This window comes from Triticum urartu, chromosome 1A (genome assembly GCF_056163025.1).
Source record: "Triticum urartu cultivar PI428250 chromosome 1A, HENAU_Tu73, whole genome shotgun sequence".
Lineage (NCBI taxonomy): Eukaryota > Viridiplantae > Streptophyta > Magnoliopsida > Poales > Poaceae > Triticum > Triticum urartu.
Window position 1 is genome coordinate 100,495,716 of NC_141873.1, and position 71,199 is coordinate 100,566,914.

The 71,199-nt window shown below is 47.5% G+C and overlaps 5 protein-coding genes and 1 pseudogene across 5 annotated transcripts; 3 read left to right on the top strand and 3 right to left on the bottom strand.

Moving 5' to 3' along the window:
* Nucleotides 1-17,161: 17,161 nt before the first annotated feature.
* On the bottom strand, nt 17,162-18,329 carry LOC125511785 (thaumatin-like protein). Its single transcript, XM_048677143.2, has 2 exons — nt 18,150-18,329; nt 17,162-18,050 (listed from the first exon to the last, which is right to left on the bottom strand). The coding sequence occupies exons 1-2, from the start codon at nt 18,202-18,204 to the stop codon at nt 17,302-17,304; spliced, it is 804 nt and encodes a 267-aa protein (XP_048533100.1). The 5' UTR covers nt 18,205-18,329; the 3' UTR covers nt 17,162-17,301.
* Nucleotides 18,330-18,449: 120 nt separating this feature from the next.
* On the bottom strand, nt 18,450-20,039 carry LOC125511660 (putative cyclin-dependent kinase F-2). Its single transcript, XM_048677123.2, has one exon. The coding sequence runs from the start codon at nt 19,893-19,895 to the stop codon at nt 18,942-18,944; it is 954 nt and encodes a 317-aa protein (XP_048533080.1). The 5' UTR covers nt 19,896-20,039; the 3' UTR covers nt 18,450-18,941.
* Nucleotides 20,040-22,354: 2,315 nt separating this feature from the next.
* LOC147990240 (uncharacterized) lies at nt 22,355-23,143 on the top strand. Its single transcript, XM_087537630.1, has one exon. The coding sequence runs from the start codon at nt 22,355-22,357 to the stop codon at nt 23,141-23,143; it is 789 nt and encodes a 262-aa protein (XP_087393756.1).
* Nucleotides 23,144-39,956: 16,813 nt separating this feature from the next.
* On the top strand, nt 39,957-41,925 carry LOC125532733 (serpin-ZXA-like; annotated as a pseudogene).
* Nucleotides 41,926-44,455: 2,530 nt separating this feature from the next.
* LOC125549690 (Amino acid dehydrogenase family protein) lies at nt 44,456-46,943 on the top strand. The gene is made up of 5 exons (XM_048712980.2): nt 44,456-44,654; nt 44,751-44,934; nt 46,081-46,238; nt 46,342-46,554; nt 46,636-46,943. Exons 1-5 carry the CDS (start codon nt 44,562-44,564, stop codon nt 46,864-46,866), a joined length of 879 nt encoding a protein of 292 aa, XP_048568937.2. The 5' UTR covers nt 44,456-44,561; the 3' UTR covers nt 46,867-46,943.
* An 887-nt stretch (nt 46,944-47,830) lies between these two features.
* Nucleotides 47,831-51,923, bottom strand: LOC125549674 (Class II aaRS and biotin synthetases superfamily protein). The gene is made up of 6 exons (XM_048712979.2): nt 50,479-51,923; nt 50,147-50,326; nt 49,523-49,915; nt 49,145-49,426; nt 48,418-48,558; nt 47,831-48,341 (listed from the first exon to the last, which is right to left on the bottom strand). Exons 1-6 carry the CDS (start codon nt 51,841-51,843, stop codon nt 48,039-48,041), a joined length of 2,664 nt encoding a protein of 887 aa, XP_048568936.1. The 5' UTR covers nt 51,844-51,923; the 3' UTR covers nt 47,831-48,038.
* Nucleotides 51,924-71,199: the final 19,276 nt, after the last annotated feature.

Genomic DNA, 71,199 nt, shown 5'->3' on the forward strand with positions numbered 1-71,199 from the left:
CTTGTCTTTCTGATGCTCAACACTGTAAAGATGGTATGCTCCGTTGTGGAGAACTTTGGTGATGATTAAGGGACCTTCCCAAGTCGGGGCGAGCTTGTGTGGTTTCTGTTGATCCACTCGAAGAACCAGGTCTCCTTCTTGAAAGGCTCGACCCCTCACATTTCTGGCGTGGAATTGACGCAAGTCTTGCTGATAAATGGTCGACCGGATCAAGGCCATCTCTCTTTCCTCCTCTAAGAGATCGACTGAATCTTGCCGGGCCTGCTCTGCTTCCTCTTCGGAGAAGAGCTCGACTCGGGGTGCGTTATGGAGCAGGTCACTTGGTAGAACAGCTTCGGCTCCATAGACTAAGAAGAAAGGAGTTCGTCCGGTCGACCGATTAGGAGTTGTCCTTAAACCCCACAGGACTCACGGAAGTTCATCAACCCAAGCGCTTGTGGCGTGTTTGAGATCACGCATTAGTCGGGGTTTCAGTCCTTTGAGAATTAGGCCATTGGATCTTTTTGCTTGTCCGTTCGACTGCGGGTGAGCGACTGAAGCATAGTCGACTCGTGTGCCTTGAGAAGCGCAGAAAGCTCTAAACTCATCAGAATCGAAGTTCGACCCGTTGTCCGTAATGATGCTGTGTGGAACTCCATATCTGAATGTCAATTCTCTGATAAAACTGACAGCGGTGATGGCCTCAAGGTTCTTGATAGGTTTATCTTCGATCCATTTGGTAAACTTGTCGACTGCGACGAGCACATGAGTGAAGCCGCTCCTGCCAATTCTCAGTGGTCCAACCATATCCAGTCCCCAAACAGCAAAGGGCCAGATGAGGGGGATGGTCTTCAGGGCTGACGCTGGCTTGTGAGACATGTCAGAGTAAAACTGGCAACCTTCACATCTGTCGACTATATCTTTCGCCATTTCATTTGCCCGTGGCCAATAGAATCCAGCTCGATATGCTTTAGCCACGATGGCCCGAGAGGATGCATGGTGACCACAGGTCCCCGAGTGGATGTCATTGAGGATCATTCGACCTTCTTCTGGTGTTATGCAATTCTGACCGACTCCAGTCACGCTTTCTCTGAACAGTTGCCCTCTTATCACAGTAAAGGCCTTGGATCGACGGACGATATGTCGAGCCTCTTCCTCATCCTCTGGGAGTTCTTTCCTGAGGATGTATGCAATGTAGGGCACTGTCTACTCGGGAGTAATGGCTAGAACCTCCATGATCAGGTCGACCACGGCTGGGACCTCGACTTCAGTCAGGTCTATGGCACTCTTAGGCTGCGGGGGCTCTTCAGTAAAAGGATCTTCCTGAACTGTCGGCGTGTGAATATGCTCCAAAAACACATTGCTGGGAATGGCTTCTCTCTTGGAACCTATCTTTGCCAAGTCATCAGCTGCTTGATTTTCCAGTCGGGGTATGTGATGGAGCTCTAACCCCTCAAACTTCTTTTCCAGCTTCCTCACTGCATTGTAGTAACTAGTCATGGCTAGGCTTCTGACATCCCACTCCTTCATCACTTGATTGACTACCAAATCTGAGTCGCTGTAGACCATGAGACGACGGACGCCGAGTGAGATGGCCATGCGCAACCCATACAGGAGTGCTTCATATTCTGCTTCATTGTTGGAGGAATCAAAGTGAATCTGGAGGACATATCTGAGTCTGTCTCCTCGGGGGGATACCAGTACTACCCCAGCACCAGAACCATTCAGCATTTTGGATCCGTCAAAGAACATGATCTAGTGCTCTGAGTGAACTTGAGTCGGCAGTTGCTGTTCGATCCACTCGGTGAGGAAATCTGCTATTGCTTGGTACTTGATAGCTTTCTTTGCCTCAAACATGATATCCAAGGGCAGGAGTTCAATCGCCCATTTTGCCACTCGGCCAGTTGCATCTCTGTTGTGCAGAATTTCTGACAATGGAGCATCGCTGACGACTGTAACAGAGTGATCAGAGAAATAGTGTGCAACCTTCTTCATGGTCATGTAAATCCCATAGACAAGCTTCTGATAGTGCGGATATCTCTGCTTTGACGGAGTCAGGACTTCAGAAATATAATAAACTGGGCGTTGAACTTTATAAGCTTTTCCTTCTTCTTCCCACTCGACCATAAGTACTGTACTGACGACTTGTCCAGTGGCTGCTATATAAAGCAGTAGAGGCTCTTTGCTGATTGGAGCAGCAAGCACCGACTGGGTGGAAAGCAGGGCTTTTAGCTCTGCAAATGTTGCATCAGCTTCTGGGGTCCACTCGAACTTATCTGATTTCTTCATCAGTCGGTAAAGAGGCAGCGCCTTTTCACCGAGGCGAGAAATGAATCGACTTAGGGCGGCCAAGCAACCAGTAAGCTTCTGGACATCATGCACACGCACAGGGCGTTTCATTCGGAGTATAGCACCCACTTTCTCTGGGTTAGCATCGATTCCTCATTCGGAAATGAGGAAACCGAGTAATTTTCCGCCCGGAACTCCAAACGTGCACTTTGATAGATTGAGCTTGATATCATACCTTCTGAGGCTGGCAAAGGTTTCAGCAAGGTCAGCCAGTAGGTCGGAACCTTTACGTGACTTGACCACAATGTCATCCATGTATGCTTCCACATTCCGACTGATCTGAGTGAGCAGGCACTTCTGAATCATCCGCATGAATGTGTCTCCAACGTTCTTCAAACCGAATGGCATTGTGACATAACAGAATGTCAGGACCCCGATTCCAAGTCACATCGATCTAGCTGGTAACACTTCATATCACTTTGCGGCCTCACACACGGTATTCCCACAGGTGTTGCCTTACCATGGCCCGGGACCGTTTGCGCCTTTTGGCTCACGTATATGATAGTGTCGCTAGCATCCATATGATAGGGAACCCGGGCCGACATGGCTAGTCGTGAACCCAAAGCGGCACAGACCTATGGAGACAGGAATACATGAATCACATCGAGCATGTCGGTCATCAGCGAGTGAATCTGGGCTGTAGCACTGGGCTAACAGGACTCCGGGGAACCCGGGCTGTAGCAGGCTAGGCAGGACTCCGGATGTCACCGCATGACATTTCCCTGAAGGGACAGACATAGGAACGAAGTGAAACACATGCCGGCCAGTCAAGTGTCCTGAGCAGTAGTGCTGGGCTAGCAGGACTCCGGTGAACCGGGCTGTAGCGGACTACTATGGCTCGAGGAACACTAGACTACATTTCCCCATAAGAAAGGCTGCCAAGGATAAACAACTAGATTGTCGGATCCCACTCATACCAAGCATTTCAATCATACACACAATATGCTCGATATGTGTAAATACAACATGGCATCACAACATAACTCTACAACTCAAGTATTTATTCATTAGGCTCCGAGGAGCGAGATATTACAAACATGGGTCTCATGACCCAACAATCATAGCATACAAATCAAAGCACATGCGGAAGCTTAACATGTCTAGGGACAGACATCTACAAATGAAAAGGGCTGAGAAGCCTGACTATCTACCAGATCCTGCCGAGGGCACAAGATCATAGTTGAGGTATCAAGCTAAACGTCGAAGTCCACACGAAACTACTAGCGAGACTGAAGTCTCTCTGCAAAACATAAATTAAGCAAACGTGAGTACAAAAGTACTCAGCAAGACTTACATCAGAACTAGCTACATATGCATCGGTATCAACAAAGGGGTAGTGGAGTTTAACTGCAGCAAGCCAGCTTTGACTCAGTGGCTAACCTGAACTACGACATCAAGCAACTCTTTGAGGTGGCGCACACGAGTCCACATATTCACCATTCAATACACCACTATGGATCCGCTCCCGTCTCCCTACGAGAACGTCATCCATAGCACTCACGCTTATCTTGCGCATTTTAGAGTATCTACTTTCACTTGTCTATGAACTGTTATAGGCAACCCAGAAGTCCATTACCGCGGACACGGCTATTCGAATAGATGATGTTAACCCTGCAGGGGTGTACTTCTTCACATACGCTCTCACCACTTACCGCCGTTTACACGACATGTACTCGGCAACCTTCAAGCGGAAGCCCAACGAGGGTGTCGGCCACGGCCTACCTAAACACTCAAGTCTCTAGTCCAGGTTTATCGCCTATCCAGGTTCCATCCACGGGGAGTCCGGCCGAGGTTTCCACATACGGCCCCGGACGATGTGTACAGGGTTCCGAGACACCAAACGGGCGCCCGGCATGCCCGGCCACGGTGTATCTACCGCATCATAGCCCACCCCTAGGGTCAGCACTACGCACGGCCGCCAACACATATCCTATAAACACCAGAAACTAGTTGCAACTCCTGGACAGAGGACAAGGGTGATCAAGAAGCCGAGAGGGTCCATTGGTTTCGGGCCCAATGCGTGGTAGTAACTGTTTCATGGATCACAAACACAGAACTCAGTTCCTAAGAACGGTTTCAATGAGACAACCCACCATGTACTCCTACATGGCCTCTCACCGCTACCTTTACCAAATCGTGTTCACACACTTAGCTCTCAACAGTAGGACATGTTTACACACCTCCAATTCATCCCCGATGAATCAGACCTGACTCAACTCTAAGCAGTAGCAGGCATGACAAACAAACATGAATGAGTAGGCACATCAGGGCTCAAACAACTCCTACTCATGCTAGTGGGTTTCATCTATCTACTGTGGCAATGATAGGTCATGCAGAGGAAAAGGGTTCAACTATCGCAGCATGTAACAGTTGAATCGTTGTTGTCCTATTGCAGTAAAAGAGAGCAGGAGCGAGAGAGCGGGATTGTATCGGAATGAACAAGGGGTTTTTGCTTGCCTGGCACTCCTGAAGATAATATAGTTCTTCATCGGTGTCATCGATCTCATCGTCGAAACCACATCTATCGAGAGGGGACAAATACCGGCAACAGAGAAAGAAACACAATCAATGCAATGCACAATATGATGCATGATCATGACATGTCAATATGCTGTGGTTTGAGCTAATGCAACTAGCAACATGTTAAATAGAGTTGGTTTGAACCCTAGGTTCAAATTCAAACTCCATATGTGAGAGTTTAAATTCCATTTATATGAATTGGCCTAAACAGCAGCCATAAGTTGTTCTAACATGCATGAAAATTCCATAAATAGATTCCTTGAATTTTTCTGATATTTTTCATATATAATTTATTTCATTCTGAGCTACGGTTGATTTTATATGATTTTTAGAAGTTAATAACATTTTCTGGAATTTCCTGAATAGAAATAAATCCAGAAATTACATTATTGCATCAGCATTACGTCATGCTGACCTCAGCAGGTCAACACGCCAGGTCTAGGTCAAACCTGACCAGTGGGTCCCACTGGTCAGTCTCACAGAGCTGGGTTGGGTGGATGACAAGTGGGACCGGCCAACGTTGACTTGACCAAAGTCAAAGCTGACACGTGGGGTCCACAGGGTTAGCACTAATCTAAACAGGTAATTTACACTAACCTAATCTCTTTTGGTTAGCCGGTTAGTTGGGCGGTGGGGCCCAGTTGTCATTGACTCCAGGGGGTAATCAGTAGGGTGCTTAGGCCCTAATGATGGTGCCACGTCAGCGGCCGCCGGGGTTAGTCGTCGGCGACCAAACAGAGCGGCGGAGGCGCTCGGAACGGCGCCACAGGCGTCAGATGGGCGCGTGGCTTGGTCCTACGGCCAACTGGAGGAGTGCCGCGTCCAACGGTGCAGATGGTTGAGCGCGCGATGGCCGGGAATGACGCCGGCGAGCGTTTGGGCGGCGGTCGGAGCTCGGGCGTCGGTCGTTTTGCTGCTGCGGCGTGCTAGCGGGCGAACGGAGGCACTAGCGAGGCACTGCGGAGTGCGGGGAGTGCGTTAGGTACTAGCGGTGACCAAAGGGTCACCGGAGTGACACCGACGTTGAGCTCGTGCGGCGGAGCGGCTCGGCTCCGGTAGAGGAGGCGGCTAGAGGGTGCGTACGAGCGTGAGGAGTAGGGAAGAAGATGGCGGAGCTCACAGCGGGGTCGGAGACGGTCTCAGCGAGCTCAGGGAGGCGGAGACGGCGGCAATTCGACGGCGGCGATCCTCGGTGGCCGAGGAGGGGAAAAGCGGCGGGGGTGGCGCTTCGGGGCCCTTCCGGTAGCTTGGCTCGGTGAGGAGGTAGGGAACGAGGTGGCGGAGCTCGGGGATAGCTCGGGGAGGCTCGGGGAACACGGTGGACGCGGTGACGGCAAGTGGCGGCGACGGTCTCGCTCGGCCGTGCGCATGAGAGAGAGCAGAGGAGGGGGAGGGGGTACAGAGCGAGAGGGGAGAGACGCAGGGGGTCGAGGGCGTCTCCGTGGCGCGTTCAGAAGAGCCGGGGCGTCGCGGTGGAAGCTGGAGCTGGCCAGGGCGGCGTCGGCGCGCTCTAGTGAGCTGCTTCGTGCGCTGGCGTGGGGAAGAAGACGCCCGTGCCCCTGGTGGGCTGGCTGGGCCAGCTGGGCCGCCAGGTGGGCGCCAGGTAAGGAAACTCTCTCTCTGTCCTTCTATTAGTTTTCTGTTTTCTATTTATTTGATATGTTAGGAATTAGTAATAATACTAACTCATTTCCATAAATCCTGGGATATATTTTGGGCTCTATTTGAAATATTTACGACTGCCCAAAATTGTTTCCAGGATTTTTCGAGCATTTAAAATATTTATATTGATTAAATGCCCAAATTCAAATACCTAGGGATTTAATTCAAAGCCCAAATGTGCCCAGCAAAAATGCAAATCATCTTGGGTAGATGCTTCCACCTTAAACCAGAGATGATGAACATTTTTAAAAGGCATTTTGAGTTCATTGAAAATATTTTTATTTGAAACTATTTGAATTGCATTTGTGCTAGGGCTTGATCATCCCCATTTCAGAGTTTCATAAAACTTAAACATGATGACATGATGATCATGCAAGGTCAAGCAAAGGCTAAGGCTAGGGCTGTGACACAGAAGCACCCAAACGGGGTGATAAAAGCTGTCTTTATCTCGTCGGGTCCGTACAGACGGATGTGGTGGTACCCAGAGTAGGCGTCCAAAAAGGACAAACGCTCGCTCCCTGCAGTCGAGTCGACTATCTGGTCGATGCGAGGGAGAGGAAAGTGATCTTTCGGGCAGGCCCGATTAATATGCTTGAAATTAATGCACATGCGAAGTGAGTCGTCCTTCTTTGGGACCATGACAACATTGGCTAACCACTCGGAATGGTAAATCTCTCGGATAAACTCAGCTGCCAAAAGCCGAGCCACCTCTTCACCGATTGCCTTTCTCTTCTGTACGGCGGACCGTCGAAGATGTTCTTTGACTGGTTTCACTTTTGGGTTGACTCGCAAATGATGCTCAGCCAGTCCCCTGGGAACACCCGGCATGTCAGAAGGCTTCCATGCAAAGATGTCCCAGTTCTCACAGAGGAACTGGATGAGCGCTTCTTTCTATTTGGAGTCGAGTGTGGTTGAAATGTGAGTCAGAGCAGCATTGGGATCTGTCGGGTGAATGTGAATCGACTTTGTTTCACCGGACGACTGGAATGCTGAATCTGTGGCTGGTTCTTGGCTTGCAACAAATCACTCGGATCTGCATTTTTCTGGTATTCTTGCAATTCTACCACGGCCATCTGAGCATCGGCGATCTTTGAGCCCTTCTGGAAGCACTCTTCTGCCTTCTTCCGATTACCAGAGATAGTGATCACCCCTTTGGCACCAGGCATCTTCAATTTGAGATACACGTAACATGGTCGAGCCATAAAATGTGCATAAGCTGGCCTGCCCAGAATGGCATGATAAGCACTCTGGAAATCCACAACTTCAAATGTCAACTTTTCTTTGCGGTAATTCTTGGAATCACCGAAAACTACGTCGAGAGCAATCTGGCTGAGTGATGCAGCCTTCTTGCCTGGAATGACCCCATGGAAACTCATATTGCTCTCTCTGAGTCTGGACATCGGAATGCCCATTCCTTTCAACGTCTCTGCATACAGTATGTTCAGGCCACTGCCACCGTCCATCAGGACTTTTGTCAGTCGAGTGGCTTCGATCACCGGATCGACCACCAGTGCTTGCCTCCCAGGGGTGGCTATGTGCGCTGGATGATCAGACTGGTCGAATGTAATGACAGTCTGTGACCACTTCAAATAACTGGGTGTCACCGGAGCGACCATGTTCACTTCTCTATTGATGACTTTCAATCGACTTTTGCTCTCAACGTCAGCAAAAATCATCAGAGTGGAATTCACGTGGGGATAACCATCATCATCCCCTTCCTCATCCTCAGCCTTGTCTGCTTCCTTCTCCTTTTCTTTGGGCTGTTTCTCTCGGAATTGCTAGATTAGGAGCCGACACTGCCGAGTGGTGTGCTTCGGGTAAATGAAATTACCCTCTTCATCTTTTTTGGTGTGGATGTGGCACGGCAGATCCAACACGTCATTTCCATCTTGATATTTTATTTTCTTGGGGTTCCATGGCCCTTTGGGCTTCCCCTTGAACTTTCCTTGAACCATAGCCAAGGCTTCACCAGGAGCAGCTGGCTCGGCCTTGCGCTTCTGTTTCTGACCGGAGTTTCCTCCACCGGCTTCGTGGGTGACTGCTTTGTGCTTGCCACTCCGGAGTCGTTCTTCTTCTTCACTGTTGGCATACTTGGTAGCGATCTCCATCATCCGATCCAGAGTCATATTTCCTGTCCGGACGAATTTCATATTCAACTCCCGATACCTGACACCTTCCTAAAGGCACAAATTGCCTGATGATCTGACACATCCTCTGCCGTGTGGTGTAGGGTGATCCATCTCTGGATATAATCCCTCAAAGTTTCATTCGGTTTCTGAAAACAACACTGTAATTCTGTCAAACCTGCCGGCCGTTTGCAAGTGCCCTCGAATGTTCTGACAAACACTCGGGTGAGATCTTCCCAAGTATAAATACTGCTAGGCGTCAACTGATTCAGCCATGCTCTAGCCGAGCCCTCCAACATCAGAGGAAGGTGTTTCATGGCCACTTCATCATTGCCGCCACCAATTTGGACAGCCACTCGGTAGTCTTCAAGCCAAGTGTCCAGCTTGGACTCACCAGTGAACTTATTGACTCCAATCGCCAACCTGAAGTTGGGGGGAATCACTGCAGCTCTGATAGCTCTGTTGAAGCACTCTGGTCCTGAAACATGCGCTCTGTTGCTGGTTTACGGATCTCTGTCATGGCCCTCTCGGTGAGCTCTGTTTCTGTCGACCAAGACCTGAATGAGAATAGATCTCGCATCAAAGCCTGGCTCCCTGGGGTCGAATGGAATACCTCACCCAACACTGTGAGGGCGTCTGTCTTCATGTTGCCGAGGCACGTACGACCCACTCCTTGGGGGAGGCGTGGGCACTCGATGACGATCATTGCGATCGACTCGGTGATCGTACTGCTCTCGGTTTCTGTACTGATCTCGTTGATCTCCATGTCCCTCACGCCTCGGGGGAGATCTTGGGCTATGGGCCGACTGAACTGTGTCTGCAACGACGGATCTGCTATGGATCCTATTCCGCGACTGAGATACAACCGTATTCTGTTCTCCCGCCGCCCGGAGCAAGGCTCGGATCTGCACCAGACCTCGGCCAGCTTCTGACTGGGAGGGTTGGATCGACTCCGCTATCTGGGCGGTAGCTGCTAGATTCTGGATCGGGGTTCGGTATACCTGAGTCAGAGGAGGAAAAAGTTGGCGTCGAGTAGATTCGGGAGCGCGCTACCGAGCGCGATCGTCGAGTGCGCGCTGGAGGTTCTCCAGTCGAGTGCGCTCAGCCAAGTTGGCCAAGCGCGCCTGCTCCAAGGCCTGGGCCTCAGGGGTTTCTCCAACTATGGGAGTATGCAGTGCATCCATGTTCCGGCGGCAAAGTTCCTCTCTCTGCTGCGAAGAAAGGGGTTCGGGGCGGTACTCTTCATGAACGCGCGACGGATCGTCGTTCCCATCGCCTCCATCTTCACGGGTGAAGCCAGGAGGGCTGCGTGGTCCATTGACCATCAGAACTTCAGCCGCTGGATCGCTGCTGTTGCACTCGGATGTGGTCTCTATGGAGCCAGTCGACAGATCGAACAGGCCGTAGAGGGTTTCGTCGGGCTCGATCGCCGCGACTTGAGGGGTGGCTGACTGGCGGGCCACCGCATGCCTTACCCATCGCCGAAGCCTCGACCGACCGGAGCGTTTGCTCCGGCGGGCCATAGGGAGGGGGAAAGCTGCTGGAGTCGACTGATACTGGGTCGACGGCTGCCGCAGGAGGACGCCGCGGACGCACGCGCGAAATTGCGTTGCCCCGCGGGCGGGGAGCGCGTCGACGTCGAGTGGAGCCTCCTGAAGCCAAGCGGAGTCGTCGACGACAAACACGAGCACGCCGAGACGGATCTCGCGGCCCTCAGCCAAACCTCCGCCTAAAACCATGATGAAGGGGATCGGAAAAATTGCAACTTATCCAACAAGTCGCTAAGACACCTGCCCCACGGTGGGCGCCAACTGTCATGGTTCTAAGCCTGACAATAGAATATGGGGATAGGAATGTAGAGGCAAGATCCTAGCTATGGAGAAGTTGTACACGCCAGTTTTACGAGTCCAGGCCCTTCTCTGAGGAAGTAACAGCCCTACGTCTCGGAGCCCGGAGGCGGTCGACTGGATATATGCGTGTGTATTACAGAAAGTGCGAACCCATGTCCCAGAGGAGGGGGGTGGCTTATATAGAGTGCGCCAGGACCCCGGCTCCCCTCCGTTACACAGGGTTCAATGTTCATAAAGGAGGAGCGTTACTGGTAACGTCCGAAGTAAAGTGCTATAAATGCCCATAAAGCTATTGTTTAAACCCCGACCGTCGCGGAGTGAAGGGCTTCTCATCTTCTGGTGGTCGAGTGTCTTCAAGGTGGTCGAGTGAACACATCCTCATGGTCGAGTGGATGATGGTTTCTCTTCGACGGCTTCTGATTCTTTGTAGAGATGTCCTTGGGGAGGGTATGTTGGACAGATCCATGACCCTACCCTAGGTACATAGCTTCATCACTTAGCTTTGGGTTCAATCTTGCAGTGTCCTTTCCCAATGACAGCAGGGGCAGCAAGACACGTATTGTATTGTTATCATCGAGGATAAAAAGATGGGGTCTATATCATATTGCTTGAGTTTATCCCTCTACATCATGTCATGTTGCCTAATGCATTACTCTGTTCTTATAAACTTAATACTCTAGATGCATGCTGGATAGCGGTCGATGTGTGGAGTAATAATAGTAGACGCAGAATCGTTTCGGTCTACTTGTCGCGGACGTGATGCCTATATACATGATCATGCCTAGATATTCTCATAACTATGTGCTTTTCTATCAATTGCTCGACAGTAATTTGTTAACCCACCATAGAATTTGCTATCTTGAGAGAAGCCACTAGTGAAACCTATGGTCCCCGGATCTATCTTCCATCATATTATTTTCCTATCTACTTGCTATTTCTGTCGCCTTTTATTTTGCAATCTTTATTTTCCAATCTATAGAACAAAAATAGCAAAAATATTTATCTTATTATCTTTATCAGATCTCACTTTTGCAAGTAGCCGTGAAGGGATTGACAACCCCTTTATCGCGTTGGTTGCAAGGTTCTTATTTGTTTGTGCAGGTACGAGGGACTTGCGTGTAGTCTCCTACTGGATTGATACCTTGATTCTCAAAAACTGAGGGAAATACTTACGCTACTTTGCTGCATCAACCTTTCCTCTTCAAGGGAAAACCAACGCTTGCTCAAGAGGTAGCAGATGGTTCCAGACTACATATTTGCACTGGTTAGTGAAGCTTTTGAAAAGTACGCATTGATAATCAAGTAGATTGTACCTCTTACATGCAACCTGATAGTAAGGCTAAGTCTTACATCTGACCACTGATCACATGTTGATCGATCCAAAATTTCAGAAAATTCAATACAAGAGGTCATCAAGCATACACAGAAGGTCTACTTACATATTCTACCAAATGATAAGTATATGTTTACTGATAGGTAATTGAGCCTACATAGAGGGGTGCTGCTGGCAAACTCATGTGACCTTCTCGATCTGGATCGTCTACTAAAACCTGCTGATGCACAGAGAGGTTAGAAAGAGAAATTGGATGTAGAGGGTACGGTGTGGTGGTTTCTACCGCCGTCGTAGGCCCTTACGCCGCCAGCGTCACAGCCGCGACGCCTTGCTGCAGATTGAGAGAGACGGGAGAGCAGAGGGGGGAGAGGGCACACAGAGAGTGAGATGGAGGGAAGGATCCTGATCGGATCTGCTCGGGGCTGCGCTCATCTATGGCAATGACCCCACCCCCGTCATCCTTCTTCCATGTCTCCGCCGTGGAACCCTTTGCCGCTGCATGCGACAGCAGCGCCACGTGGGCATCGAGCGTCTGGTGGAGCGAGTGGCCGTGGCTACAGAGAGGGAGCATGGCAACCCGCAGAAGAGGGAGCGGCGGCGGAGGGGGGGAGGGAGGAAGCGTGAGGAAGGCGGGGAGGGCGCCCATGAAAGTGTCCCCAGGCAGTTCGAGAGTGGTGGCGGTTGCGTGATTGCAGGAACTTTCTTTTATCTTTTTTTTTTGAAAATCCATGATGGTAGGAACTTTTTTTTTACCTTTTCTTCTGGAAAAATCTACGATTATAGGTGCGGATGGAAGTGGCAGAGGTTTCGTCCACCCAATAAAAATGCTAAACGTACTTCTCAAGAGGTTCAGTTGTTATGTAGATGGTTATATCTAAATGAGTGGTCTGATCATGAGGCTCTAATTGCCTCGTTTTGTGCTGTGTACATTATGCGGGGTGGGGTTAGGAAGAAAATGTTTACTCGTTTAATAGTAGTAGAGATGAACTAGTATAATCAAGCGGTGAATTTATTTGGGTCAATCAACGGTAGTATAGCAGTAATTCAAAGCAAGATGATGTTTGGTTTGATGGCTCAACTCACGCAAGCAAGTGGCCTTTATTTCCGGAGTTTTGTGCTGGATGGATTATCAGCATTTCTGTCTTCTTTCTTGTGTAGAAGAGAATATTCAACATTGTGTAGGACGAAATGAAAATTATTTACCTCTCTCTCTCTCTCTCTGCAGTTCGGTGTCAAATAAATGAATAAAGTAGTTGTAATGGTAGTTTCCCTCCTCGTTTCCATGTGAAATGTGAAATACAAAATACAAGAGGACATGTGTGATTCTTTCCAACACGTCATGCTGCCTAAATTTATCACAAAATTTCCGACTTTGTCAAAAATTTAGCCTTGTTTATCGGAAAATAAAAACCTAAGGATGTCAGCTGCAAAATGTTTGGCCTTGTTTGTAAGAAATTGAAAACTTGAGGGTGTCAGCTGAAAAATGTTAAGAGTCTCGGTGCCGCTACTGGTGTTCCCGCTTGCGCTGTCGGCGCTCGTCCTCTTCTTGGTGTCGATTCCGCTGGAGCGACCGCTGGGACCGAGCCATGCTCGAGGTCGCAAATGTAGATGATGTCGATGAAGTGGGTTCCGAGCCTTAGCCCCGTACTTGGATAGTGCATGCATGTATTGTTAACCGACGGACAGGTTTAGTAAAAAGAACTGAAACTATAATTGAACTACCTTTCACTTGAAATTCAACCAAAAATACAATTGATTGGACACTGTAATTCATGTATGCCAACACTGTAGAAAAGAGCTACAATCATGTACGGAGTATAAGACATACATCACCCACAATGTTAGAAAACAAAAACCCTGAGCTAACCGGAAAGTTCAGACTCAAGAGATCAACAAATACAGAGAAAGCACTATGATTTCAACCAATGGCGGAGCTAGACGGTGATTATTGGGGGGGGACACCCAATTTCCAAAGATAAAATACCCAAAAAAAGTCAATCTCAGCCAACAAAAAAAGATTCTTCACAAAACTAGCCAACACTGGGGAAGTGGCACCTGCAACGTTGTACATAGCTCCGCCAGTGATTTCAACAAGAAAAATGGCTATTATACTAAAATACTCTGTAAATTTGTAACATTTGCACTATAAAAAAACCTTAGATTTCACTGTAAAAACTACTACTACAATCTGCAAGCCTTTAGTGATTCATCTAGATTGAATTGAACGTCACCCCCAAAGAAAGTGAAACAATCAAACAACTCATAGAAGAAATATTGTAAAATTGTCTCTATCATAGCTTTTTTTTAGAAAAGGAGGATAACCCCCGGCCTCTGCATCTGGGCGATGCATACAGCCACTTTATTAATTATTCTCACAAGAACTTATAAAGTTGTACAACAGTAAGACTAAAGCCGCCGTCTAAGCAACAAACTGTCGCTACACCTATCCAGTTGATGAAGGGGCGCAGATAGGCTGGGCCTAATACCAAACAAACATTGCAACCAAGCCTAACATCTAAGACCTGAGACCCCAACCTAGCCACTTGCCGGGTCTGGCGCACACACTGGTCCGGCGTGCTCTCAGAGGCCGCCGCCGCCAACTGCCACCGCTCCATCTTCAGAACTGTACTGATGCATCAACCTTGCTCGGTCCAGCTATCGTCGACGCCACCAGGGCGCCCAACGGCACCTCCTCCCTGCGCGCAAACAGCTGAACATGTCGCGGTCACCACTGATACACCTCAGCGCCGTGCTGCCAAGTACCACCAGCCGACACAGCTTGAAGCCCTTGGGGGATATGTCGTGCGTAGCACCTGCCGACCAGGCATGACCAAGCGTAGCACCTGTCGGTCAGGCATGACTTGACATCTCCACCGAAGCTCCGTGCAAGACGAAGCCGCTCCACCTCCCGCCTCTGACTTCCAGCGCTGCTCCACAAAACGATGCTCCCAAAGAGAAACGACACCGCAGTGCCGCCATCGTCCGGTCTGGAACACCAGATCCTAGGGTTTCCCCGGGAGCAATACGAGTGGGTCGACGGTAGTCACATGACGATGCCTTCATCAAGGTAACGACGTGGAACGTCGCCATCGCCCGCCGTCGGCTCGGTTTTCACCGGCAACTACGTCTCCCCGACTCGCAGCTGGTGCTAGATGACGGATCCCGAGATCCGAACACCCAGCCTCAGGCCGACCACCTCTGACGGAAGAGATGACCACCACCGCCGGCTGCACCGGTCAGAACAGATCTGATCGGAGGTGCCGCCGACGAGACCACCAGGCCCTCCATGCCGCCGTCGCCGATCTGAAGGCAGCATGCACGCCACCGCGGCCAAGCTAGCGGCCGCCGCCACCCGAAGGGCCATCCGCAGCGCCTGCAGCCCTGGCCTCCGCCGCGCCAAGCCGTCGCCGTCCGAGGACGGGCCGGCCTCCCGCCGCCTGCAGCCATCCGCCGCGCCGCAGATCCCAGATCAGTCACGCCACCACACGCCTTGGGGTCTGCCCCACCCCGGAGATGCGCGAGAGAGGAGATCCCCCGCCACCGCCGTCAGTCCCTGGGCTTAACCCGGCGGCGGCGAAGGGAGAGGAGGAGGGAGTTTGCGGAGGCGGCGGCTAGGTTTCTGGCCGCCCGAGTCGCCCTAGGTAGCTTACCACATAACTAGTTAAAGCTTGTTTAGTTTTTTATGGTTTTAAAGTTATCAAAAAATAGGAAATAAATAATGGAATATCACTCCAATGTTATAACATGATCCAACCGGGCGATTGTGACAATATGCATTTACGCACCCTCGGCAGAAAAATCAATCATTTCAACTCAGTGCTACATAAATACATACTCCACTATTTGTTTTCTTTCATCCCACGCATATACACTCATATTTTTCCTATCGGTCCGTTAGAGTTAGACCATCTTATATTATGTGTGTGTTGTTCCAATATCATTTTCATGATTTTTGGAAACTTTTACACCATTGGAACATTAACTAGTTATGTGAAACCCGTTGGTTATGGGACGTTTTGCTTATATTCTAGCCTTTCTAGGCAACCTTGGTTCTTGCCCGTGCTCGGACACGTGTTTCTTCCGCTGCATGAATGTTGTAATGTGTTGGGTCATGTGACCTCTGATTGGTGTACAACAATGTTATCATATTGACACATGTTTGCCCTATTGCTCACCCATATTATATCTTGTTTAGTAGTACTTGTTGTGATATTACATCTTTGTTCACCGGCATATGAAAGTGTGTGTATGTTATGAAGTCATATGATGGGCGATCAATATTCGCTTTTAGCTTGACAAGGATCGCAAAGTCTCTGTTGAGGCTAGGACCGCATTTTTGGCGTTACAAGTTGGTATCAGAGTAGTACCGATCGCAAGCTCCATTTGTTTGTCGATGTCGATTCTAGAAATAAAAATCTATTTTGGTAGTTACTTATTAGGTAGTTTTTGAAGAGTAGGAGTTATTTTTTACCTTTTTCCCCACCCGCGCTCAAGAAAGTTTGATGTAAGTGTTTTATCTATCATATTATCTCTTTCAAAAATTATTTAAGTTCTCACAGGTTTCGGAGTTATGATATCAACTGGAATGCCGGTATTTCTTTTGGTGCTCCTGTCCACTGTGGTCATAGTCTCAGGGAATTACCGCACCAAGAGATTCTTATGATTTGGGTGCATGTGCAACGTTTGCTATCGTTTTAGTTTCATTGATTGAGGACGTGGTTTTCAAAATTGGTTCAATACCATTTGTTGGCAGTAGCCTGGAGTTGTACTCATTATGGCAATTAACATTGAGCATAACTTGAATAGGGACACTAAAATGAATGGAATTTGTTTAACTGAATCCTTAATTGGTATAGTCAAGTCAAGATTTAGATTAGTTAGAACTCCACACTGCTCTCGGAACAAATATTGTCTCCAACAACATCGCAACACGATATATGAATGAAAAAACATCATCGGAACTTCTTAGATTCATCTTGAATATGTGAGGAACATGCTATGTACTTAGGCATGGTTGCCAGCGCCATGCCATCTTGAATATGTGTTTGTTTGATTTGTACCTTTTACATTGAAAATCCGTGCCTAGCTGTTTTTTCATCAAAAAAGAAAACTCAAGACAACACAGATAAAACCAAACCAAAAGCATCAACTGCAACCTGTCAAAGAAAACAAGAGTTGATCACACAAATAGAGAGCAGCGCGGCAAAGCGCACCTTGGCCTCTAAATAGTACTTTCTCTGTCTTAGAATATAAGAATGTTTTTGATATTATGCTAGTGTTAAAAACGTTCTTATATTTTGGGACGGAGGGAGTACATGTATTATCTTTTTGCGGGAAAATAGTACATGTATTTTTTTGCATTATAAATAGTATATGTATTATGTCAACACAAAATATTACACACACAGCAGGTATAAATACATATACGGAGTCTAAAAAATATATAAATACATACGCAGCACAGTCCTGGGCTGCCCATTGCTCAAATCTGGGCCACAGGATCACCCCATCTGGACGGACAGAAGGTGACCACGTACTCCTGCGCGTAGCAGCGCGCCGTGGCGGCGGCCACGTCGTACGCGTAGCTGTAGTAGGCCGGGCAGGCATCCCTGAAGAGCCGCGAGTAGACGCTGCTCCGGCACGTCTCCGCGGTGCCGTACGCGCCGCGGCAGCAGAAGGCGTCCAGCCCGAAGGCCAGGCACGCGCTCCTGCACGCCACCACTGTCGCCTTCTTGCCCGCGCCGCCGCTCGCCGTGACCTGCAGCTCCGGCGGGCACACCGCGTTCACGTTCTTGGCGCACCCGGCGATGAAGCAGTCGCCGCTGCGGTTCGCCGGCCTGGTCCACACGGCCACCGGCAGGTTGTACCCGTCCACCACGCTCACGTCGTAGGAGCTCCCCTTGCTCTGGTCCGCGTGCAGGCTCACCTCCACGAGGGTGGCGGGAGGGGCGCCCACGGACCCGTTGCAGGCGAGGCGTCCGTCGCAGTCGCCGGTGAGGCAGCTGGCGGCGTTGGCGTCGGTGCCCGCGAAGTTGCAGCCGGTGCGGCCCCAGAGGCGGCCGTTCCAGGTGGCCGGAGCCCCGACGCGCTTCGACTGGCCCGCAGGGAGGAAGAAGCCACCCGCGGCGAGCACGGGGTGGCCGGCGTTGGGCGCGACCGCCGGCCACACCGGGAACGGGCACTTGTTGGTTACGTGGAACGTGACGCCCCCTGCCATCAACACCGCCGGTCCTGCACCAAAATGAAACGCTGCACATGTTCAGTCCAAACGCAGCAGTCGAGTACCTAGCTAGTCCTTCACCACATTTCACATGCGCACTGATGAGTCACCTGGGAGAGCCAGCAGCAAGATGCAGGACAGAAGCAGGGGATGAGGAAGAGCCATCTCTCGGCTCAGATCTGTTGAGTTGAGGAGGAGGCCTGAAATGAAGATGAACTGATATGAAACGAGGTTTATATAGACTTGCAACTGCGGAGAAGAGGTGAGGATTGATCGAGCCTAATCTAGGACTAGGAGGAGGAACTTTCGGTTTGTGTGACTTGCATTGCAATGGAAGTAAAGCTGAGGCATGATGAGAGCCGAGACACCTGTGCAGAGACCTGCTGGGCCAAGAAAGCTTAGGATTTTTATGCGGATGTTCCCTTTTTCATTGTAATTATCTGTTAGTGCCATCTTTTCTTCAGTGAAATCTGTTACTGTTGTGCAGATTTCATGTGCGTTGCTCTGAACCGATGAAATCCAAGTTGCTAGTAGTAGAATATCCTTCTTAGGTCTGAGACATTCAGCATTTGTTTTTCTTCCTTGGACTTCACATCTATTTAGTCCATGCATCAACATCAATTTTTTCAACAAGATTAGCAGATTCAGTCCGGTCATAGAAATTCAACTAGATTCAGAAACATGGCCTTTAGCAGATTCAGACATTGTTCGTTCAACCTTTAGCTCCATCATGTAATTTCCATGCTACAGTAACCGAATCATTGATTGCTCAGAGGATTACATGGCGAGGAACCCATAAACTAAGTTTGGGCCCTGCAACTAATTACAGTACATACTAACACGGTAATTAAGCTAACTCAGTGTTAGTGGCACTGCACCTATCAGATGCTACATCAAGCTAATTAACTCCTCAGCGACACAAAGCCAGGGTGCTCTGCTCCTTTGGGCTTGCTGAACCACCGGTGCTCGAGCGCTTCCGCCGCCGTGATCCTCTCGTCGGGGTTGAAGGATAGCAGGCCGGTCAGGACCTCACGCCCGGCTTCTGAAAGCTCCTCCAAGAACTCCAAATCCAGCTTCCCCGTAGAAGTGATCTGGTCTCGCAGCTTGTAGATCTCGGCGAGCAGCTCCTCCTCTGTCTCCGCCACGAAGAGTGTCGCGCCGGTCAACATCTCCGCCATGATGCACCCAAGCGCCCACGTGTCAACGGCCTGGCCGTAGTACCGGTTGCCTTCCAGCTGCTCCGGCGAGGTGTAAATCAGGGTGCCGACACAGCACTCCTCATAGGGCACTCCGGCCGGCTTCGCCCGCATCGCCGACCCAAAGTCACCAACCTTGAGCCCGCCGAAGAAGCCGACCATGACGTTCTCCGGCTTGAAGTCCCGATGGATGACGCCGGCTTCATGTATCTTCTTGGCCGCGTCCAGGAGTTGCTCCATCATCACTCGGGTCGCGTCCTCTGATACAGGCCTCCAGAGCGACTCGCGGAGGGTGCGGCCGTCGGCGACGAGCTCCATGACGAGGAACACATCCCCTGTCTTGGCGTCAGTCGCCACATCCAAGATCTCGATAATCGACTCGTGACCCCGGCACGCCGCGAGGCAGCCGGCCTCGCGGGTGATCGCGCGGATGTCGGGCGGGCCGTGCCCGCCGGCCCCGTTGCCGCGGACCCACTTCACGGCGACTTTCTTGCCGGTGCGGCGGTCGCGCGCCTTGAACACCTCGCCGTAGGTGCCTTCTCCAAGCACCTCAAGCTTCTTGTAGTCGGAGATGCTTCCAAACGCGTATCGGGGCTTCTTGCCGCCATGGACGCGCGGTTCTTGTCCCTCCGCCGGGCGCTTGCGGATGGCCGTCGACATGACCCGGGCTTAGAACGCGCGGCGAGAGCAGATCAGAGCAAGAGGGGCGGGGATTCGTGTGCGTCGGGAGCAGAGGAAGGATCGAGGATCAGGATGATAAGGATCGAGGACGAGGAGCATCGAGGCTGTTTATGGGCTGGCACTGGCAGCACGCGTCTCCGAACTGGCGCGGGATTCAGACAGATTGCGTACGCGTCGCGTTCATTTCAAATCTCTTCGTCACCCGCAAGCCAACTCGTACGGGTTTTCTTTCCGATCCATCCGGCCGTTCATCATTTATTTATTATTTTCGCGTTTTCTCTCTCTTTTTTGTTATCATTTATTTTTAATTTTTCTATTGTAACAAAAAAATACAAGATTTAAAGAAAATGTTAAAAACTTCTTTAAAATTTAAGAATTATTTTAACTGTGTGAACACTTCTTAAAAATTACATGAATATTTCCTTAATACACATGAACATTTATTTTCCATCAAATCAAGGTTTTTTAAATGTGTGAACACTTCTTAAAAATTACATGAATATTTCTATAATATACATGAACATTTATTTTCCATCAAATCAAGTTTTTTAAATGTGTGAACACTTCTTTTTCCCTTTTCTGTATGAAAATATTATGAATATTATTTAAATGTGTGAACACCTATTATAATACATGAAAATTTATTATAAAGGCATGAACACTATTAAAAATTACATAAAGGTTTTTAAAATGCGTGGACACTTCTTTTAGTTATAGAAACATTTTTGAAATACATGCTGAATAAAATTAATGCATGACAAATATTTTTATGATGAATATTTTTGAATGCACACGTTCACATTTTTAACATGCGCTAATACATTTATTTTCATGAAATACACGATGAATATTTTCTTAGTACAGGATGACCATTTTTTAGTACTAGATGGACAATTTTTAATACATTGTAAAAAAAGAAAAGTATTTTACAAATATATAGTTTGTAGTACATTTTGGAAATATATACAAAAAGGATGAATGAAAAAACAAAGAGGAAAGAACCAGCAAAATATACCTGTAGGCGGTAAGGATGAGGCGTTCTTCATGGGCTTGGCCCAACACCTCTCATGTCGACGAAGTGAGCAAGACGCTCACTAGAAGCGAGTTAGGTCATCTCCAACGTGGCGCTTATGCGAGATACAAATCCTAAGCCATTCCACACAAAATCACTCTAATCACAAGATTTGGCGTAGCGTTGTTGGATCTTTTGGTGTCCGAGCACTTGAGCGATCTATACATACAAAGCCCATCTGAAAGTGGTCTGAACGCCTCTCAAAAGGCTATCAGTGACGACGGAAAGCTAGGGGGACGACAGCGAAGCTGTGGCTGGGACGTCGACGAAAGCTGCAAGCAGACACGAAAAAAGTTTCGACCGGCGAGTGAGGGTGTTGGAACCGGCGATTTTGAATGCTGGAACCATCAATGACTACGATGGCGAGGTTGCAATCTACAATGGCGAGGTTGTGAGTAGTGAGGCTGCTACGGTGGGAGGGGGCCGTTCCAACCAACGGCGACGGGGGCCGCGAACGACCGGGATGATGTGTAACGACCACTGCGAGGTTGCGAACGCCGTCGACGATGAACTCCGACCCACGGCAAGAGCGGCGACCTTCGTGGGAGGGTGGACACGAAGAACGACTAATGCAGGAGAAGAGGGAGGGGCGGTTTCTCCTCGACGCGCGTGGAAAAGGAGAAAGGATGATGCACACGTCTGAGAAGGAAGACGCAGTACGACTGCAGCTTTCTGAATCAAATGGTTTGCTGGGCCGGCCGGCCGACCGGCACCCCTAGTAGTGCCTTCAGGAAATCTACCATAGTGAAAAATTTCGCGATTCTGCTAGTATCAATTTCGATCGGTAGCAAATGCTATGTACAAAGGAAAAATCAAGCGTGTGCTTGGAGGCGACCAAATTGATATACCTAACCATTTTTAAATGTTGAGTATATTATGTACGTGTATATTGTGTATAGGTCCCATCTTTTGTTTCCTCTGTATAGTTGAGGTTGTGCCCTTCCTCTGTACTTATATATACATGTCTGATGCATCAATCAATATATTGCAATTGCACAGCTCATACTTGTCCTTCTACATGGTAACTATCGCAGGTTCTTCCGCCGCCTAACCCTAGCCACCGACGTCGCCGCGCGCCCCCCGCGTCGTCGTCGCCGCCACCCGCCACCGTCGCCGCCGCGCACTCCCGCGCCGCCGCCGCCGCCGCCGGTTGCCGCCGCCCCACCCGACTCCCTGCAGCCGCCGCCCGCTTCCCGCGCCGCCGCCACCCGCCACCGGCCGCCGCTGTCCCGCTTCTGCTCCAACTCCCTCTTCTCCCTACACCCGATCCCCTCCCCTACCCGCGCCGCTCCCCTTCGACCCGAGCCACGTCCGAGCTGCTGCCCTCCTCCAAGCCACCGCAAACCCTAACTCCCCCACCCGCACCATGAGCTCCTCCTCATCCACCGTCTCCAACCCCTTCGCTTGCCCCGATGTCACCCTCGTCCGTGACCTCAACATCCATGAGCGTGTCCCGGTGAAGCTTGATCAAAACACCGCCTCCTGCTCCGCTTGGAAGCGGTATTTTTCATTGGTGTTCCGCGAGTACCTTCTTCATGGTCACATCGACGGCACTGTGGACTCGGCTCGCATGATCCACGACGAGGAGTGGATGATCCTCGACGCCACCATCATCCGTTGGTTCTACCTCACCATCTCCAGCGACCTTTTCCACACCGTGGTGGATGATGATGACGACGCCTACACCGTCTGGACCAAGCTCAACGGCCTCTTCACCGATAACAAGCTGCAGCGCAAGGTCCTTCTCCACGGCGAGTTTTATGGGTGCCAGCAGCTTGACTCGTCCATCGACGACTTTTGCATGTGCCTCAGGAAGCTTGCAGATGAGCTCCGCGATCTCGGGGAGACGATTGGCGACGAGTTCCTCATCAGCACCCTCACCGTCGGCCTCAACGAGGATTTTGGGAACGCCGCCTCCAACCTCACCCTCATCCCGCAGCCTACCTTCGCTAAGGTGGTGGCGTATCTCAAGTTGGAGGAGCGTCGGATGCGGATGGCACGGATTCGCGCGACCCACACCGCCCTCGTTGCCAGCACCCGCGGGGCCAAGCGCCGCCACCGCCATGCCCCATGCCGGCCCAGCAGTCGGCGCCCGCCTACTCGGCCCCCTTCCCGGCCGCCCCTTTCCGCCGGCCCAGCAGCCGACCGCCACTAGGGGTCGTCGCGGCGGCCTCTGCAGGGGCCGCAAGCAGCACGGGGCGCAGGTTCTCAGGGAGGAGTCGCCCGCCCACCCCAGCAGTCCTACCAGCATGTCCCGTGGTATGCCAGCCAGAACCCTTGGACCGGCATTGTGCACGCCTACTCCATGCCGGTTCCCCGTGCCCCTGCTTCGGGTATTCTCGGCGCCCGCCACCGTCTCACCAGGCATTCTAGGCCGCGCCGCAGTCCTATGCGGCACCCTACGGGCCCCTCTCCTACGGCCAGCAGTCACAGCCAGGCGGGCTACCGCTGCTGCCCCTGACGACACCGCCGCAGCCGCATGCTCTCCCGCCGGCGCCGTGGGACCCGACTCTTCTGGCGGCTCTTCACACCGCCCCTCACCGTCCACCTACACCGGCGGCGGCGACTGGTATATGGACACTGGAGCTACCGCGCACATGGCTGCCTATCCCGGTAACCTCCACACCTCCTATCCCGTCCACACTTCCGCTCGCATCACCGTCGATGACGGTTCCTCCCTTCCCATTACTCACATAGGACATGCATTCCGTCTAATTCCACTCCAATATCCATGTCTAACGTCTTTTTTTCTCCTGAGCTTATTAAAAATCTTGTTTCTGTTCGTTCTCTTACACGTGAAAATCATGTTACCGTTGAGTTTGACGAATGTGGTTTTTCTGTTAAGGACGCTCGCACCCGGATGGTACTCCACCGATGTGACAGCCCCGACGAGCTCTACCCAGTTCACACCAACACCTCCACCACCTCTGCCGCCCCTGTCGCTCTCGCCACCGGAGTGGATCTTTGGTACGCTCGCTTGGGTCATCCCAATCCCGCCACCCTTTGTCATATACTTCAGAGTTTTTCTTTCACGTGTAATAAGAACGAGGATCACTCGTGTCATGCATGTCGCCTCGACAAACATGCTTGTCCCCCGTTTAGGGCTCCTTCTTATGTTGCATCGTACCCGTTTGAGTTAATCCACAGTGATGTTTGGACCTCTCCTGTTGCCAGTAATACGGGCTATCTTTATTATCTTGTCATACTTTATGATTTTTCGCATTATGTGTGGACTTTCCCGTCGCAAGTCGGATGTTAAATCCACTCTCGCCGCCTTCTACTCCTATGTTCTCACGCAGTTTGGTTGTCCCATTCTTGCGTTCCAGACAAATAACAGGAAGGAGTTTGACAACCTAGTTGTCCGTACTCTCCTCACCACACATGGCACGACTTTTCATCTCACTTGCCCGTACACCTGTAGCAGAACGGTCGCGCTGAGCGTATCTTTCGCACTCTTAACGACTGCGTTCGGACTCTCCTCTTTCATGCCAATGTGCCTCCGTGCTTTTGGCCTGACGCTCTCGCCACCGCTTCACTCCTTATTAACATTCGTCCATGTCGCACTCGCGGGAACTTTGCACCTCATCACCTTCTCTTCGGTGCACCGCCTGTCGGTGTCAAAACCGGCGGATCTCGGGTAGGGGGTACCGAACTGTGCGTCTAAGGTTGATGGTAACAGGAGACAGGAGACACAATGTTCTACCCAGGTTCGGGCCCTCTCTATGGAGGTAATACCCTACGTCCTGCTTGATTGATCTTGATGAATATGAGTATTACAAGAGTTGATCTACCACGAGATCGTAATGGCTAAACCCTAGAGGCCTAGTTTGTATGGTTATGGTAATGTTCGTCCTCCGGGCTAAGTCCTCCGGTTTATATAGACACCGGGAGGATCTAGGGTTACACAAGGTCGGTTACAAAGAAATGAATCTACATATTTGGTCGCCAAGCTTGCCTTCCACGCCAAGGAGAGTCCCATCCGGACACGGGTGCAGACTTCGGTCTTCGTATCTTCACAGCCCATCAATCCGGCCCATGGCTAACAGTCCAGATGCCCGAGGACCCCTTAGTCTAGGACTCCCTCAGTAGCCCCTGAACCTGGCTTCAATGACAACGTATCCGGCACGTAGATCTGTCTTCGACATTGCAAGGCGGGTTCCTCCCTCCGAACTCCAAGATAGTCTTCGGACGTATTGGAACGTGTCCGGACCTGTAACACAACACCACACACAACCGCTGAGAAAATACAATATTCCACGAGTCCAATCTGATGACAACTTCTATAACGCGATGTCATGCTCGCCCGATTTTTCAAACCGTTTCCTGTCCTGCTGTTCCATGTTTCGAGGCGCAGTTGCTATTGGCACGCTCTGTCGAAACAGAGATCGTGTCCCCTTATTGCGGGATTCTCATTAACACGAGCGTGGATAACCCAACCGTTTTGTTGGAAAGATCCCTTAGGAATAGGCAGACTTTTCAGGCTCAGGAGGAGGCGTTTAATTCCTGCTGCCTTTATAAAGGAACCAAGGGCTGTCCTTTTTGACGCCAAACTTCTCCTCAGCCTCCCCAACCTTGAGTTCTAGCACCCAAGGTTTCGACTTCGTTGCTCCGAGCTTCCCCATTATGTCCGGACCCAGCCCTCAAGGCCAATGGGTGGCTTCCTCCGTTACAAAGGAGGATATTGCGAAGCTTCGAGCGGCCAGATACCTGACCGCGGAAATCCACCACAGGCTTCCTGCTCAAGGGCAGGTTATCCCGACCCCCAGATCAAGCAAGAGGGTCTTATTCATATCACATTTCCTTCGAGGGCTAGGGCTCGCTCTTCACCCCTTCGTCTAGGGGCTAATGTTCTATTATGGACTAGATTTTTATGATCTAGCCCCAGAGTCTTTCCTCCACGTCTCGGCGTTCATCATTACGTGCGAGGCCTTCCTCCGAATCCCCCCACACTTCGGCTTATGGCTCAAGACCTTCAGTGTGAAACCAAAGGTAGTCGACAGGGAACAGGTGGAGTGCGGCGGTGTTGTAGTCAGCCAACTCACCAACACTCCTTGGCCAAAAGGCTCTTTTACCGAAACTTCCAATCAATGGTAGCGAGAGTGGTTTTACGTTACGGAGCTCGGGAGCACCAAGTGGGTAGCTGCACCCACGTTTTGCCCTGGCCCACCGTTACAGCTTGCATCATGGGCCAACAAGGGGCTGGATTGGGGATCAGTTGATGAAGTGCGGACTCTTCAAAGCCGCATCCGAACCCTCCACGAGAGGGACATCGATCTCGTCAGCGTGATTCAAGTAATACTGATTCGCCGAATCCTACCATGCCAGCGTAGGCCTCTCCGTATGTGGGAGTTCAATCCAGAAGGACCATGAACCCTCCAACACTTCTTCGGCATTACGCACAAAGGGGTGTGGAAGTTGTTTTTCGAAAAACGAAAACATTGGCCGGACACTACTGAGGACACAGGCCTCAACTGTAACCGTTCGGATACCCCGGTAAGCACTTGACTTCCTAACACCCTTTTTTAAGTATGCCGTAATACATTACTGAGCAAACTATCTCCTTCCAGGGCTGGATAAAGAAAGCGGAGCTGATTAGGTGTCCAGCCCCCCTTCCCGAAGGTTCGGCGGATCCTGTATTAACAAGGATGCTAGCCCCAGCACCGTACTAGATGCATGTGAAGGAGGGCAAGACAGAGAGGACCAAAGATGGCCCCCATCCCGAAGGTGCGCCAGGCAAGATTCCATCGTCTGAAGACAAAAATGACGGGGAAGTCAATGTCTCTTTCCCCCCATGGGAAGAAAAGGGCCGCCTTCGAAGATTGGGAGGAAAAGGCTCCTAAGCGAGGCAAGATGCCTTCGCCGGGTGGCTCGGTGCTACCTCTTGAGCACTGCGTTGGTTTTCCCCGAAGAGGAAGGGATGATGCAGCAAAGTAGCGTAAGTATTTCCCTCAGTTTTTTAGAACCAATGTATCAATCCAGTAGGAGGTTACGCGCGAGTCCCTCGTACCTGCACAAAACAAATAAATCCTCGCAACCAACGCGATAAGGGGTTGTCAATCCCTACACGGCCACTTACGAGAGTGAGATCTGATAGATATGATAAGATAATATTTTTGGTATTTTTATGATAAAGATGCAAAGTAAAATAAAAGCAAAGTAAAAATAAAATGAAATAACTAAGTATTGTAAGATTAATATGATGAAGATAGACCCGGGGCCATAGGTTTCACTAGTGGCTTCTCTCAAGAGCATAGGTATTCTACGATGGGTGAACGAATTACTATTGAGCAATTGACAGAATTGAGCATAGTTATGAGAATATCTAGGTATGATCATGTATATAGGCATCACGTCCGAGACAAGTAGACCGACTCCTGCCTGCATCTACTACTATTACTCCACTCATCGACCGCTATCCAGCATGCATCTAGAGTATTAAGTTCATGAAAACATAGTAACGCCTTAAGCAAGATGACATGATGTAGAGGGATAAACTCATGCAATATGGTAAAAACCCCATATTGTTATCCTCGATGGCAACAATACAATACGTGCCTTGCTGCCCCTACTATCACTGGGAAAGGACACCGCAAGATTGAACCCAAAGCTAAGCACTTCTCCCATTGCAAGAAAGATCAATCTAGTAGGCCAAACCAAACTGATAATTCGAAGAGACTTGCAAAGATAACCAATCATACATAAAAGAATTCAGAGAAAATTCAAATATTGTTCATAGATAGACTTGATCATAAACCCACAATTCATCGGTCTCAACAAACACACCGCAAAAAGAAAATTACATCGAATAGATCTCCACAAGAGAGGGGGAGAACATTGTATTGAGATCCAAAAAGACTTCTCTACAAGACTTCCACAAGAGAGGGGGAGAACATTATATGAGTCTCTCTCAAAAGGTGTGTACAGCAAGGATAATTGTGGTAAACTAAAAAGCAAAGACTCAAATCATACAAGACGCTCCAAGCAAAACACATATCATGTGGCGAATAAAGATATAGCTTCAAGTAAAGTTACCGATAGAAGTAGACGAAAGAGGGGATGCCTTCCGGGGCATCCCCAAGCTTTGGCTTTTAGGTGTCCTTATATTATCTTGGGGGTGCCACGGAAATCCCCATGCTTAGGCTCTTGACACTCCTTGTTCCATAATCCATCAAATCTTTACCCAAAACTTGAAAACTTCACAACACAAAACTTAAAGTAGAAAATCTCGTGAGCTCCGTTAGCGAAAGAAAATAAAAGACCACTTCAAGGTACTGTAATGAACTCATTCTTTATTTATATTGGTGTTATACCTACTGTATTCCAACTTTTCTATGGTTTATAAACTATTTTACTAGCCATAGATTCATCAAAATAAGCAATCAACACACGAAAAACATAATCTGTCAAAAACAGAACAGTCTGTAGTAATCTGTAGCTAGTGCAAGATCTGGAACCTCAAAAATTCTAAAATAAATTGCTGGACGTTAGGAATTTATCTATTAATCATCTTCAAAAATAATTAACTAAATAGCACTTTCCAAATAAAAATGACAGCAGTTCTCGTGAGCGCTAAAGTTTCTGTTTTTTACAGCAAGTTCAACAAGACTTTCCCCAAGTCTTCCCAACGGTTCTACTTGGCACAAACACTAATTAAACACAAAAAAACAACCAAAACAGAGGCTAGATAAATTATTTATTACTAAACAGGAGCAAAAAGCAAGGAATAAAAATAAAATTGGGTTGCCTCCCAACAAGCGCTATCGTTTAACACCCCTAGCTAGGCATAACAAGCAAGAATAGATCTATGTATTGCCATCTTTGGTTTTCAACTTTTTAGCGGAATCAAGCTCGAATCCGGGAGGTTCTTTATGTTTCCCTTCATATTCTGAAATTTTTAGATCTAATGAATCCAACCGCTTATTGCAAAGGGTAATCAACATATTCATGCGGTGAATATTTCCACTAATGTTCTTAAGAGGTTCAAGAGATTTCTGCAAGCTTTTAGTAACTTCACAATTTTTTTCAAAAACTTGTGTCTCTTCCTGGGTAGGATGAGGCCCCTTTTGTTGAGGTAGTGTTCCCACTATACCTTCTATAATTTCAAGCGCAATATGGGGATCGATTTCAATAAAATTGCCTTTGGCAACGCAATCCAAGGAGTTGTCTATGAGACATATTCAATCCAACATAAAAATTGCAAAGAAAAATTCTCAGGTTTATTTCAGAGGTATAATTACGATAAGACTCCATTATTCTCCAGGCATCTTTTAAGTTTTCTCCTAGTCTCTGTTTAAAGTGAAAGATTTCGAACTCAGGGGTCAACGGAGAAGATAAGGGACTCGCCATAACGACAAGCAAACAAACTAACACACAAGCAAACAAAAAGCAAGCGGGCAAAAAGAGGCAAATAGAGAAAGAGAGGGAGGATAGAGAGAGAGAGAGGGCGAATAAAACGGCAAGGGTGAAGTGGGGGAGAGGAAAACGAGAGGCAAATGGCAAATAATGTAATGCGGGAGATAAGGGTATGTGATGGGTACTTGGTATGTTGACTTTTGCGTAGACCTCCCCAGCAATGGCGCTAGAAATCCTTCTTGCTACCTCTTGAGCATTGCGTTGGTTTTCCCCGAAGAGGAAGGGATGATGCAGCAAAGTAGCGTAAGTATTTCCCTCGGTTTTTGAGAACCAAGGTATCAATCCAGTAGGAGGCTACGCGCGAGTCCCTCGTACCTGCACAAAACAAATAAATCCTCGCAACCAACGCAAATAGGGGTTGTCAATCCCTATAAGGCCACTTACGAGAGTGAGATCTGATAGATATGATAAGATAATATTTTTGGTATTTTTGTGATAAAGATGCAAAGTAAAATAAAGGCAAAGTAAATAGCAAAGGAAATAACTAAGTAGTAGGAGATTAATATGATGAAGATAGCCCCGGGGGCCATTGGTTTCACTAGTGGCTTCTCTCGAGAGCATAAGTATTCTACGGTGGGTGAACAAATTATTGTTGAGCAATTGACAGAATTGAGCATAGTTATGAGAATATCTAGGTATGATCATGTATATAGGCATCACGTCCGAGACAAGTAGACCGACTCCTGCCTGCATCTACTACTATTACTCCACTCATCGACTGCTATCTAGCATGCATCTAGAGTATTAAGTTAAAACAGAGTAACACCTTAAGCAAGATGACATGATGTACAGGGATAGACTCATGCCATATGATGAAAAACCCACCTTGTTATCCTCGATGGAAACAATACAATACGTGCCTTGCTGCCCCTACTATCACTGGGAAAGGACACCGCAAGATTGAACCCAAAGCTAAGCACTTCTCCCATTGCAAGAAAGATCAATCTAGTAGGCCAAACCAAACTGATAATTTAAAGAGACTTGCAAAGATAACCAATCATACATAAAAGAATTCGAAGAGGATTCAAATATTATTCATAGATAGACTTGATCATAAACCCACAATTCATCGGTCTCAACAAACACACCGCAAAAAGAAGATTACATCGAATAGATCTCCACAAGAGAGGGGGAGAACATTGTATTGAGATCCAAAAAGAGAGAAGAAGCCATCTAGCTACTAACTATGGACCCGTAGGTCTGAGGTAAACTACTCACACTTCATCGGAGGGGCTATGGTGTTGATGTAGAAGCCCTCCGTGATCGATGCCCCCTCGGGCAGAGCTCCGGAACAGGCCCCAAGATGGGATCTCGTGGATACAGAAAGTTACGACGGTGGAATTAGGGTTTTGGCTCCGTTTCTGATCGTTTGGGGGTACGTAGGTATATATAGGAGGAAGGAGTACGTCGGTGGAGCAACAGGGGGCCCACGAGGGTGGAGAGCGCGCCTGGGGGGGTAGGCGCGCCCCCTACCTCGTGGCCTCCTCTTTTCTTTCTTGACGTATGGTCCAAGTCTCTCGGGTCTTCTTCGTTGAGAAAATCATGTTCCCGAAGGTTTCATTCCGTTTGGACTCCGTTTGATATTCCTTTTCTTCGAAACCCTAAAATAGGCAAAAAAACAACAATTTTGGGCTGGGCCTCCGGTTAATAGGTTAGTCCCAAAAATAATACAAAAGTGGATAATAAAGCCCAATAATGTCCAAAACAGTAGATAATATAGCATGGAGCAATCAAAAATTATAGATACGTTGGAGACGTATCACTCGGGCTTGGAGGACAACATCATCGCGCAGTCCCATGACAAGGACAAGCCTCAGGCCAAATCATAAGTGAACAAGGGTGTTTTAAACACGTCCCGCCCCTTTCTTGTAACATCTAGAATATATGTTTTTTTTTGCAGTTCGGCACGCGGTCTTCTTTAACAATCCTCTTCCTTGGGGGATCTTCTCCTGGAGATGATGGAAAGCGAGACGCCTCCACCAATATCCTCGCCCAACAGGGCGGACGATTTCGAGGTGTCGTCGCGGAGGGTCTCTCCCGATCAACAAGTGGTGTGAGAGATGATGAAGATACAACCCGAAGGTGATACTTCGGTGGCCCAGGGTCCGGGGACCAACAATAAAGGCCCCGAACATTTTGGTCTATAGCCGGATACGAATAAACGGATCCCTTCAAAGGGAGGCCGTACTCCTACAGCAGTCTCCGGAGACCCAGAGGCACTGTATATATTGACGAACATGCTGCGATAGGCGTCCGTCTCAGAGGAACATCGTACCTTGATGGGCACAGTGGTCGAAAAGGTCCTGGCCGCGAAAACGGATTGAATGAGGCCTTCGTGGGCCTGCTAAGAGGCTTCGAGGTTTGTACCGTAATATGTTTGATTGTGTTTTATTCAAGAATACACCTGTGTATAGATAGTAGCCCCTAAGACTCTGATTGGCTTCCCGAGGGAGGCGATCAGAGGATCAAAATATATGCCCAGGAAGTAATATGATTAATTGGAACACAGGCGGTGACCTCCCTGGAAACTGTCCAGACTGTAGAGATTGCAGATTTGCAACACAAGATTGATGAGGCAGATACTGATATCGCGCTTATCAATAGGCGTCTTGACGAGTCGCAAGGTACGTATTCGGAGCAATCCTTACATATACATGTTTGTAATATAAGCGTGACGCTGAAAGTTGCATACTGGAATATGCATGGCTGCAGGTGGTGCCGCCGTCGTTGAGATTCTTTGGGCGGAGCTGGCCCGGGCCAAGGAGCAGGCCCGGTTTAGTAATGCGGCTGCCGAAAAGGCATCGGCTGAGTTAAAGGCCGAACAAGCTGCTCGGCACCGAGACGAGGAGAAAATATCCTCGATGGCGCTCGAACTGAAAAATGCTACTAGCCGCTGTGAATACCTAGAGAAGGAGAATAAAGCCAAACCGGCTGAGCTTGACAAGGCCATGCGAGAGGCGAAAGAAGCGCGGTCCGAATCTAGAGTGGCTCATGAGGAGATCCGGCAAGCTGGGGAGATTGCGGCTGGTAAGCCCTTTTTATTACAGACTAAGTTCGGCGATCCGAATTATGCTCAGCTTAACCAAGTGTGGAGTTCTCAAGACGTGTTTTTGGACCTGCCGAAGAGTTCATCCAATGCGGCGCAGTTTTACCAAGCGCAAGAGGGATATACAACAGAGAAGCTTTTCTGGTCACAGTTCGGCGCATCAAAACACCCTCTGCTGTTGAATGAACAGATGTCCCAATGGGCTGAGCTTCATAGGATGTCCGGTGCTATCATGAAGAATGTCATACTTCAGCTGTGGCCGACTGAGCCGATTCCGAATAGCTATTTCGGCTTGGTGCGGCGGCTTGTTGATGCGGTCGGCGTGCATTGAAGGTGCACGGATGGCCCTTGCCCGAGTCAAGACATACTGGGGGAAGATGAAGGCCGTCGATGTTGCAGCGCAGGGTCCACCCAAGGGCAAGGACCATCACGCACCAGAGCATTACTTTGAGGACGTCTTAGAGGCTGCCCGCTTGATAGAGGGTCAATGTTCGAAAGGCATAATATTCGAGTGAACTCTTTATGAATTGTAAAAGACAATTGTTATAATCAGTCTATATTTTGATTGTGCCTAAAGGCTTTTGTTCCTCCTATGCGGCCGTTTGTATATGATCTGAAAGTTTTCCAGTCGTCGGCTTCAGCCCCCTCGTAGGAAGTACGGGGGTGTTTGAAAAAGCATCTGATCACTCTTTACCCAACGTCTTGGTCCGTGAAGGAGGTGTCAATGCGGCGAACCAGGCAACCAAACTATAGGGCGTTAACACTTTCACTTAGCCATAGGATTTTTATGGTGGGTCTACGACATAGCCCCTGGTATGTATGTGGCTTATTCATACGATGCGTTTACATATTTGACCGGAAAGAGGTCCTTCGTGTGACATGGAGGGAATCACGAAAGATTTCAATAAGTCATCGAGTGGTTGACCAGCTCTCGCCGCACCATGACAGTTAGTTTTCGGCTTTCTCTACTGAGGTGCTTAACCAGGTGAACCGGAAGCCCAATCGCAGTAGTTCTCCCTTTACTACCCTAGCCGATAGAGCGGAACGTAGGATAGCAAGCACAGGAGCCGGACAACCCAACTATTGACCCAAGACATGATTCGGAGCTGATGCATATAAGGCCAAACTCACGACGCCGAAGTACGCTATAGAGTTGTTCGGACTTATCGGGAACTTGTTTGTTCCCATACCGAGACCCTGGCAAGTTATGCCGAGGTGTATGTTTGAAACAACCGTAGGGGCAGAACTCGGTTCTTTAGAAAAGAATGGATTATTTTTACTGGGATCTGAGTGATGTGTCAATCGTGTATATAGATAACAAAGCCGCAACCCCGGCTATTTGGTATGCCAGGGGTCGAAGGCGGAGGAAAAAGGCACTTTACAGGCTCGAAATAGAGAGTGCGGTCTACAAAGAGTTATTTTGGACCTCCTGTCGCACGTGTGCGCCGCCTGTCCTTGGTGAAGGGACTCCTTGACGGAAATAGCCCTTGAGTGAGTGTACGAACCTGAACTCCGATAGAGTCCGAGGCCATCCATTGAGCCACCTCTGGAGGGAAACAAGAAAAAGGAAGAAAAAATAGTTAAAAAGGAAGGTTGTGGGAGTACTTTCAGGTCCGTCCGTATTGTGCTTCCGCCGGTGCCCAGGGTATTTTAAGTGTGTAGTTATGTGTGCGTGTTACAGATTTTCTAGGTATATGCGGCGGACGGCGGAAGCCGAACTGCTAGTCCTGTATTGGATTTGAACGGTCATGTTGAATGGAGGCCGGTGGCTTAATGGACGACGAGGTATGCGGTGTAATGCCCCCGCTGTGTAGTTCGGCTGAGATAGCCGTAGTGTGATCCTCTGCACAGAGTGAGCGCTCCATGCGTTCCCCTGTAGGGGACGGTGCCATGTGTATCATGTTCATTGTCTTTACTTCGGGGGAAAATGCTTCTGATCCCCGGTGTTTGGTTGGCGAGTTTCGTCGTCGTCGCCGTCGCCGGGCAACTTCTTCCCCTTGTATTTGGCGTTTAACTTGCCTGCCTGTTTGAAGACCCAACAGCTTATGTTGGTGTGGTTAGCTAGTTTATTGGGTGGCCATGAATCTGGCAGGGCCTATCCAATATCTTATCCAAATTGGATAGTCCGTCTTTGTTTGCCTTGAATGGCTTCTTCCGTTGACCGGGTTCGGGGCCGCTGAATCTGGCGTTGACTGCTATGTCGTGCGCTCCCTCATTACTATTGCCACGTTTGTGCTTATTGCGTGGTGGTTTCCCGTTGTCGTCTCGAACTTCGGAAGTGCCCGGGTCACTGGCACTGTTGCTTCTACGAGCGAGCCAGCTGTCTTCTCCTGCGCAAAAGTGGGTCATCAGAGCGGTAAGGGATGACATGGATTTTGGTTTTTCTTGACCGAGGTGGTGGGCGAGCCACTCGTCCCGAACACTGTGTTTAAAGGCCGCTAGGGCTTCCGCGTCCGGACAGTCTACGATTTGGTTCTTTTTAACTAAGAACCTAGTCCAGAGCCTTCTGGCTGACTCTCCGGGCTGTTGGATGATGTGACTTAAGTCATCGGCATCTGGTGGCCGGACATATGTACCTTGGAAGTCGTCGCGGAAAGCGTCTTCAGGTCCTCCCAGCTGCCGATAGAGTTTTCAGGCAGACTGTTTAACCAGCACCTTGCTGGTCCTCTGAGTTTTAGTGGGAGGTATTTGGTGGCATGAAGGTCGTCTCCGCGAGCCATGTGAATATGGAGAAGAAAATCCTCGATCCATACCGCGGGATCGGTTGTTCCATCATATGATTCGATATTCACGGGTCTAAACCTCTCTAGGAATTCATGCTTCATCACTTCATCAGTGAAGCAGAGTGGGTGTGCGACACCTCTATATTGGGCCACGTCACGACGTAGCTTAGATGGAGTCCGTCTGCAGTTTTCGGCCCGGGCATAACTAGACTTGTCACGTCCGAATAGGTAGCCGACGTCGCGTGTCGAGGCACGTCCTCGCGATCCATAGATCGACCTGGTGTCGTGCTCTACTATCCAGGTTCTGCCGAGGGTCGTATGTATGACCCCGAGCTGTTTTGTCTCTATTTTTTCTTTGGGGTGAGGCGGGCTGCTGTTCGGCTTGAGCTGCCGCTTTATCCCGACTGCATAGTGGTCGGTTAGCCGCATTTTCCTGACCGCCTGGTACAAGTGCTGGCGCCTCGTCATCGAACTAAGGTAGCAATCTGTGCTTTGGGCAACCCTTGGTTGTGTGCTTGGGGCCATATTCTTCGGCCACTAGGATGTCTATCCATCTATCCTTGAGAAGGTCTTGGTCAGCTTGAAGCTGCTGCTGTTTCTTTTTCAGGTTCCTTGCCGTGGCTAATAGCCGGCGTTTAAAGCGCTCCTGCTCAAGAGGTTCCTCAGGCACGATGAAATCCTCGTCGCCGAGGCTCTCCTCATCCTCGGAGAGCGGAAGATAATTACTGTCCTCCGAGTCTTCGTGTATGGCCTGTTCATGTGGGCTATCATGCCCGTCTTCCAGTTCATCCTGTTCGGATGTTGCCCCAACAGGGGCTTCATTGTCGTCGGCATCGTCTGGGGTGTTGTTTTCTCCGGTGTCGGTATTACTGTCTTTTGCGCGATGTGACTTAGAGCGGCGCCGCTGATGCCGACATCTGGGCTGTGTCTCAGGAGGTTTATCCTCAATTGGATCTTCTTTGTCATCGTCGTTAGTTTATTTAGGTGTATCCACCATGTATACATCGTATGAAGAAGTGACCGTCCCGCGTCCGGTGAGTGGTGGGTTTCGGCCCTGCTCTTCTTCGGTATCGCCGTCTATACCGTCAAAGTCTTCGGAGCCGTAATCGAGCATGTCGGCTAAGTCCTCGACAGTGGCTATGGAGTGGGTGGCGGGTGGGAAGCAAGATTCTCCATCATCAGCCCCTAGTTCGAACCGAACATAGTTCGACTGTGAGTCCCCCGCCAAGGACAGGTTTTTCAGTGAGTTTAGCATGTCGCCCAAAGGCGAGTGCTGGAAGATGTCTGCGGCGCTGAATTCGAAGATTGATAAACGATCAAGTTCGGCGTCCGCGGGCTCACATGGTTCAAAACTTACGGCCGGAGACAAGTCCGGAGTTCCGGTGGCATAGGTATCGTGTGAGATCAAGTCTATGTGCGGCTCCAACACCGGGGAATCTATGGCCTCCGTGACGGGGTTGAGCTTCCCGTCCTTGGATGGCGCAGTCTGCTCCGGATCTAAGGCCAGAGCAGTTATGGGAGCTGTCTCCTGGATGCAGTCCGATAACAGATTTAGGTCATGTCCCTCGGGGTGGCCAGGAGTGGTAGCCGCGGTCTCAAATCCGGCTAAGATCAAGTCCCCACAAATGTCCGCAACGTAGTTCAAGCTCCCAAATCTGACCTGATGGCCAGGGGTGTAGCTTTCGATCTGCTCCAGATGGCCAAGCGAGTTGGCCCGCAGAGCTAAGCCGCCAAACACGAAGATCTGTCCGGGGAGGAAAACTCCCCCTTGGGCAGCATCGTTGTAGATGGTTGAAGGAGCCATCGAACCTCTTGATGACAGCACAATGGAACTCTTAATGAAAGCACCAATGTCGGTGTCAAAACCGGCGGATCTCGGGTAGGGGGTCCCGAACTGTGCGTCTAAGGTTGATGGTAACGGGAGACAGGGGACACAATGTTTTACCCAGGTTTAGGCCCTCTCTATGGAGGTAATACCCTACGTCCTGCTTGATTGATCTTGATGAATATGAGTATTACAAGAGTTGATCTACCACTAGATCGTAATGGCTAAACCCTAGCGGCCTAGCTTGTATGGTTATGGTAATGTCCGTCCTCCGGACTAAATCCTGCGGTTTATATAGACACCGAGAGGATCTAGGGTTACACAAGGTCGATTACAAAGAAAGGAATCTACATATTTGATCGCCAAGCTTGCCTTCCACGCCAAGGATAGTCCCATCCGGACACGGGTGCAGACTTCGGTCTTCGTATCTTCACAGCCCATCAATCCGGCCCATGGCTAACAGGCAGGACGCCCGAGGACCCCTTAGTCCACGACTCCCTCACCGCCCTCTTATGACGAGCTCTGCATCTTCGGCTGTCTCTGCTACCCTAGCATCGCCGCCACTGCGCCTCATAAGCTTGCACCCCGCTCCGTCGCCTGCATCTTTCTCGGCTACCCACCTAACACTAAGGGCTACCGCTGCTACGATCATGTCTCCCATCGTGTTTTCACCTCCCGACATGTTTACCTTGATGAGAAGGTGTTTCCGTTTCAGCACCAGGTACCTCTCGTCGCCCCGTCGCCGCCGGCTGCCGCCAGCCCTTCGGCGACTCCGTCAGGTGGACGGCCTCGCTCGCCTCTCGGACCGCCTCCGGGCTTTGGCGGTCCTCGCATCGTGGGACGAGTTGCGTCTTGCGCCCCCACGCCGGCGCCTGCCCTCTTGGCCTCCTCGACCGACCACGCCCCCTCGGCCGGCGCCCCCCCCTTCACCCGCCGCCCCCGACTCGGGCGCCGCAGGCTCGGGCACCGCCGGCTCGGCCGCCTCGCCGGCCGTCACGCCAGTCGCCTCGGACGCCGCCTCACCGGCTGTTACGCCGGCCCCGTCGCCAGCCGCCTCGCCGGTCGCTCCCGTGTTGCCATCTGGCCCTGTCACACGGGCTAGAACCGGTGTTCACCGTCCGAGCCTGCGGTACTCGAGCGACGAGTACCTCCTCGCCGCCTCCACCGCAGAGTCGTCTTCTCTTCATGCGTCTGCTCGCGCAGCCCTCCATGATCCTCATTGGCTTGCGGCGATGCATGAAGAGTTCGACGCTCTCCAGCGGAACCGCACCTGGACACTGGTTCCCCGGCCTCCTCGCTCCAATGTCATCACCGGCAAGTGGGTCTTTCACCACAAGACCCGCTCGGATGGTACACTTGAGTGCTACAAGGCTCGTTGGGTGGTGCGTGGTTTTAGACAGCGCGCTGGAGTTGACTTCACTAAGACGTTTGCCCCAGTTGTTAAACCGGGCACGATCCGCACCGTCCTCCGGCTTGCGGTGTCCCGAGGTTGGCCAGTTCATCAGATGGATGTCTCCAACGCCTTCCTCCACGGCCATCTTGAGGAGCAGGTTTATTTTGAGCAGCCCACCGGTTTCGTCGACGCATCTCTTCCTGGCCATGTGTGTTTGTTGTCTCGGTCTCTCTACGGGCTCAAGCAAGCACCCCGCGCCTGGTACCAGCGGATCGCCGGGTTTCTTCTGACACTAGGCTTCAGCGTCAGTCGCTCGGATGCCTCACTGTTTGTCTATCACCACGGTGACACGACTGCATATTTGCTTCTCTACGTCGACGACATTATCCTGACGGCCTCCTCCACAGCTCTTCTTCAGCAGATTACTCTTCGGCTGCGTGACGAGTTTGCCATCAAGGACTTGGGTGCTCTACATTATTTCCTTGGCATTGAGGTTGTTCGGCAACCGGACGGCTTCCTTCATCAGCAGAAGTAGGCGCACGAGCTCCTTGAGCATGCTGGCATGCTCAACTGTCACCATGTTGCTACTCCTGTTGATACGAAGGCCAAGGTTTCTACTCTTGAGGGCTCGCCAGCGTCGGATGCTCCCTTCTATCGGTCTATAGTTGGTACTCTTCAGTATCTGACTCTCATCAGACCGCATTTCCAGTGTGCTGTTCAGCAGGTGTGTCTCCACATGCACGCCCCTCGTGACTCTCATTGGACTCTCGTGAAGCGGATCCTCCGTTACATTCGCGACACGATGACTCTTGGGCTCACCCTCACGGTGTCCACTTCTCTGGATATGATGGCCTACTCCGACGCGGACTGGGCTGGTTGCCCCGACACACGCCGGTCCACCTCTGGCTACTGCGTTTACCTCGGCCCTTCACTCGTCTCGTGGTCGTCCAAGCGACAACCCATGGTTTCGCGCTCTAGTGCGGAGGCTGAGTACCGAGCGGTGGCCAACGCTGTTGCCGAGTGCACCTGGCTACGACAGTTACTTTAGGAGTTGCATCACGACGTCTCCCAGGCTACAGTTGTCTACTGCGACAACGTCTCTGCGGTGTACCTCTCCGCCAACCCTGTCCATCATCGCCAGACTAAGCACATTGATATGGACATTCACTTTGTGCGCGAGCAGGTGGCCCTTGGACGTGTTCGGGTTCTTCATGTTCCGACTACACAACAGTTCACCGATGTGATGACGAAGGGACTGCCGACTTCCACCTTCGAGGAGTTTCATTCCAGTCTCTGCGTCACTGGCGCCGCTTCAACTGCGCGGGGGGGGGGGGTGTTGAGTATATGATGTACGTGTATATTGTGTATAGGGCCCACCTCCTGCTTCCTCTGTACAGTTGAGGTTGTGGCCCCCTCTGTACTCATATATACGTGCCTGGTGCTCCGATCAATGTATTACGATTGCACAGCCCATACTTGTCCTTCTACACTAAAGAAAAGATTGATATACACCTAACCTACAGTACGTACAGTTCGTCCACTTTGCGCCGTGGCACGTACCTGCTCCCGATGGCCGCCGCCGACCCAGTCCGCGACGGGCAGACGGCCCTCGCGCTCCGCCTCACCAACCACCTCACGGCCGCCGACGCGGACGTCGCCGCTAAGAACGTCGCGTTCTCGCTCGTCTCCATCCACGCTGGCCTCGCGTTGGTGGCCACGGGTGCGGGCGGCGCCATGCGGGCCCAGCTGCTCAACTTCCTCGGCGCGCCGACAGCGGACGGCCTCGCTGCCTTTGGTCGCCTCGTCGCCGATCGCGTCCTGGCCAACAAGGCGGGCTCCGGCGGGCCGCATGTGCTCTTCGGCGGCGGCGTCTGGATCGACGCCTCGCGCAACGGGCTCAAGGAGGCGTTCAAGGAGGTCGCCGCCAAGTCCTACAAGTCCGAGACCCGCACCGTCAGCTTCACCGATGAGGTTAGTAGAGGCGATTGTTTGTGCTCTGGAACCCTAACCTCCTACCCGAGCCAATTCTGTAGTAGAATTATATGGATCAATATTCGAGGCAAATATGTACTCCCTCCGTCTCAAAATATAAGAACGTTTTTAACACTAGCATAGTGTCAAAAACATTCTTATATTCTGGGACAGAGGAAGTAGTATAGTTAATATGGATCAATACGTACTCGAGGCAAACCTGTAGTAGAATTAATATGGATCTGTGGACAATCATGAACGAGATGTCGTTGAACATTCAGTTTGTCTAATTCACATCTAGATGTTTTTTAAGGATTTCACATTTAAGCTTCCACAAATATATAATGCAGCAAAAAGAAACGAAAAAATTAGGACAAAAAAACATACCACAAACAGATGTGACATAACTATGTCACATCTAGATGTGTCCTACACAAACCCTTGAACATTTTTCTCAACAGGACAAATCCTAACAAACAAGGCAACAATCTTCTATCTTATTTATTTTCCTTTTGAGAACATCTTCGAATTAACCTTAATCAAATCATTAGAAACAATCTTCTAAACTTAATTTTTCTTTGAGTACGTGTTCTAATTAATGTGAATCAGCTGGCCATTGGGTGAAAGAAACGTGTGTCTACAGTTTTATGTTAACTTCTGCGCATTTGATATAAACTGAAATCATATCGTTGGTTATTGTATGTTCAGCCGGAGGAAGCAGTGGAGACGATCAACCGCTGGGTGAAGAAGGCCACCAACAACCTCATCGACTCCATGATCTCACGCAGCGACATCACCGCCGACACCGACCTCGTGCTCGCCAATGCGGTCTACTTCAAGGGCAGCTGGCTCAATCCCTTCAACGTTTGCCACACGTCATTGGGCAAGTTCCACCGGCTCGACGGCAGCCACGTCGAGGCAGCGTTCACGTACGAGCTCAAAGACCATGTCCATCTCGTGCATGGACGGCTTCAAGGTACTCAAGCTCCCCTACGGCCCGGATGGGGAATATGAACCGGCGCCAGAGGGGCTTCCCTACAAGATTTACCGTGGCCCGCGGGCCACCTCTGTCAAGACGCCTCTGGGCGACGACGCCACCCAGTTCTCCATGTTTGTCTTCCTCCCGGACGAGCGCGACGGCATGGCCACCATGGTGGACGTGATCACCGCGGCACCTGGGTACCTCTACAGCGTCCTGTCCACGGAAACCAAGCTAGTCCAAATCAAGCTCCCCAAGTTCGAGGTGTCATTGGACTGGGACCTTGGGAGTGACCTCCGTCGGCTGGGCCTCACGCTGCCCTTCTCGCGGAAGGTGGACGACCTGCGAGGCATGTACAAGCAGGACGACGGGCCGCCGACCTTCCTGACCAAGATTGCGCACAAGGCGATCATCAAGGTGAATGAGGAAGGGACCGAGGCGGCTGCGGTCATGACGGCCTTGCGTGGCGGCGGACCAATGCCGGACCATGTGGAGTTCATCGCTGAACATCCGTTCACGTTCATCATGGAGGAGCGGTCAGGGGTGATCGTGTTCGCCGGCCACGTCCTCGTCCCTACCTGCAAGTGATCACGTCGAGATCCAAAGCGCAGACTATTTCTTTTTGCATACTGAACTTAAATAGACCGCATTACATTATTTCTGAAATCTGAATTGATGGTGATGGGTCCTTTTGCTCTGCTCCTTGCTTTTCTTTTTCTTCGTTGATGCTAGTAACTGGGGGTTACGTGTTAGGCAACAACATTACAGACCCAGCAAACACCGACTTGAATGGGGTAAACACAGGACGCCATTGGTACCCTTGCTTCACTACCTACTGACGGCGCCGTGGCAGTAGCTACTCCCTCCGTCTCATAACATAAGAGCGTTTTTGACACTGCACGAGGGAGTAGTTTGCAAGTTCGAAGAATTAAACAAGATGTTAGTGACAAGAAGAATGGAATTATCAAGTACTGTATGTTATAATGTTACTGATCTGGTTCAGCTTGTGCTAAGCGTTCAGTTTTTCATACGGTGTCAAAATAGTACTCCCTCGGTCTCATAATGTAAGATCTTTTTCTTGACTCTACTGCATACGCATTTGGCAGGCAACACTGCATTTGCAAATCCTAGCAGCTTGTTTGGCTACAATGGAGAATAGGGAATGGAAGTTTAGAGGTGGAATTTATCAGGACATTAGGCATGGGAAGTTGGTTCTTAGTCTCAAACCCATGTTTATTGTATGTTGGGAATTAGTAGGAGGAATTTAACATCCCACCTGAATTAATACGGAGAGAGCACGGAAGAGATATGTACTCCCTCCATTTTTATTTAGTCCGCGTATTAGTTTTGGTCAAAGTCAAGCTTTATAAACTTTAACAAAGTTTAGAAACAAAAATATTAACATATACAATAACAAATCAATACCATTAGATTTATTACCGAATGCACTTTCACATCATATAGATTTTTTATGATAAATATTTTTTTCTATAAACTTGATCAAATTTTACAAAGTTTGACTTTGTCAACTCTAATGTGCATAGTAAATAAAAACAGAGGGAGTAACAATCAGCCTTCTCAACTCCCCAACCTCCAATGAGACAATGGATTATGTCTCGTACCCCTCAAATTCTCATTTTGTGCCACTAATTCCCTCCAACCAAGCAAAGATATACGTGTAGTATAAGAAGGCAGAGTCGAAGATGTAAAAATCCAACAATGTTGGCACAGACAAAAACATATGAACTCAACAAACACAATACATTTTCAGAAGAAGAAAAAAACAGAGCAATCTACTCGTGGTGGGAGGTTAATAACAAAAATACAGTTTCATGACCAAAAAAATCCTGAAACATCCAGATAAAGAGTAAATACACAAAAATGAATGCGCAAATGTGCATTTACCTTGAAGGTGTATAGAGCATTAGAAGAAATACTGAAGTTGTGTGTCAAACAAAATAACAAAATTTGGAGCTCAACATACTCAAAAGAAAAAACTCAAAGCTATTGGATTCCGACATACGAGCCCCGACTGTAGGAACACGTGGGTCTTGGATCACCCATCACAACATGGACCATGTTGCGGTCAGCCATTGCAACATAGATCATGTTGCGGTCACCTTCAGTTTGCATAACGTCGCAAAACCCGTGGGCCTTTGGTCACCCATTGCAACATGGACCATGTTGCGGTCACCTCCAATTTGCATGACGTTGCAAAATACGTGTGACTTTTGTCACCCATTGCAACATGGACCATGTTGTGGTCACCTCTAGTTTGCAAGACATTTCAAAACACGTCCCCCCTCCCCTGCAAAACACCGCTCACACGTGGTCAAGGCACGTTGCCACCGCAAAATAAGCAATGTTGCAACGCCCAACGACCTCTGCAACCATCGTGCATCGATGAGCACCCAAGCGGCACTGACAAACGCGTGTGCGACTTCGACGAGATCCCGGTTGCAATACTAGCAACAGGCTTGTATTGCCCCCAAGCATCACTGGTTATTCTTCAAAGCACCGGCTCACTGAAGAGGATGGCGCTTCGGGGAGAAAGAGGCAACACTCCCAGATGGGAAGGGCCGCTTGGGGAGAGAAGAGCGGAGGGGATCGAAAGGAAAGCGGCGAAAGGCTTAGTTGGGCCGAGGAGATAAGATAGAAAGGGCATAAGCGATGTGTTTGTCCCACATAGACACATGGAGCAAGGGGAAGGCGACAGATGATACGTGAGAATCAATCAGTCTAAAAGAAAGCATTTTCCTAAAGTAATTCATTTTTTTTGTGTAGTTATGGGATGTATATGCGTTGGATGCTCGGAGCAAACCTACGGAATTCACTTCATATTATTTTTGAAGTATAGCATTCTGTTAACTTCAACCCAGAGGCCAGAAGTTATTGTCTTTATATGGTACAATATTCTGTCACATGCTTCATATGTTTTTTTGAATTACAAATCGAGAGCACTTTACATTTGCTTTAGCATTAGGTTCTCTAGTTATTTTATTTTATTTTATATGAAACACAGTACAGAAGCAGGGCCCAGGGCCTATTTACGCAGAAAGCCCAATCAGAAACAGCCCACGTAGGTAGCAGGCTCAGAATTATCTAACCCACACCAGCACTCGAGTATTATTATTAGCCTAAAAACAACAGAAAACAGCACTCGAGTCTCAGTCGTCGTCGCTGCAAGGAGAGAGAGAGGGGGGAGAGAATCTAGTGGTACCCCAATGGCGCAAATCATCGACGGCAAGGCCATCGCCGCCGAAATCAGGCGCGAGATCGGCGCCGAGGTCGCCGTGCTCTCGTCCGCCCACAGCATCGTGAGCCCCTATCTCGCCCGACGCCGCCGCTCGACCAATCGACCAGCTGTGGATTGGGATAATGTCCGTGACGCTGACTTTTTCCTTCTGTCGCAGGTGCCGGGGCTGGCGGTGGTGATCGTGGGGAACAGGAAGGACTCGCAGACGTACGTGCAGATGAAGCGCAAGGCCTGCGCCGAGGTCGGCATCCGCTCCTTCGACGTCGACCTCCCCGAGGACATCGCCGAGGCCACGCTCGTCGCCGAGGTCCACCGCCTCAACGCCGATCCCGCCGTCCACGGTATCCCCTCCGCAGTCAAATCGGATATACAGTAGTCTTCCTTTCGTGGTACTGGGAGAACATGAATGCTGTGTTTGGCACTGTGAGTCTCTCCTGTGTCAGACTGCTTGTGCCGTAGATGCAGTCATTCCTACCTGGTTCGTTCAGATGAATTTGGAGACGGTTAAATTCGGTCCTAGTTGCGCTCGAGATGGTGAGCCTTTGTGGAGGTGATGCCATTCGTTTACTGCTTGGGATTCCCTGGCCCGGATTTGCTCTACAGTTGAGTTAGTGTGAAAGAGTAGAGAAGTCTGATCCTGTTTATTCATGTACAGTTCAATCCTTTGCACTGGAACGTTGTTTACTGGGCGACACTCTGTTTTCAGGCGTCCTGGATCCCAAATTTTAGCCCGGAATGGCATCAGTTTTCACCATTATGTGTGTTTTCGTTCCCAATTTCTGAGAGATTTGCTTGATTGGGAATATAATTCTGAACTGGAACATTGTTTCACGGGGTGATACACTTTGGTTGTTCTTAAGTTGTTTCAGGCGTGCCGGAGCCCAAAATTTTGGCCCAGAATAGCATCAGTACTCATCATCTTGTGTGTTCTATTCCCCAGTTTCTGAGGGATTAACTTTGATTGGGAATGTAATTTTAAGTGGTCGCTTCACTGGATTAGGCATGGACTTTAGTTATTTCAAGTCACCTGTGAAGAGAATGACATGCCCTAGTTCACATCAGCACAATGACTACTATTTGGGGGAATTATTGCTTCGCTGATGGTTGGAATTTTCTGTTGGGCGTATGCTTGTAAATCATGCATTCATGTTAGTGCCTAGTTAGTTTTGTTCTCATGCTCTTGGGCCATAGGAGATTTGTTACCTGACTTCGATCACCATCTCTAGCTTCTGGCACAAGCCATCAGTTTCCTTAGAGAGCAAATATGAAGCTATAGGGCACAAAATGGAGCTTTAGTCGATCAGGTTTTCTTTTTGAAATGTGGTCTTAAATTTTCAGTTAAGTACTATTTTGATATGATTTACTTCGTTGCTAGAATGTTGCTTTGCTAGCTCTGGGCTCTACGCTTCTACAGTCTGATATTTGGAATTCTTATTCCTACATGTAGCAAAGCTTGTATACCTATTGAGTATTTCCTTTTGCACCAGGAATTCTTGTTCAGCTTCCATTGCCCAAGCATATCAACGAAGAAAATATCTTAAACCAGATCTCCATTGAGAAAGATGTCGACGGCTTTCATCCTTTGAACATTGGCAAGCTTGCAATGAAAGGCAGAGATCCACTGTTCGTACCTTGCACGCCAAAGGTATCGATTGCAGCACTTAAGCACGGCATTTCTCAACACTGGTTTGACTGCAGTTTTCATTTGTAACATCTTTGCCTTCGTGTCTTTGTTCACCTATATGAAGGGATGCATGGAGCTCCTGTCACGAAGTGGCGTCACTGTAAAAGGAAAACACGCAGTTGTGGTTGGGCGTAGCAACATCGTGGGTTTACCAGTATCCCTTCTCCTTCTGAAAGCGGACGCTACCGTGTCGATCGTGCATTCACGGACCCCAAATCCCGAAACAATTGTCCGTCAAGCAGACATTGTCATTGCAGCAGCTGGCCAGGCCATGATGGTACATTATTCTGCGGCGATAAGCCCACCCTATTTTATGGCGTTGCCTTAATTCTGACTGCTGTGTTCTCTTGGCTGTTAGATCAAGGGAGACTGGATCAAACCAGGCGCAGCGGTCATCGACGTCGGGACAAACTCCATCGACGACCCAACCAGGAAGTCTGGGTACAGACTCGTTGGCGATGTGGATTTCTCGGAGGCAAGCAAGGTCGCGGGTCACCTGACTCCGGTCCCTGGAGGCGTCGGGCCGATGACCGTGGCGATGTTGCTGAAGAACACGGTGGACGGCGCCAAGAGGGGTATAGTCAACTGATTTGCTGCGTGATTTGGTAATGTGGGGATGATGTTGTAACTGGGTGCCTAGACTAAAATCGGTTCCCCATTTTGTCATGTCTTGCGCTATTTCGAGATCAATAAACGACGCTCTGTCGCTCACCAGTTGGGGTGTCCCTTTTTTGGCAAACTAAAACCCTGCTTTGGCTGGCGCTCTACCCTACATACGCAGTCGCCGCTGGCGAGGCAGGGACGAAGCAAATCCAGGTGCGTTCGAGATAGAGTAGATGTGGCCTCTGAGCACCTCTCTGCTCAGCAACCACACACTGAAGCCTGAAGAAACCACGGGAGCTGATTAACCCCTTGCACGGGCACAAGGCACCGCACGTGGATAAGGCGATTTGGCGGTGGTGGCCGCCTGGCCGGCGGTATGTTCGGCTGGGGAAAAAGAAGGTGGGGTGTAGGTTGAAGAAGGGCTGCTGACCGTTGGATCTGTATCCGATGTCCCAAATGAATTGACCGGCCCTAAAACAATTTTCAATCAATTTACCTGTAGCCTATCCCCACTGTACCAAAATATAAGACGCTTTTTCAGTTCAATTTTAAATGCAAACACTACTACTGCCTCTGTACCAAAATATAAGAGCATCTCCAACAGTTGTGCGGCAGCACGGTGCGCTAATTTTTTTTTTTTGCAGCGCTGAAATAGTGTTTTTGCGCGCGGGAGGTTTACCATATGCACAAAAACAACTCGACGGCCCCACATGCAGTAACCCGTGCGCACAAGCCGGCACCCCAAACTTGCAACCCCGCAGCCCGCGTGCTTTGCTGGAGCGTTTTTCTTGGTCACGTGCTTGCTATATAGACATCTTTTCCAGCGCACGGTTTATATAGCACCTCTGTTGGAGATGTTCTAAGACGTTTTTGCAGCTTTTGCAGCTGCAAAAACATCTAATTTGCAGTCTAATATTTTGGTATGGAGGGAGTAGATCCGAAGCTATCTGTACTGTAAGTTTGGAATTCAGGGATTTTATTCCACCAAGCACTCAACATATAAGGCAACTGTTCAAACAATTTGTGATCATCAGTATTAAATCAAGGAGCCGCACCGTCTTGTGTACACATCTCAGCATCAGCAAAATGGATGCACAGCAAAACCAACAACGATGTATCGCCCAGTCACACATTCTACATCTTCCAAAGATTTCATCTCTAAGGGTTAGATAATCTCTGCTTCAGCACCTCAACGAAATCTTTCCTTGGAACCTCCTCTTCCTGGTTAGCCCTAATGTCCTTCAGTTTCACCTTCCCGTCCCTCAACTCGGACTCGCCGACCAGCACCATCCACGGGATGCATGTCTGCGTCGCATACTTTATGTGGTTCTGCACCCTGGTAGTGAGCTTGAACTCTGCCTTTATCCCAGCACTCCACAGCTCGTTCACAAGCTCGGCAGCCAATATGAGGTCCTTGCCCAGAATCGACACCAAAACCTCTGTCTCAGTGGCCCGGATCACCTGTGATTCAAGATCCAAGATCAGTTTTGCTACATTGCTGCAACAGCAACGTAACGACAGGGGCATTAAGAAATACCTGGTTCTTTTCTTTCTCCTGTTGCTCCATGATTGCGAAAACTCTTTCTATTCCAAGGCTGACGCCAACAGCAGGGACTTGCTTGTTGCTGAACATGCCGACAAGCTTGTCGTACCTGCCACCAGCAGCAATAGAGCCAACCTATAGAGAAACATTGTGAGCACAGGAATCAGCAAAAGATTGTTCGCTTAGTTAGGAAAGGTACTTGCCATGCTTAAACACGATGAAGAAAATTCAGATATAGATCATTGTACAGTAAGCCAAATAAAATGTACTCCCTCCGTCCCAAAATAAGTGTCTCAAAGTTGAGACACTTATTTTGGGGCAGAGGAAGTACATGAGAAAAAGGAAATGTAAAATATGCTTTGAGATCTCTGAATGAAATGGATCAAGCAATGGGTCTTAAAAAGGTGACTGATTGAAAGCACAGGAAATATAAAACAAAGCCCAAAGCATAATTAAAGTTTTCAGATATAAATCAATGTACAGTAAACCAATTGTAGTGTTACAGCAGACAAAAGGTAATGTAGAATATGCTTTCAGATGATAAATAAGATGGTACATGTCAGAAACCAGTATATCAAGTAACGAATCTTCAAATGGTGATTAATAGAAAACACTGGCAATACAAAACAATGCCTAGTATATAGAAATATGATTGCAAACAAACGACAAAGTGAGAACACAGGTAACAAGTGAGGCGCAGATGTGAATGAAGATTCCAAACCTGTGTAACGCCCTTGAACACAGCTTCATATATCACACCAGTGTAGTAATCAAGGCCTCTAGCAAGGCTTAAATCAAAACTTATCCTGTCAAGGGCATTCGCTTTTTCTAGAGCTTTGAATAATATCTCAAGCTCATTTAATGCAACAACAGATCCCTTGTTCTCCATGAACTTGCTGCCCTCCTTTCGCAACTCTAGCAAAACTTCTAGTGGAGGTCCTTTTGTCTTCACTAAACTGCCAATATTTTCAGCTGTTTCATTTGATACACCTTTCTCTTCCACCTAAGTCAGCGTAAGAACAATTAGGACTGCCAAATATATCAACATCAAGATTACATCAACAGATAAAAGCAAAAAAAAAGAAGTTTGGATGCTCACCAGTTCTTTTTTCACCTCTTCAAAGGTTAGTTTGTCTAGCTTGTCAATACTTGAGCAAACTGTTCTGAATTTCTCAGCAGGCACGCCACAGATCTCCAACATTCCATCAAGTAACTTTCTGTGATTTAACTTTATCTCATAGACGCCAATATCCAACTTATCCAGTAATTCAGTCAAAACTTTGACAACCTCGAAATCTGGTTCCATAGGCTCATATACTCCGGCAATGTCGAAGTCACACTGGTAGAATTCTCGATATCTTCCCTTTGATGGGTTGTCTCTCCTGTATACTTTGGCTATCTGGTATCTCTTGATGGCACTTATGTTATTCATGGCAACATAACGGGCAAATGGAACAGTCAGATCATAGCGCAACGAACAAAGCTCACCACCCTGCAGGTTATTTGATGGTAAGACTTCATTTAAAATATTACTAAGTGTGTAATATAAGGAATATACAGCGACAAAGGACTGACCAAATTGTTGAATACTAACAATTCCCCCTTAACCTTGTTTGAATAATTTATATAACAAACCAGCACATGATAACTAAACAAGTTCTGGTATCCTAGTGTGCTACACACTCCTACTAACGTTAAGTACAAAAAGACATAAAAACTTTACCTGATCAGCAAGGTCATATACCAACTTCGAGTCTTCACCATATTTGCCCATCAAGGTTTCTCTCAACTCGAATACAGGGGTATCAAGTGCAACACCACCGTGCATCTTAAATACACTTGTAATTATTGAAAACGCACGCTCCCTTATGGCCATTTGCTCTCTCCCAAAGTCACGTGTTCCCTAGCGAGAGTAAGGATAAGCATTTAGATAGAGAAATAGTAAAAAATTGACTGGTTATTTAGGATGTTTCTCAAATCAACTCAACAGAAACAATTGAAGCAGAAAGACAACATAAATGTAGCATCCACATGTGCAAACAAAATGATAATTACCTTGGGAATTTTAGGCAATCTTCCCACTTCATTGCTCTCAACAATCTCCTTGATTTTCTCCACAAGGGACTCCAATTTGGGGCACTTAGGATCAAACAACAGAGACAGCTCAATTCCCCAATCTGCAATCAACGCGGAATTCACACAAGGGACGGCTTTTCCATCTGCAGCATGCTCCCTAAGCAGAGCGAGAACAGCAGAACTTCCCTTCCCCAACGTTTTCTTCTTGCTTTTCCTGTCACCCTTCACTTTCTCCCCACCAGATTGTGCCTTCTCCGCTGAACTGCCAGCTTCATTCTTCCCACCAGCTTGAGGCTTCTCAATTGAACTGTCCATTTCAATCACAGCCATCGCCACAGCTGCCTCCCATGCAAGGAAGTCCCTAAACTTGAGCAAGTAGTTGTACACCCCCCTCAATACTGACACCGCATCTGAATCAACCATAACTTTATCGAGCATCCCCTTCAAATCATCAACATTAACGCCACCGGCAAGCTTCTCCCGGAGCTCGGCCTCAGCAATGCTCCCTGCACAGAACCTTGCGCGAGCGACGCTCTGTTTGCACATTGCATTCAGCGACCTAGCAAGCTGTGTTGCCAGTACCACCAAAGCCTCCTCCTTCCCCTCACCCGTTCCACTAGCATCCCTCTTCCCCAGCTTCACTGGAGCATTGAGCTCGACCCGCACCTTCTTGTGCAGTGCACGCACGGACTCGCGGAGAGCTCCGTTGACAGCAGGCACCTTGGCAAACATGGCCGCAGAGGCGCCTCCACCGTTGCCCACTAGCTTGGACCCCAATAAAAGCATCTTGATATCAGCGCCAACATCAGCCTCGTCCTTGTCGGAGAGGCCATCGCCGGACGCGGGCACGTCGAACGCCGTGGGGTCCCCACGCGCGGCCTCACATGACAGCGCCGCGATGGCGTCGGCGACGCGGGCAAGAGGGGTGGCGCAGCAGTCGATCAAGGCAGCGAAGGCGACGACCACCGGCGCGGACGCCGCGGCGACGGCGGCCTCGTCGCGAGTGGCGGGGGGCAGCGCCGCGGCGAGCTCGAGCGACCCGGCGAGGGCGTTGGCCGTCGCGGCGGTGACGAGGGCCGAGGAGGAATCATTCGCCGTGAGGAGGAGCTTGTTGAGAAGCACCGCCGCGGCCGCGCGGGACTCGTGCGGCGCCAAATCCAGGTCCCGGAGCGACCCAGGGGTCTCCTGCGGGGAGGGGGCGCGGCTGGAGAGCCTCTGGAGCGCGGAGGCGTCGATGACGGGACCGGCGACGCCGGCGGAGAGCGCGTAGACGGCGGCGGAGGTGAGGACGGCGCCCTTGCCCGCGAGCGTCACGGCGGCGGCGGCGGCGGCGGGAGTAGCCATGGTAGTGGAAAACCCTAGAGCAAGAGGGAAAAGGGACGGTGATCCAGTGGACGTGCTTGAATCAGATCAAAACTCAAAAACAAGCATACCGTATAGGAGTACAAAAATTGATGAATTCAACCTCCGAATATTTATGGGGCGTCAAAAAAGACGAAAGAAACAAGAAACGTGACCGCCAAGATTCTGCCGTTAAAAAGAGTGACCGCCAAGACACGCAGGAATTATCAGGTATACTGAATTGTCAAAATGTAAGACCAAAGTGGTAGTACAACATAAACAAATTTCAGGAAATTCAGACACAGTACTATTATTTCTCAGAAATATTAGTACAACGTATTGTCTCTTAAATTAATTATCTTGGTCATGAAATCGCTGGCACATATTATGTGTTACGCCTTGTGATTGTTAATCAGAGAATACAAAGGTAAACGGTGTTGAAAAATCAAATAATTAATGCAAAAAGTTTATACTCCCTCCAGTTTTTAAATACAATGTCACTATTATCTCTATTTTAAAGGTACTTGGTAGTCTCGTCTCACATCCCAGCACTCTTATGTTTCGCCTACGAGCATTTTATAAGACACGTCCTTTCGCTCAAGCGCAGCCAATTTAACCGGCTCATTTGATGTGTGCATTAACTCAATCAAATCAGCACTCTCCCAAAACAATGTCATGTATTAACTCATTCGAATCAAATCTTGAGAAAATCTCAACTAAATTCACACTTTCCTTGCCTTCCACTATTCATACATAAATCAAACCAAATCTTTCAAAAACATCAACTATAATCTAAGTTGGCCAGCCCACTTGATGCGTGTGCGTGTTTTTATTTTTAGAAATGTTTTGTTTTTTGTTTTTTTCTGTTTCATTTTTCTATGACCAATCTTTTTTTTTTTTGTGCTTGGCATACTATAACAATCTACACATAGGCCTATACACCATGGTAAGTTGGTAATGTCACTTCCATTCTGATTAAACCACCCTCTATCCCAACAATTTATTTAAATTGGTTTTTAGCCCAGTGATCTACTCCCTCTATCCTAAAATATAAGAACGTTTTTAACACTACACTAGTGTCAAAAACGTTCTTATATTATGGGACGGAGGAAGTACTTAATACAGTTTTTATCTACCCAAATATAGTAATGTTGTTATGAAAAGAATCAATCACGGTTAATCTCTAATCAATCTTTAAAGACAAAATCTATGAAAAGGAATCAATGTTTGATAACACTGAGCAACTTTTACTGAAAGGAATCAATGTTTGATTACATCGCCTCCATTCCGGTTAATTCGCCTCCACCTTTTTTTATTTCACCAATATATTTAACCAGATTTTAGCCAACGGTCTATTTAAACCGGTTTTATCTGCTAAATCAGATCAAATGTTTGGTATGTTTGGTAAGGAATAAATCATGGTCAATCTCTAATCAATTTCTAAAGACCAAATCTCTACTATTAATTTGTAATCAAATCAATTTTTTTGTATATTTGGTAACATCTGGGCAAGAATAAATCACGGGCAATCTCTAATCAATTTGTAAAGACAAATCTCTACTAAAGGCAGTTGATGAGTTGTATCGTGGTACATCGAATTCCCTCTCCCTCGATCCCCCTCCCCCTAAGTGTACCCTGTTGCCATCAGTAAGCGAAAAAAGAACGTTTCAACAAGAAGAAGAACCCCCCCCCCCCCCCCGCCGCGCATCCGCCCCCTTTCCCTCACCCCTCGGTTCAACGTTGTTGTCGCCACCGATTCAACGTTGTCGTTGACGACAAGGATAGATCAGCACAAGGAGGGAATCCAGTCCAATCCCTCTCTCCCCCTCCTCCTTGGTCATGGCTTCGACCACCACCGCCGGCCCGTGGTGATGAGGGGCGAACCTCGAGATGAGGGTCGGTCCGTTGTTGGCCCGATCTTTCACGACACAAAAATCCATCGCAGCAAGAACTCGTCGCATGTTTACAAAGATGCTCGCAAATCCCGCGGAAACAACACGCCAACCCCTCGATCCGAAGGAATAACGTGGATGAACTGTATCGGCTCAGCTTGTAATTTTCCTACACGTCGCGTCGTAGGAACTCACATGCCAGTAGAGATTGTTGACAAGATTCTCTAATCTCTCGATAATGGCCGACGGCCGAAACACATAATTGTGCCTAATTCATCTTAATATAACCTGCCTATTACATGGCCGCACCTAGGCTTTTATACCAGCCGGACCATCTAAAGAAACTTGAAAACCAAGGAAAATCATATCTCTACTCTCCCGGCTAAAAATTAAATAAAACAACTCCACGCACTTTGCCTAAACATAACTATAGGACTCTTAAGAAAATTGCCTTTTACAACTCGGCTGTTTTTATTTCCTAAGCAAACCATGACACGGTACATGTGTGTCATCTTCACAAAATAAGCTGATGGTGGGCCCTATCCGGTTTCCTTTAACGTGAGCTGTTTGATCCCTCGAAACATCGACGAACATGCTTCTTTCTCGGGTGGCCGTGACTGATGAAAGTAGTAGTCGACTAGGACTCTTCTCTGGCTGTTAGCAACGACCAAAACTCCTGCCTCATGTATACACGTACTCCTTCTAATCTCTGTCTGCTCTGATCAAAAGTGCGTATGAGCATTTTCTTGCATGCACGTACATGCACATCTCCCAAGGTAATGCATGCACGATCAACTTTCTCCTTTCCTCTTTGTTACGTGAGTGCATCTCTATCATATGGATGCACTAGACCGTAAAGGCGTGCGTTGCCATGCCCATCCATCCTAAAACAAATATATAGACATGTTAATGAAACTTATTAGACTTTGGAAACATTTGATAAAAATTGAACGATTCAAATTAAAAGCGTGTCGATATAAGTAGTGCGGCATAATTGTCAACCATTAGTTAGAATCGATCCACTAATGGCATAAATCCTTTGTGGTTTACTTTTTTCCTATATCAAATTCATCCAAAGAAATGAATGAAAAATAGACATAACAAAAAAATGTACAACATTCTATCTTCTGGAGGCTAGCCTTGTCTGATTTTTGAACATGATTCAACTGTCCAAGAGAAGTACTTTGGTGGAATATCCCCATAGAATTGGCTATCTTCCCAAATAAAATGGGCATGTTGCAGCAGGCACAGATGGTATTCAAAATCAGGACCCTTAGACGTGTACCGATCTTCCATCGGAGTTTTTTTACTAAAAAGATAGCACTTAAAGAGGCAGTCGTTGTACCTTTTTAACTCAATCTAGTAAATCAGTACCAGATCCCTCTTCACCAACGTAATCCTCAAATGTTCAATAATCAAAACAGTTCAAATTCTTGTAATAACTTGCAGTTTATTAGAAACATGATATATTATGTTACAAGGACAAAGAGCTTACACTACTGCGTGGAATCCACCAGACTCCCAAACCCTCCCACAAGATCAACTCGCATCCTCACCTAAACTCTGAAAATTGCACCATGAATTTTCATTATTTAAGTAATAATTAAACATCCCAATTCAGAAAGAGATAAAACATTATACTGTGGCAATAAAAGGTATTCGCTATAGTTTACAGACATTCCGTTTGTAGTTTCTTGATGGTATGATCATGTTCGTATGGAAACAAAGTAATTGCGCAAATAATGACAGAAACAACAAATTCTAGAGCAAGCAAAATCAAAAATAATGATGGAACCATCTTTATGTTTTTCAAAGATAAGAAAATGTAAATTACAACTTAAATTAATTATAACTAATTATCTGGTTCTAGTTTAAATACAGGTAATACAGAAATGCATACGATTGTGTCCCTTGAATGCCTTTTTTCATTCACAGTTGCAACTCATTCAAGAAACAGGAAGACAAACTTTTGATTCCCTTCCTTATTTCATTATCCCATCCTGTAAGTAAGAATGTGTAAAAGAAAAATAGAAAATAGACGATGTAAACAAAATACCATATTTGCAGAGAAAATTATATTATGAGCGTCTCCTGAAACCTGCTGAAACGCACATTTGAAGATCGATGAGGAGACTGAGATAACAAAGGAAAAAGCTCAATGAGTAGCAAGCAGCAGGGAAGAAAAAAGATGGGAGGAAAGTCAAGTGGACATAACGACGTGAGCTAACCGCTTTGCTTCTCTTCGTATCAATCCAAGGCGCTCTCCCCACTCCTAAACGACATAGGAAGCAGCAAGTAGGAGAGATAGAGAGGCTAGGGCGCTTGAGGAAGGAACGACAATGGCACTTGAGGAGGCTATGGCGGTGGCGGTGGCGGCGGCGGTGAGGAAGGAACGACAGACGCAACTTCATGAAAGAGAGGCAGGGGATGCAAAGTACGGGCCAGATACCATATGGGCTTGTATTTCAGCTAACACGGTTGGTTTGGCCCGATTAATGAGTGGACACCTAGGTCAGCCTGCAGAGCAGCGGCCCTGAGCCGGGCGGGCCGCGCGAGTAAGGACATGAAAAACAGGTAGAAGCTAGTCGACGCGCGGTAGATGGATCTGGAACGTCCAGTATTGCGATCCAACGGTCGAAAACGTCAAATCGCTGTGAGAACGTCGTAGCTCGCCCCGTTTTACTGTTTCTCAGTGTAACTTTCATAGGGGAAACATTGTGAGCGACCTGAATAACTACTGGGCTAATATTGCTGGTTATATCACGTGGGATCTTAGTTGGCCAGCCCAAGAGGTGCCCCACGACCCCCCCCCCCCCGGTTAACATCTGAAGGCAGTTGTTCCCCTTGTCCCTTACTATTGGCCTGCCAGGGCGGTGGCGATCGCTAGCTTGGTTAGAACACGAATTGGCTGATTTTTGTGATAAGAATGATGGTTGAGAGTGAGCGGGATGGGATTGGGGTTGGTCTGTTCAATTACGATCGTCTGAGCGGAATAATTCTCCTACTTTAGAAAATATAGCAAATTGCATTTCATTATAGATGGGGCATCAAATTAGCAAATTGCATGGGCAAGCGATTCATATTTTTTTATCAAGTTGTACAATTTTTTAGTTGGGATACAAGGGTAAATTCATTGGTTGGTTGCTTCAAGTGTTAATAATGAACACAGTGATGTATCAGTTTCATGCCCAACAATAGACATCGTATTTTTTGTGGTAATGCATGACATTCAACTGTATGTTACAATGTGGCAATGGATCTAGAGACATCGGACCTGCCTTCTTTGGCTCGGGGGTGTCATAGGCGGTGACGGCTCCCCCCCCAACCCCGTTGATGGTGGTGGCGGGTCAGCATGAACATAGGGGAAGAAGATCAGAGCAAAGAGCTTGACAAGTGGTGGGGGACTCCTCCTTGGCAGTTCCTAGGGAAGTATTGTGTGAAGGATAGAGGGTGTTGGAAATATTCCCTAGAGGCAATAATAAATTGGTAATTATTATATTTCCTTGTTTATGATAACTGTCTATTGTTCATGCTACAATCGTATTAACCGGAAACCATAATACATGTGTGAATACATATTCCCTCCGTTCCCAAATATTGTCTTTTTAGAAATTTCAACAAGTGACTACATACAAAGCAAAATGAGTGAATCTACACTCTAAAATATGTCTACATACATCCGTATGTTGTAGTCCATTTGAAATGCCTAGAAAGACAAATATTTGGGAACAGAGGGAGTAGATCACAACATGTCCCTAGTGAGCCTCTAGTTGACTAGCTCATTGATCAATAGATGGTTGTGCTTTCCTGACCATGGACATTGGATGTCGTTGATAACGGGATCACATCATTAGGAGAATGATGTGATGGACAAGACCCAATCCTAAGCATAGCACAAGATCGTGTAGTTCGTTTGCTAGAGCTTTTCTAATGTCAAGTATCATTTTCTTAGACCATGAGATTGTGCAACTCCCGGATACCGGAAGAATGCTTTGGGTGTATCAAACGTCACAACATAACTGGGTGACTATAAAGGTGCACTACAGGTATCTCTGAAAGTGTCTGTTGGGTTGGCACGAATCGAGACTGATATTTGTCACTCCGTATGACGAAGAGGTATCTCTGGACCCACTCGGTAATGCATCATCATAATGAGCTCAATGTGACTAAGGAGTTAGCCACGGGATCATGTGTTAGGGAATGAGTAAAGAGACTTGCCGGTAACGAGATTGAACGAGGTATGGGGATACCCACGGTCGAATCTCGGGCAAGTAACATACCGATGGAAAAAGAGAATTGTATACGGGATTGATTGAATCCTCGACATCATGGTTCATCCGATGAGATCATCATGGAACATGTGGGAGCCAATATGGGTATCCAGATCCCGCTATTGGTTATTGGCCGGAGAGGTGTCTCGGTCATGTCTGCATGGTTCCCGAACTCGTAGGGTCTACACACTTAAGGTTCGGTGACGCTAGAGTTGTAATGGGAATTGTATGTGGTTACCAAAAGTCGTTCGGAGTCCCGAATGAGATCCCGGATGTAACAAGGAGTTCCGGAATGGTCCAGAGGTGAAGATTTATATATGGAAAGTCCAATTTCAGTCGTCGGAAAGTTTTGGAGATTATCGGTATTGTACCGGGACCACTGAAAGGTGTCAGGGGGTCCACCGGGTGGGGACACCTGCCTAGGGGACCAAATGGGCTGAACATGTGTGGGAACCAGCCCCCCTAGTGGGCTGGTGCACCCCCCAAGGGGCCCAAGGTGCCTAGGGTTAAAACCCTAGGGGTGGGGGCGCCCCCCACCAACTTGGGGGGCAAGCACCCCCTTGGCCGCCCCCGTCTCTAGATGCATCTAGGGGGGCCGGCCCCCTCTCCCCTTCACCCTATAAATAGTGGGGGTGGGAGGGCAGCCGCACCTCAACCCCTGGCGCAGCCCTTCCCCCTCCTACACCTCCTCCTCCGTTGAGCTTGGCGAAGCTCTGTCGAAGAACCACGAGCTCCACCACCACGCTGTCGTGCTGCCGGAGTTCTCCCTCAACTTCTCCTCTCCCCTTGCTGGATCAAGAAGGAGGAGACGTCCCCGGGCTGTACGCGTGTTGAACGCGGAGGCATCGTTCGTTCGGCGCTAGATCGGGTCTTCCGCGATTTGAATCGCCGCGAGTATGACTCCATCAACCGCGTTCCTTGCAACGCTTCCGCTTAGCGATCTTCAAGGGTATGAAGATGCACGCTGTCTCTCTCTTTGCTAGCATCTCCTAGATTGATCTTGGTGACACGTAGGAAAATTTCGAATTATTACTACGTTCCCCAACAGTGACATCATGAGCTAGGTCTATGCGTAGATTCTATGCACGAGTAGAACACAAGTAGTTGTGGGCGATGATTTGGTCAATTTGCTTACCGTTACTATTCCTATCTTGATTCGATGGCAATGTGGGATGAAGCGGCCCAGACCGACCTTACATGTACGCTTACGTGAGACAGGTTCCACCGACTGACATGCACTTGTTGCATAAGGTGGCTAGCGGGTGTCTGTCTCTCCCACTTTAGTCGGATCGGATTCGATGAAGAGGGTCCTTATGAAGGGTAAATAGCAATTGGCATATCACCATTGTGGCATTTGCGCAGGTAAGAAACGTTCTTGCTAGAAACCCATAGCAGCCACGTAAAATGTGCAACAATAATTAGAGGACGTCTAACTTGTTTTTGCAGGGTATACTATGTGATGTGATATGGCCAAAAGGATGTGATGAATTATATATGTGATGTATGGGATTGATCATGTTCTTGTAACTAGAACATGAAGGCGCGCGTTGTCGCGCTCGTCCATTTTAATAAAACTGATAGAAATATCTGTCAATAATTTAGATGGTACCAGTATATCTAAGAAGTGTGTTCGAAACTACAACGCCTCAAATATGAAGATGATTATTTTCTATAGTACCTTTGGGGAAATTTACTGAATTAAATCGAAAATAGTTTGGAAGAAGAAAAATAATTGAATATAAAGCATCTTAGCACCACTAACGGTTACTATTCTTCTGTATAATTATATGTGCCTTGTCAAAGATATGTTTCCTAGAGTTCTTTGAAAAGCAACAACTTCCAAGGTAATGCCACCATCAAGGAACTTCTCCAAAGCACAAACATGAAAATCCCACAAACTTTAACATCAGCGCATAAGCGTGGCTAACAAGAGATGAATACATGACCGACAAGAGTTGAATACGGATAAAAGAAGATTGCCTCTCAGAGTTGAGCATAACATTGTTGTCAACGACGACCTCATAAAATGGCTTGCACCACCTAATTAATGGCCTCTAAAATGTGTTGTCCATGGCCTCGTTGTCAAGCATATCAAGAATTTAAGTGTACTAAAACATGCAATGCACCAGAACAGAAATGCAGACGTACGGTAAATCTTTAAAGTACATGAGCATTTGATCAAATAACTAACAAAAAGTAGCACCACACTGAACTATAATAGTCACATGGAGCTAAAGTATCAAAGTTGTTCAAAGAACACTTTAAAAATGAAAATTGTCCCGAATAATCTGTTAGTAAATTCATATATAACCAATAAAGCTAATGCATGTATACAACTACATGTACATAATACGCTTTGACAAAAACTATGCATAATACATGAATTCCAATGTTCCAAGTTAAGCTTGTCATCTGATCCAATTACTGAAAGCCCGCTTTTCAGGATTGAGAAACAAAGTCAAGGAATCTGTCATACCTACAAAATAGTACACCTACTGTTCCAATTACATCCTTCCGAGATGCCCATCACGCAACAGCACAACAAATCAACAACATCATCCTACTTGGAGATTATGAAGCCAACTAAAATTATAATTAAATCAACCATAAAATCAGATGTTGTAGATCCGAATCTAATTTGTAAAGCCTGTTGGCAGGGACACATTGTTCGCGTACCTTGTTGGTCACGCACAAAAGAAGAGGGGACGCTGATCCTGCGGAATATAGGAGGATGAGGTGTTGGCGACTCACTACGAGTTCTCTCTCCTTCGCTCTGTCGAATCTCCTTCACTGTCATCCCGTTACCACAGCCGCCGCCTGAGGGGAAGGGAGGCTCGAACGAAGAGGCGTCTCAGGTACGGAATTGGGAGAGACGTGCATTACAGATGCAAGGGCATGGAGGCGGGCGTAGGAGGAAGACAGCCGGCGATGGACGCCGACACCACGTGCAGCCGCCGCAGCCGCCAAGGCAGAGCGCTGCAGGAGACGACATTAAGAAAAAAAAGTAAAGAAGAGAGCCACCATGGGCCCTGTTGAGGAATAATAGATGGGTAGTGGACGGGCCGACGCTGAAGCAGACCTAGTGCTGAAGCTCGCCGCGGGTACGACGACTGTACAACGTCGACGAACATAAGATCTCGGGGATGGGGATAGCGCCGCCACTCGGAGATAGACGAAGAGACTTTTTCTTTCTTTCAGAAGAATAGATGAAGAGACCTGGACCTGGACGAATGATATGATTTGCAAGTTAGGCTAGACATGGGCTTGTATCTTATGGCCCGATTATCGACGGGAACCGCAACTAATTCTGCGGAGCAGCGGCCCGCAAAATGGTGCTTCTTACATGCGTAAGGACCGAGCAAATCCAGCGCATTCGTAGGTATGATCGGACGGTTAGGGAGCTCGAAACGCTGTGGTGGCTGGTAACTCGCTCCATTATACTGTTTCTTAATAGGAATCACGACTTGCATGTCTATGAGTATGACAACCGGCAGGAGCCATAGGAGTTGTCTTAATTTATTGTATGACCCGTGAGTCAATATAAACGCCATGTAATTACTTTACTTTATTGCTAAATCGTTAGCCATAGTAGTAGAAGAAATGTTTGGCGAGACAACTTCATGAAGACACGATGATGGAGATCATGGTGTCATGCCCGTGACGATGGTGATCATGCTGTGCCTCGAAGATTGAGATCAAAGGCGTAAGATGATATTGGCCATATCATGTCACTTTATGATTTGCATGTGATGTTTATCATGTTTACATCTTATTTGCTTAGAATGAAGGTAGCATAAATAAGATGACCCCTCACTAAAATATCAAGAAATGTGTTCCCCCTAAAGTGTGCACCGTTGCGAAGGTTCCTTGTTTCGAAGCACCATGTGATGATCGGATGCGATAGATTCTAACGTTCGCATACAATGGGTGTAAGCCAGATTTACACATGTGAAACACTTAGGTTGACTTGACGAGCCTAGCATGTACAGACATGGCCTCGGAACACGAGAGACCGAAAGGTCGAACATGAGTCGTATAGTAGATGCGATCAACATGGAGATGTTCACCATTGATGACTAGTCCATCTCACGTGATGATCGGACACGGACTAGTCGATTTGGATCATGTATCACTTAGATGACCAGAGGGATGTCTATTTGAGTGGGAGTTCATTAAATAATTTGATTAGATGAACTTGATTATCATGAACTTAGTCTAAAAATTGTCTTTACAATCTACATTGTAGATCCAATGGCCCACACTAAGGTTGCCCTCAACTTCAACACGTTCCTAGAGAAAACCAAGCTGCAAGACGATGGAAGCAACTATACGGACTCGGCCCGTAACTTGAGGATCATCCTCGTAGCTTCCAAGAAAGCATATGTCCTTGAAGCACCGCTAGGTGACTGATACGTCTCCGTCGTATCTATAATTTTTGATTGTTCCATGCCAATATTCTACAACTTTCATATACTTTTGGCAACTTTTTATACTATTTTTGGGACTAACATATTGATCCACGAAGATTTTTTGGGACTAACTATCGCAGTAAATCCATATCAAACGGAGTCCAAGCGGGATAAAAACTGACGAAGATTTTTTTGGAATATATGTGATTTTTGGGAAGAAAAATCAACACGAGACGATGCCCGAGGGGGCCACGAGGCAAGGGGGGGCGCCCAGGGCCCTCGTGGCCACCCCGTAAGGTGGTTGATGCCCTTATTTAGCCACAAGAAAGCTAATATTCGGATAGAGATCGTGTTAAAATTTCAGCCCAATCGGAGTTATGGATCTCCGGGAATATAAGAAACGGTGAAAGGGAAGAATATGGGAACGCAGAAATAGAGAGAGAGACAGAGAGACAGATCCAATCTCGGAGGGGCTCTCGCCCCTCCCATGCCATGGAGACCAAGGACCAGAGGGGAAACCCTTCTCCCATCTAGAGAGGAGGTCAAGGAAGAATAAGAAGGAGGGGGGCTCTCCCCCCCTTGCTTTCGGTGGCACCGGAGTGCCACTGGGGCCATCATCATCACCGCAATCTTCACCAACAACTTCACCGCCATCATCACCAACTCTTCCCCCCTCTATGCAGTGGTGTAACCCCTCTTTTACCCGCTATAATCTCTACTTAAACACGGTGCTCAACGCTATATATTATTTCCCAATGATGTATGGCTATTCTATGATGTTTGAGTAGATCCGTTTTGTCCTATGGGTTATTTGATGATCGTGATTGGTTTGAGTTGCATGTTTTATTATTGGTGCTGTCCTATGGTGCTCTCTGTGTTGCGCAAGCGTGAGGGATTCCCGCTGTAGGGTTTGCAATATGTTCATGATTTGCTTATGGTGGGTGGCGTGAGTGACAGAAGCATATACCCAAGTAAGTAGGTTGTTTGCGTATGGGATAAAGAGGACTTGATACTTTAATGCTATGGTTGGGTTTTACCTTAATGATCTTTAGTAGTTGCGGATGCTTGCTAGAGTTCCAATCATAAGTGCATATGATCCAAGTAGAGAAAGTATGTTAGCTTATGCCTCTCCCTCAAATAAAATTGCAATAATGATTACCGGTCTAGTTATCGATTGCCTAGGGACAAATAACTTTCTCATAACAAAAGGCTCTCTACTAAACCTAACTTAGTTGTGTCTTTATCTAAACAGCCCCTACTTTTTATTTACATGCTCTTTATTATCTTGCAAACCTTTTTTGACCATAAAACAGTAAGGCAAAAGCCTCACTGTAGATCTTTTTCATATAAATAAGGAGTAAACATAGTCTTTACAATGATTGTTGGGGAGACAACCAGGGCAGATTATTGAGAAGTACAAAAGAGTGAAATAAAATTATTAAATGTTGTCAATCTAGGATGACATGCCCTCCTTTAGACTAGGTTTGGCTCTAAGCATAGTCAACTTGAAAGTTTTGATAAATTCATATCTGCAATCATCGATAGAGCATGGGATTCCTTCAAATATCAGTCCATTTCTTTGATCCCATATACTCCAGCATCCAACAATCATAATTTCCATGAAATGGTGTTGGCGATATCTTTGATGAGCTTCAATAATCATATCATGAATATTCAGGTCTGTGTTCCATTCAATACCAATGTTCCACCAAAAACCCTGGCTGAATGGACATGAGAATAGTAGATGCGTTCTATTTTCATTATCTTCATCATCACATAATACACATTGAGTGGAGTCAAGATGCATGTTTTTCCTGGTCAGGAGGTCACATGTGTTTATTCTATCATGAAGTAGAAGCCAACAAAAGAATTTATGCTTTGGCAGGCAGCATGATTTCCATATCCATTTGAATGTTACTTCAGCATCTTCATTCCTCAATAAGAAGTTATAAATTTTCTTGGTCATATTTATACTATTACCCCACTGGAAACTCCATATATCATGTTCATTGTTGAATCTGATGTTATGTAATTGCTCTGCTAGAAGATGAAATTGTTGGTGTGCAGTAATGGACAATGGTACCTGGAATAAGTTGTAGAGGTTTCCAGTATCTTTGGCTCTACAAATTGAGATATTTTCCTGAAGGCAAAAAGAATGAAGTTTAGGGTATTTTAATTTCATGACTTCTCCATTCCAGCTATCATCCCAAAGTTTGCAAGAGTTTACAGCTTTTATCTCACATGTTGTCATCTCTTTAAATAGATCAGACATTTTCATGCAATCTTTCCACCAAAAGGATCCTTTGTTGGGGTTTGTGTGTGGAGCTTCATTATTCTGATAGTGTGCATCCCAAAGTAGTTTAACCCAGGGAATATCCATCTTATTGTAAAATTTGTAGAGATGTTTGATAAGCAGGGCTTTGTTCTGCATTCTCAAGTTTAATACTCCAAGTCCTCCTTGATTTTTTGGTTTGCAAATCATATCCCAGCTGGCAAGGCATTTGCCTTTTCTATTGATCTCTTTTCCATACCAGAGAAAGTTTCTGCTGGATTTGTCCACATGATCCAATATGGTATAATGAACTTTTAGAGAGCACATTGAGAAAATGGGCATGGAGGCAACAATAGAGTTAACATATGTGAGTCCGCCAGAGTAATTCATGAATCTAGTCACTCTAGATAGTCTTTTGTCAATTTTGGATATGACAGGGATGAGATCCATAACAGAGGGTTTGGTGGTGCCCATGGGTAAGCCCAGATAAGTGAATGGCAGACTTTCCACCTTACATCCGAATGAATTTGCAAGTATAGTAACCGATTGTTGATCAATGTTGATGGGAATCATGGATGATTTGCTTTAGTTGACAAACAGACCAGTGGAGAGACTGAATATGTTGAGCAAATATTTGAGGTGCATAATCTGGTCTTCATTAGCTGGCATGATCATTAGGGTGTCATCTGCATATTGGATAATAGGGTAGTCCTGTCCATAAGCATGGTTGATAGGTAGAGAGATTTCTCCATTGGCCCAAGCAGCATTAACCACAGATTGTAAGAGATCCGCAGTGATGATATAAAGTAAAAGGGAATGTGTGATGCGGACATAGCTATCATAAAAACGTCTGTGAATATTTCACGGCAAATAAAAGACCAGGTACTTTTGTTCCTCGGTGCATGTGATTTAACTAATAAGAAGTTGATACTGCCTTCATGTTATGATCTGCTTGTACTCAGGAACAAAGGTGTTAAAAGAGAGGACAAGAGAAGATTACAAGGATTTAGATGCATGCACACAATCAACCGAGGCATACATATTGCATGCTACGTGCTCAATGTCCAAATACAAGACAAGAGAAAGAGGACCAGGCTTAATGGACTAGAGCCACGTACACACCAGCCCATCTCAGCCCATCTCATTAATTAATAATGAAGGGATTCGGTTACCTTGTGGGCTGGCTGGTGATTCCTTCGACCGTACGTACCTATCCATATTGGGCACGACTGCGCGCAGTACCGACCGTCAACGGCGGCGCCATCTACAATAAATATTTAGCCTTTGTTAGGGTTTAGACTCGGGTTTTATTTAGAGAAGTTTAGCTATATTGCTACTTTTATTTGTCTTCGCTCGTAGCGGCTAGTGCGACCGTTAAGACATCCTATCGGAACCCCATCTTGTGAGATTAATCCCATCTAGCATATTCGCAATTTTGAGATTGCTTGGCTATTATTTTCTTGCATGTTCTTTGATTTGCTTGCAGGAAAAATCCTTCGTGGATAGGTCGATCGCGCTGTTGGCTCGGTCGATAACGCCGTGGAGTTGGTTCAGCGATTGCCGTGGTTATCAGTCGTATACGGTTCTCCCTGTACGGTTGGTAGCCGGATCGTGAGTGTCAAATCCCACCCAAAATCGTAGTTATCTTCCTCTCATCGAAAGATCGGGTTCCCAGTGCACATCAAGTGATATCAGTTTTCAGGTTCATCGATGAGAGATTTACAGTTTTATTAGATTAGATTGATTTTAGTCCTACAACCCACAAAAAGCCAAAAAAAATTAGATTAGCTTATCCGCTGCACCTATCTTTTTAGCCTTTAGCAATTTTTGCATCTAGTATTTGTGTAGTTGAATTTTTGGTTGCATTCATCTAATACTAGTGCTCGTTTAGATTCATTTGGGAAAAAAATTTGTCTACTTGATCGAACCTTTTTTTTGTCCATCATATCTTCTGCCGCAAGCTTATCTGTATTTTGAAAAAGGAAACAGAGATTCCATCAGATTGTTTCTAGTTTTGCCGATTTGTGCGTGCAATCCGAGGTCCCATCAGTCAAGTCCGTCCTGTACGCCGCTTTATCGCGCCTGCCATCCATCGCCTGTTTGCCTCACGCGCATACATGTTTTTTTCAGCGGGCCGCACGCCTCCTGCTCTGCCGCATACACATCCTGCGCCTGCTCTGCCCATCTGTATCTACTAGCCAGCGCCGCTGTGTCTGCCGTAGTTCGGTGCTACACCGTATCCTAGCACCCGTGCAATCAGATCTAGCTAGCTTTCCTAGGTGTGCTTTCCTGCCTAGCTTCCATAGCACCCGTACATTGCAGCAATTTTTTTTTCCCTGGTAGCCAACTTGTGTATATTCACTAACCGGCTTGATAAAAAAAGTAAAAAAAAGAGCAAAAAAAACAGAATAAAAGAGAGAGAGACAAAAAAAAGAGCAAAAAAAAAGTTGAGAGAAAAAAAATCTGGCCGGCTAGCATATTTTTTGGGACTGTTTAGCTACACAGGACATTATTTTGCTGCGATCGCCGCTCCATCTATTATATATTTCGAGCTTTGTCATACACTCGTCTGTACTTCACTTATATCTAGCTACTTAGAGCTGTCACATATTTTTCGGTTTCCACTTCCTTGATTCAGTATCTGGGCTTAGATTGTTTTATCTCTTACTAGTCGACTGCCAGCACTAGTTAGGAGTTTGAGCAATTATTCAACTTGCATTGCTTTTTGCTAAATTATGCCACTGATATTGTGAGTTGAGAAGTCTTTGCCAAGCTACACTTTTTCTACCAATAAGTACAGGTTCCGGCTCTACTGATTCCTGGTTATCGCTCCATCCAATCTTCATCGGTAGTTTGAAGCCAACACCAACAAGCCGATCACCACCTGTTGCATTGGTAAGAACAAGTAAGAATTTGATACTAAGCTTGAGTGTGAGCGATTTTTCTCCACCACGTCCTACTAGTTGATAGGGATTATACACTGTGTGTTTTTTCTCTTTCGCTAACAATGGCACAGGATCAACCCACACTTGAGGGCCTCACCGCGGATGTGAAAGTCACCAGCGAGCGTCTCGCCCAACTTGAGGGTGCTCAGATTGTGGCAGAAGAGAGGCTCAAGGCCATTGCGGATGCACAAGGTGTTGCCAACACACAATTACAGGACATCTTGTTACGTTTGGACGAGCTGCGGACTACACCCCCCGTCAACAATAACGATGTTCCTCACAATTCCACGGGTGTTGCCGCTACTTCGCGAGCTCGACGTGTGCCCATGGGTCATCCAGAGCACCCCGCTACTGCCACCGATGCTGCCACCATAGACCAGCACCCACAAATTCCTCCTCGCGTCCACGAGCGACATGGGGACAACTACGAGGATTATTCTGGTGACACCGAAGACGACCAAATGGTCAACCACCACAATGACCGTGCTCATCGACAACTGCGTTTCAACCGTCAAGGTATGGCACGAGGTCCACACAGGTATGATGTTCGAGATTACGACCACTCTAGTGCTAAAATTAAATTTACTATGCCTGCTTTCAATGGTAAATATAATCCAGACGTTTATCTAGATTGGGAACTTTCAGTTGAACAAAAATTTGCATGTCATGATATTCCTGAGAACCAAAGAGTTAGGGCTGCCACTAGTGAATTTACAAACTTTGCTTCCATGTGGTGGAGTGAATATTGTCGTACTAATGTGAATAATATACCTACTACTTGGGATGCTTTAAAACGAGCTATGCGACAGCGTTATGTTCCTTCATATTATGCTCGTGATAAACTCAATGAATTGCAACATTTGAAACAAGGTAGTAGCTCTGTAGAGGATTATTATCAAGAATTGCAAACTGGTTTAGTGCGATGTGGATTAGTTGAAACCGAAGATGCTATGATGGCTAGATTTTTAGGTGGTTTGAATCGTGATATTCAGGATATATTGGACTATAAGGAGTACAATTCTATTACTCGTTTGTTTCATTTTGCTTGTAAAGCTGAAAGAGAAGTACAGGGACGACACAACAAGGGACGAGGTAACTTTTCTGCAGGTCGTCACTCACCATGGACACACTATCCCACTATCCCACCCACTACCGAGGCAACACCACATATCTCGAACAATGGTGCACTCCCAACAAGTTCAAAATCAGCTCCACTTGATGTGCACCGGGAACCCGATCTTTCGATGAGAGGAAGATAACTACGATTTTGGGTGGGATTTGACCCTCACGATCCGGCTACCAACCGTACAGGGAGAACCGTACACGACTGATAACCACGGCAATCGCTGAACCAACTCCACGGCGTTATTGACCGAGCCAACAGCGCGATCGACCTATCCACGAAGGATTTTTCCTGCAAGCAAATCGAAGAACATGCAAGAAAATAATAGCCAAGCAATCTCAAAATTGCGAATATGCTAAATGGGATTAATCTCACAAGATGGGGTTCCGATAGGATGTCTTGACGGTCGCACTAGCCGCTACGAGCGAAGACAAATAAAAGTAGCAATATAGCTAAACTTCTCTAAACAAAACCCGAGTCTAAACCCTAACAAAGGCTAAGTATTTATTGTAGATGGCGCCGCCGTTGACGGTCGGTACTGCGCGCAGTCGTGCCCAATATGGACAGGTACGTACGGTCGAAGGAATCACCAGCCAGCCCACAAGGTGACCGAATCCCTTCATTATTAATTAATGAGATGGGCTGAGATGGGCTGGTGTGTACGTGGCTCTAGTCCATTAAGCCTGGTCCTCTTTCTCTTGTCTTGTATTTGGACATTGAGCACGTAGCATGCAATATGTATGCCTCAGTTGATTGTGTGCATGCATCTAAATCCTTGTAATCTTCTCTTGTCCTCTCTTCAACACCTTTGTTCCTGAGTACAAGCAGATCATAACATGAAGGCAGTATCAACTTCTTATTAGTTAAATCACATGCACCGAGGAACAAAAGTACCTGGTCTTTTATTTGCCGTGAAATATTCACAGACGTTTTTATGATAGCTATGTCCGCATCAATGTGGATCACCTTGTCTGACTCCTCTCTTGCAAATAATCCTTTTTCCAGCCACTCCATTAAGCAGAACAGAAGTTGATGCAGATTAAAGAATGTTTGTTACCCAATTTATCCATCTAGGTCCAAATCCTTTAGCCTTCAACATAGCAATAATGGTCTTATATTCAATCTTGTCAAATGCCTTTTCAAAATCTAGTTTCAATATGATGATGGGTTTTTTGACTGATGGCATAAATGGATATATTCAAATGCATATCCCAGACAATCTTAAATATTTCTGCCTTTAATAAATCCATACTGGTTCTGGTGAATAATAGAAGTGATGATCTTTTGAGCTCTGTTGGCCAAAAGTTTAGTAATAACTTTGAGTGGTAGACTGACCAATGAGATTGGCCTGAAATCATTCATATTCTCTGGATTAGTAATGTTTGGGATGAGAGTAATGAAAGCAGTATTAATACTGTGAATATCACAGTTTCCTTCAAAGAAATCCCAGATCATGGTATAGAAATCTTGTTTAATAATATCCCAACATTTTTTTTAAAAAATGCCATTAAAACCATCAGGTCCAGGTGCTCTGTCAGTAGGGAATTCCTTGATAACTTGGTCAATTTCCTCCATTGTAAATTGTGCCTCAAGGTCTGACAGGTCTTGTGGTTGGATAAGTTCCTCAAGATTGAATATCATGGAAGGATCAATGGATGTGCCCAATCTGTCTTTGTAAGATTTCCAAATAATTGCAGCTTTATGATCATGATTTTAGTAAGTGTTTCCATCCTCTCCAACAATAGAGGTAATATAATTTTTCCTATAGCTTTGGGTGGCCATGGCATGAAAAAAATTACTATTTTCATCATCCAGTCTCACACTTCTCATTTTAAATCTAGATTTCCAGTAGATCCTTTTAACTTCCAATAATTTGAGGATGTGTTGCTTCAGAATGTCCCTGAAATTTGCTTCCATAGTACTCAGGGCTCTTTGGTCTTCAATACCATCCATCATAGATAAGATATAATTACAAGCAGAGATATTAGTATTGAGTTTGGATAGGTTTTTGCTCCATTTCTTGAGTCCTAATCTGAGGCATTTGAATCTAGCAGTAATATCATTTGTAGAATTTGACCTCTGTTGGTTTCTGTTCCAGCATTGTAATATTGTTTCATAAAATCCATCAAACTCAAGCTAGTAATTTTCAAACCTGAATATAGAAGCTTTTGGAATATCACTGCCAATTTGAATATGAATTGGAATATGATCAGATGATACTCTATCAAGAGGATGTGCCAGAGTATTTGGGAAAGTTATAGTCCAATTAGTTGAGGTAAATATCCAGTCTAGTTTTTCCAGAAGTGGTAAGTCTTGCATGCTACTCCATGTATAGTTTCTTCCTTTGAGTGGAATTTCCACCAAATCAAGTTGCTGCAGAAGACTGTTGAATCTAAGCATATTGTTTGTATCTCCCCCAGGTCTATTTCTGTCATGTGGACTCCTGA

Excerpts from the sequence above, each read along its gene's own strand:
- LOC125549690 (XM_048712980.2), top strand. The coding sequence starts at position 44,562 with ATGGCGCAAATCATCGACGGCAAGGCCATCGCCGCCGAAATCAGGCGC. Across the intron at positions 44,655-44,750 it reads TCTCGTCCGCCCACAGCATC|GTGCCGGGGCTGGCGGTGGT; the intron begins GTGAGCCCCTAT and ends CTTCTGTCGCAG. Across the intron at positions 46,239-46,341 it reads TCGTACCTTGCACGCCAAAG|GGATGCATGGAGCTCCTGTC; the intron begins GTATCGATTGCA and ends ACCTATATGAAG.
- LOC147990240 (XM_087537630.1), top strand. The coding sequence starts at position 22,355 with ATGAGCTCCTCCTCATCCACCGTCTCCAACCCCTTCGCTTGCCCCGAT.
- LOC125549674 (XM_048712979.2), bottom strand. The coding sequence starts at position 51,843 with ATGGCTACTCCCGCCGCCGCCGCCGCCGCCGTGACGCTCGCGGGCAAG. Across the intron at positions 50,327-50,478 it reads GATTGCCTAAAATTCCCAAG|GGAACACGTGACTTTGGGAG; the intron begins GTAATTATCATT and ends TACTCTCGCTAG. Across the intron at positions 49,916-50,146 it reads TATATGACCTTGCTGATCAG|GGTGGTGAGCTTTGTTCGTT; the intron begins GTAAAGTTTTTA and ends AATAACCTGCAG.
- LOC125511660 (XM_048677123.2), bottom strand. The coding sequence starts at position 19,895 with ATGTCGACGGCCATCCGCAAGCGCCCGGCGGAGGGACAAGAACCGCGC.
- LOC125511785 (XM_048677143.2), bottom strand. The coding sequence starts at position 18,204 with ATGGCTCTTCCTCATCCCCTGCTTCTGTCCTGCATCTTGCTGCTGGCT. Across the intron at positions 18,051-18,149 it reads CTTGCTGCTGGCTCTCCCAG|GACCGGCGGTGTTGATGGCA; the intron begins GTGACTCATCAG and ends ATTTTGGTGCAG.